This window comes from Centroberyx affinis, unplaced genomic scaffold (genome assembly GCF_046629955.1).
Source record: "Centroberyx affinis isolate AG114_WGS23_722 - 3 ecotype Tasmania unplaced genomic scaffold, CSIRO-AGI_Caff_v1 ptg003537l_1, whole genome shotgun sequence".
NCBI lineage: Eukaryota > Metazoa > Chordata > Actinopteri > Beryciformes > Berycidae > Centroberyx > Centroberyx affinis.
In genome coordinates, this window is record NW_027281478.1 from 1 (window position 1) to 70,368 (window position 70,368).

At 44.8% G+C, this 70,368-nt stretch overlaps 5 protein-coding genes across 8 annotated transcripts in view; all 5 read left to right on the top strand.

Annotated features, from left to right (window-relative positions):
- Positions 1-61: 61 nt before the first annotated feature.
- LOC139661514 (collagen alpha-1(XIV) chain-like) lies at positions 62-15,235 on the top strand (the record flags this gene model as incomplete). Its single annotated transcript, XM_071539968.1, has 31 exons — positions 62-191; positions 359-504; positions 974-1,103; positions 1,414-1,553; positions 1,655-1,781; positions 2,283-2,422; positions 2,623-2,755; positions 3,808-3,953; positions 4,101-4,230; positions 5,125-5,241; positions 5,445-5,591; positions 5,923-5,979; positions 6,387-6,425; positions 6,573-6,711; positions 7,247-7,389; positions 8,618-8,727; positions 9,901-10,059; positions 10,336-10,413; positions 10,640-10,726; positions 10,829-10,882; positions 11,087-11,182; positions 11,380-11,433; positions 11,638-11,691; positions 11,814-11,867; positions 12,508-12,579; positions 12,660-12,695; positions 12,840-12,906; positions 13,054-13,242; positions 13,394-13,471; positions 13,653-13,814; positions 14,389-15,235. Coding segments are annotated over 31 exons (3,243 nt in total), but the record flags the coding sequence as incomplete, so codon positions are not given.
- Positions 15,236-16,032: 797 nt separating this feature from the next.
- Positions 16,033-20,082, top strand: dpm1 (dolichyl-phosphate mannosyltransferase subunit 1, catalytic). 3 transcript variants are annotated; one of them, XM_071539972.1, is made up of 9 exons: positions 16,033-16,187; positions 16,541-16,640; positions 16,931-16,964; positions 17,475-17,551; positions 17,897-17,922; positions 18,134-18,229; positions 18,309-18,428; positions 18,922-19,036; positions 19,571-20,082. In XM_071539972.1, exons 1-9 carry the CDS (start codon positions 16,057-16,059, stop codon positions 19,673-19,675), a joined length of 804 nt encoding a protein of 267 aa, XP_071396073.1. In that variant the 5' UTR covers positions 16,033-16,056; the 3' UTR covers positions 19,676-20,082. The 3 variants fall into 3 exon arrangements, with proteins under 3 accessions (XP_071396073.1, XP_071396074.1, XP_071396075.1); XM_071539973.1 differs by having other exon boundaries at positions 18,360-18,428; XM_071539974.1 differs by lacking the exon at positions 18,309-18,428.
- Positions 20,083-21,570: 1,488 nt separating this feature from the next.
- adnpb (activity-dependent neuroprotector homeobox b) lies at positions 21,571-31,301 on the top strand. Of its 2 annotated transcripts, XM_071539969.1 has the most exons (4): positions 21,571-21,972; positions 25,492-25,608; positions 26,803-26,895; positions 27,102-31,301. In XM_071539969.1, exons 2-4 carry the CDS (start codon positions 25,501-25,503, stop codon positions 30,147-30,149), a joined length of 3,249 nt encoding a protein of 1,082 aa, XP_071396070.1. In that variant the 5' UTR covers positions 21,571-21,972; positions 25,492-25,500; the 3' UTR covers positions 30,150-31,301. The 2 variants fall into 2 exon arrangements, with proteins under 2 accessions (XP_071396070.1, XP_071396071.1); XM_071539970.1 differs by lacking the exon at positions 21,571-21,972 and having other exon boundaries at positions 25,294-25,608.
- An 11,864-nt stretch (positions 31,302-43,165) lies between these two features.
- On the top strand, positions 43,166-61,207 carry pard6b (par-6 partitioning defective 6 homolog beta (C. elegans)). Its single transcript, XM_071539975.1, has 3 exons — positions 43,166-43,453; positions 45,184-45,406; positions 60,249-61,207. The coding sequence occupies exons 1-3, from the start codon at positions 43,391-43,393 to the stop codon at positions 61,205-61,207; spliced, it is 1,245 nt and encodes a 414-aa protein (XP_071396076.1). The 5' UTR covers positions 43,166-43,390.
- Positions 61,208-65,405: 4,198 nt separating this feature from the next.
- The window catches only part of arfgef2 (ADP-ribosylation factor guanine nucleotide-exchange factor 2 (brefeldin A-inhibited)), a 29,843-nt gene continuing 24,880 nt past the window's right edge, over positions 65,406-70,368 (top strand). The window contains exons 1-4 of the mRNA XM_071539967.1: positions 65,406-65,697; positions 68,385-68,415; positions 69,260-69,383; positions 69,913-70,059. Coding sequence (XP_071396068.1) covers positions 65,514-65,697; positions 68,385-68,415; positions 69,260-69,383; positions 69,913-70,059 — 486 coding nt within the window. The 5' untranslated portion in view covers positions 65,406-65,513. The remainder of the gene's footprint in view (positions 65,698-68,384; positions 68,416-69,259; positions 69,384-69,912; positions 70,060-70,368) is intronic.

Sequence of the window (70,368 nt, forward strand, 5' to 3'; positions counted from 1 at the left end):
ATTGTGTTAGTGAGTGTGTATGTTTGTCCGCCTGACCGTATGTGTCGGTCTGTGTCTGTAGGTGGTGGTGAACGGGTCGGAGTCCAGTGTGCTGCTCGGAGGCCTCTCCTCTCAGACTCTGTACCACGTGTCCATCTTCCCCGTGTATGAAGACAACGTGGGCCTGGCGCTCAGAGGAACCGTCACCACCTGTAAGTACATTAGTCCTACATGTTATGTTCTAGACTTTTCTGACATCCTGTATTATCACCTGCTTCTTTAAGACACACTTCATCCATCCCCTCATCTCTCCTGTCATTTCCTTTCTCTCTCCATCCTCCTCCCCCTCCCTCCCTCCCTCCCTCCCTCCCTCCCTCAGTGCCCCTGGCCATGCCTGCCAACCTGGAGGCGACTCCCTCCTCTCCCAGCAGTCTGCGGGTGAGCTGGGGTGCAGCACCCGGTGCGACGCAGTACATGATCCTGTACTCCGCACTGAGCCACGGAGAGCCTGATGACGCCAAGGAGGTGAGAAGTGTGTGTGTGTGGGTGTGTGTGTGCCTGGAGAGGGCAGTGAAATGTTTGTATGCAATGGTTCACAATTTTGATATGTGTATGTTTAACTAATTATAGTAAAAAATATGTTTAGTATGAGAATCAAAATGAAAATCCTTGTGAATGTAGATTTAAACAGTCAAATGCAGTCAAATTAAGAATTTCATTGCCTCCTTGCCTCTCTAAGTGTTTTTTAACTACATGGAACATGTAGTTAAAAAGTAGTAGTCAGGAACATATAGCTTGAATTCAAATTTTATGGTCAGGACATAATATGACTGTCATCATCACTGTCCCACCTGTCCCTGTAATGTGTTCTCATGAACCAGAGCCTTGTGGTGCGGTAGACTTAATTTCTCATTCAGTATCTCAGGATGAACAAGTTGAACAAGCCTTAATCTAAACAAACCCAGGCTGACGTTTATTTCCTCTGTCTCTGCAGGAGAAATTCAGTGCAGATCAGACAGTGGTGGAGCTGGCGGGGCTGATACCGGCCACAGATTACTCCGTCACTCTGTACGCTCTCTACGACGAGGAGCCCAGCGACCCGGTCACCGCCGTCGCCACCACATGTAAGAGACTCCTTTACCAGATCATGTTGACGATTAACCATTTTGTCAACATCATAGGAGATGATGGAAAAAAGACCTACATGCACCTCTCATTCTCCACATGTCATTTTCTGTTGTATCTCCACTTTTACGCTTCCATAACTTTCCCAATTCCTTACAGTCATCCACAGCATGGCTGAGGTCAGACATAGCAGTGATGTAATGAATCAAATAGCTGCGGTGCACTTCCTAACAATCTGTCCTTCTCCCCTCCATCTTCTCTTTCTCTCCTCCCTCCTTCGCCCCCCCCCCCCCCCCTCCCTCCCGACAGTCCCCCTCCCACCCCCGATGAGCGTCCAGTTCCCGATGGTCACCCACAGTATGCTGAGGGTGAGCTGGGTGCCCGGAGCTGTGGACGTCCCCGGCCACAGGATCACCTGCAGCACCAACCACGGCAGTGACGTCAAGCAGGTACCGTCCCGAACCATGCTGCTGCCGAACTATGTCGTGTTTTCCTTCCTTTTTTCCTCACTTCACTCACATATTTCCTCTTTCGTTCCATCTGTGTCCAGGTGGAGGTAACAGGAGTGAACTCAGTGCTGGTCCAGAACCTGTCGTCTCTGTCCAGATACCTGGTGTCGGTCCAGTCTCATTACCCACAAGGCCTGTCTGCAGCGCTCACCAGTAACGTCACCACATGTAAGACACACACACGCACGCACACACACACACACACACACACACACAAGGTGAAATGAGATGATATAAGATAAGCTTTATTGTCCCTGCAGGGAAATTTATCTCAGACATCGTGGCAGCAGCACCAAGGGCATAAAAAAACAGCACATGAGAACAGCAACAAATACAAAACAGAAACATCATACATCATATCACATCATTGTCAGATACAAAATCATTATCCAATCCGTCCTTCAGATGGAAGCACATCGAATTGGTCCATTTTATAAAAACACATTATCCAGTTAGTCCATTCAGTAAAAGACATGATCCAATCTGTCCATTAGATGAAAACACATCATACACAATGCGTTGTGTGGTAAAAACACATCACACAATCAATCCATATATATATAAATAAATAAAGGGAAAAGCAAGATACAATGTAAGTTAAAGAGGTTTCCATCCAAGTAGAGTCAGTCTTTTTTTTCTTTCCTTGTTCCCATCTTCCCTCTCTGCCAGTGAGGGTGCCTTCCCCTTCGGACCTCAGGGTGACCAACTTCTCAGGCAGCGAGATCACGGTGCGCTGGGAGGCTGCAGCGGACGATGTGGTCTCCTACCTCATCAAGTGGATCTCCCTCAGTGGAGGAGACCTACGACAGGTGGGGAGAAATGGACAGATGGGTAGAAAGGTGGATGGAGTGTAAATTGAGTTTTTTTGAAAAGTAAACTATGCGAGTAGCAAAACTGGGAATTTTCTGTTAGATCTAAGCCATGATCTTTGACTTTACCCTAACACGCAAATTAGTTACTGTATAATGTGAGTAAAATTCCTCTCTCTCTCCCCGCCTGTGTGTTTTAGTTGAGGGTGAGTGGTGACAGTGAAGGGGCGATCCTGGAGGGAGTGGAGGATGACAAGGAATACCAGATCTCTCTGTCTGCCCTGTACGCCGATGGGGCTCAGAGTGAAGCTGTGGCAATACGCTATAGCACCTGTGAGAGACACACACACACATACAGAACACACACACTTGTCCACATCAGCAGCATTAGGCAGCATTGGGTTCTGTCAGAGTTAAATTTTTCTATTATTGCTTTTTTTGATGTTAATTCAAGTTTTGTTGCATCAGACAATAGGCAAAAAGGCAGGGTGTGTAGGGTATTTCTATTTTTGCACACATACTCTACACAAGCACAAACACACACACACACACACACACATACACACACTCATTCTCACTCTCTTGAGGCAGTGCTGACCTTTCCAGGAAATTCCTCTGAAAAACACTTGTTTTATTTTAGTCCTGCCAAATTTTGGTTTTGTTTGCAGTGTAGAGATCTACGTCAGTCTCAAAGAATTTCTCTTACCCACAGCTAGCAATTTCACAGCTATTTTTGTTAGACATCTTTCTGTATCACAAGAGATTTCATTCACCGTGTCTGTTTCAATGCACGTTAACTTCTGGCAAGAATGTGGTGTCATGCACCTAAACATTTTCAGCCCAGATTCAACCATTATAATGCAAATTTAGTGAAGAAATCTGCCACTGGGGTGAGATCATTTTACTTGTATCCAGTCCAAATGAACTTGTTTCTTGAATCAAATGACATTATCTTGATACTAGTGAAATAATCTGCTTCATTTCAAAGTTGTGTAAAAAATTTAAATACAAGTGAAGATGCGGTGGAAGCAGGGGAAATCATCTTGCCCTACTGGTATATTTCTTCACATGGTTTAAGAAAAATTAGATTTTTAGACTTTAAGACTTGTTAAGATAGATATTGCAGTATATTACTTAGTCAGTTACTGAGTCAGGAGACACTTTGCATCCCAGCTCATAGTTTATTAAGTATCTGGTGGAAATCCAACTATTATGTCTGTCTCTGTGTAAATGTAGTTTTGTCCTGTGTTGTGTCAGCAGGGATGGATTTTGGCACTAGCCCAGTAGAGATATTCAGCTGTGATCTCCATACCATCACCATTAGCCCTCCGACAACTGTCCCTGGTAGTGAGTCTATCTCTGCTGTCTGTTTTCTGTCCCTCCAGTGTCTGGTGGAGGCCCGTCCACTGTGTCTCTCTCTGAGGAGACGGCGGTCAGCCTGCTGGTCAGCTGGGTTCCCCCCAACGCTCATGTCCTACAATACCGTGTCTCTTACACCGCGCTGACTGGAGCTGAGAGCCAGGAGAGCACTGTGAGTGGGCTGACATCATCACTGCTTCAATCACTTTATCCCATTCAGCATTCAATTCAATGAACAAGTTAGCTCTTGCACTGTGTCACCTATTGAATAGATTACTTGAGGGTTTGACGATGACAAGGTGGGTTTGTTTTTCTACAGGTGTTGGTTCCAGGTAGTGAAACGCGGGTGGTGCTGCAGTCTCTGCTGCCGGATACACGCTACAGCGTTCTGGTCACCGCCGAGTACCGCAACAGAGAAGGAGGCAGCGGTTCGGCTCAGGGCAAAACCAGTGAGTCAGACACACTTAAAGATATAGCCTATATCAAGTTTTGTGGAAATTGGCCCGTTGTTCAATTTACTAGTTAAGTGATGAGAACATAGACACCAAAATCATCCATGTGTCCCTGGTAGATCATTGACTCTGGTGCTCCATGCTAACTCTTTAGCATACACTAGCTTTATCTCAAATGTGAAAAAATTTGAAATTGTAGCAGGTCTAAAGCGAAAAGGTGAGTAATCTTAAGTTTTGTGTATGAGATTCGTAAAATATACATGATATAAACAGTTTTGAACTAGCAGGGACTACTTTCCCTGTGGAAAGACTTGGAGTATGACTTGTTTTGTTTCCACAGGTGGTGGGTGATAGGAGACTGTGTACAGCTAAAAACACGTACAGCGGATGAATACGTGTTTGCTCACGTAAAATAGTTCCAAAAATAAACCTGGCTACATCAGCTATAGCTTTTTGTGTTAATGAAATTTCATTTTAAAAAATTTTGGAAGCCATATAACAAAAACCACTAACAGCCTTTTATTATGAAAAGGTCTGTCTTCTTACTTTGGATAAAGCTAGTGGCTGACTATCACTCAACATGGTGTATGCTGAAGAGTTAGCTAACTCTGACATATCTCCCAAACACATTCCTGCCTTCCTTAAATAAAAACTAGTCAGGCTGTAATCTCAAACACCCATTCCTCTGTGTTTATTTGATCAAAGGTCCTTGTTTAAATATCCTTATGTTTTCATGTTCGTCTCCCCATCTGCCTCTGTGGCTGTCTGTCTGCATATCTTTTTCATTGCCTGCCTCTCCATCTGTTTGCCTCCCTTTCTGTCAATCGGCCTCCCTGTTTTTCTGTCTATCTCTATCTGTCTTTCCATCTGTCTGTCTGTCTGTCTCTCCAGCCAGTCTGCGGGTAAGCAGTGTGAGTGTGGTCAGGTCGGACCACTCCAGTATCTGTGTGTCCTGGAGACCCGTGTCGGCCGTCAACGGATACCGCATCGTCATCCAGTCTGTCAAAGGTAATTTGATAGTCATTGACAATTGTGGTTTTGAAACAGCTCATTAATACTTGGAGCTGTCTCAGAAACAGCAGACAATTAGTTTGACGAATAATCTTTTATTTTGCTACATGTGCGTGTGGCGCATGCATCTCTGTTTACGCATGTGTTTTTGTCTGTGTGTGTGTGTGTGTGTGTGTGTGTGTGTGTGTGTGTGTATCTAGACAAGCAAACGAAGGAGGAGATCGTAGATGAGTCCAGCAGCAGTCACTGTTTTTCCGATCTGGAAGCAGAGACTTTGTACCGCATCAGCGTTCACTCCCGTCTGGGCACAGCAGAGGGCGCTGCCGTCTCCATCCTGCATCCAACAGGTCCGACGCGATCACTATTATATCTATAATACTATAATTAGTCTGTTGAAGTCAGCTGTTATTGGGGAAATCAGAGGGGTTGAAAGGGCTGACACTTCCTTTTTATGATGAATTATTAAACGCGTTGCCTCGTTAAATATTTTAGAGGAAAAGTGAGGGAAAACGATGATTCACCCAAATCACTCCCTAGTTGTTAGAGTAATTTTGTGCATAGATTGATAGATACATACATATATAGGTACATAGCTTTTAAACAGAAATCAGTAATAATCTGACTGTTAATGTTGTTGTTTGTGTGTGTCGTGACTGTTTCTGTCTGTTCCTTTTACAGCCACGGCTCCAGCCAGAATCCCCATCCACCCCAGGATGTACCCCATCCACAATGAAGGTGACTCATAATCATTCATAATCATTCAATTTCATGATTTTTTTTTCACTCTCTAGACTTTAATGCAATGAGGGAATGTGTAACAATGACAATTTTGATCATCAGCATCCCTCACCTCATTGTTATCTCCCCAGCTATAAAATAGACAACAATGCAATTATTTTCAGAGTCATATCTAACAACTAAAATTCTCAGATGAAATTCTTTGAGACACAATCTTATCAAATGGGGATCCTCGATCAAAAGCAAATCTTTTTGGGGTTAGAAGAGTACCTGGATGGTTTAATGTGCCTGACTAAAGACCACATTTCTAAGTAGTTCCTGGGCTGGCAATGTTAAAGAATGGCTCGGTGGATGGTTTGCCTGCCTTGCTATTACTGATCCAACACTGCCCTCTTGTGTTCCAGTCTGTCCCGAGGTCACCATCAGAAACAGCATCGTCAAAGGTGAGGTGAAACTGTCTTCACCCATAACTTCACATCTGAACTCAAGAAACTGTTGCCATGTTGTTTTGTAAAACATTGTCCTCATTTGATCTTTGTATTATGTATCTGTGTGTGTGTGTGTGTGTGTGTGTGTGTGTGTGTGTCCAGGGTTTGACATGATGGAGGCGTTTGGTCTGACTCAGAGAGCTCACTCGTCAGTGGAAGGCGTGGCAGCAGAGCCCTTTGTCTTCAACACCTTGCCCACCTACACTCTGTACAGAGACGTCCAGCTGACACAGAGCACCAAGTGAGACACACGCACTCTGTTTTCAGTTCACTCTCACTTTCTCTCTTTCACTCTTATCTTTTGCTTTTCTCTATACACTGATATCAGAAGCCTGCCCACCCTGCATCTGTCCTGCAAGAAGCTTACAAACTTCCCAAATCCCTAAATTTGTGTGCAGCTAGCATGTAAAAAATGAGACTTGAAACCATGGTTATATCTGTATATTTTCATCATTTACACACCTACTGACCTATTCTGGCATTAATTATCTACATCACTCACACTGCTTCATCTGCCCTTCACTCCATCAGCCTCTATTCCCATCATCTCCCTCTATTTCCCCTCTCTTTCCTTCTCCCAGCCTCACATCTTCATCACATCCTCAGTCGTTCTCACTTCTCTTTCTGCCACCCAGCCTCAAACTCCTCCGTTTCTCCCTTTTCCCATCTCTCTTCTCAGTCGTCTTCTTTTCATGGTTTCTTCAAACAAGTGTGCTGCCGTTTCCCTTCATCTTCCTTGAAATGGCTCTATCCATCTCTCTCTCTCTCTCCTCCAGGTTCATCCACCCAGCGGGTTTCTCTCCAGAACACACCATCAGCATCGCCTTCCGCATGCTGCAGGAAACGCCCCGGGAGCCCTTCGCCATCTGGCAGCTCACCGACAACGACTTCCAGCCCAAGATGGGAGTGGTGATGGACCGTGAGTAACCTTTCTGCTTTCAGCTACACAACTGCACCTGAACAAGTCATTTAGTCTCATATTCAGTCTTTAAATCCTATTTTGCCATCAGGGCCTCGAGGCTCTGGAACAACCTGCCTGAGGAGTTTAAGCTAGTAGAATCAGTATCAACTTTTAAATCACCTCTTGAAACCTTTTTTTATCCACTTTCTACTTTATTGACCCTTTTATCATGACTTATTGCAAAAGGTTAACACAGAGGAAGATCGGGTAGGATGGGAAGATGGTAATTTCTGTTATTGTTTTTACTCTCTAAAGCAATTTTTTTTTATTTTTCTTAGAATAAATAATGGAACTTCTGCAAATTGTCATTTAATTAAGTTTGAAGAAGGTCTTGTTTGACCGAAAGCTTGCAATTTCTTCAATGAAAATTTGCATAGATAAATTTGCATTTCTCCTGAGGATTTTACGTATTACTCCAACACCTTAGCAAAGACTCTGGCCGGGTGAGCGGTGGATTTTTTTTTTCTTAAATAGTGAAAAGTGGGGTGTGGTAATTCAAATTTTTTTTTCCAATACTGTTTCACTTGTGAATCACTCCACTGGGATCAGGAAAATGACACTTGATTCAGGACAATTCTTGAAACAAATGAAATGATCTCACCCCACTGGCAGATCTTTTTCACCTGTTTCAAGAAAAATGAGAGACTCCACTAGATAAATGACCTGGAGAGATGTACTTTTTTTGCAGTGCAGCACCCTTCTGCAGCTCTTTAATGGCAGTCATTTTTTGGGCCTCCAAATAAGTATTTGGTTGAATTCATTTGGGAACTCAAAATACTGCCAGTGACCTCTGCAACCTCATATGCCCCTGCTGTTTTAGGCTCAAACCTCAACCATCTCTCTGCCCTACGCTCTCTCTCTCTCAACATTTAAATAATTGGGAATGGATTTCTCATTATCCTCTGAAGATATTATAATGCAGACTGACAGTGTGCCGCATAACAGTTTTCAAGAATTGATAAAAAAAAGCTGCTTATTTCCCTCTTTGATACATTTTTAACAGTTTAAAATACATTATTAATGCTTTGGCTTGATCCCAGAGGTGTGAAACATTTTGTGCATGTGGAGTCAGTGTCAGCTCCCCGTTACTTTAAAAGAACAAAAGAGGCAACATTGCAGACGCCTGGTTTCTGCAAGACACCACTGTGAATATCTGAATATCTTCCTCTGTTTGTGCTTACCACAGCGACTACCAAGCATCTGGTGTACTTCAGTCTGGACTACCGAGGGGAGGTGCAGGAGCTGACCTTTGACCAGTCGCAGGTCCACAAGCTGTTCTACGGCAGTTTCCACAAGGTGAGACAATATTCAGCTTAGAGCAAGGCTAGGAGGAAAATAGAAGTTTCAAATTCTTAATTAGTAGAAATTGAAACTTTGATGTTGTCGATGAAGCTGACAATCTTTGTTGCATTTCGTTGCGCTGTCACCCATCTTCCCTGTAGCTCACTCTCCACTGTCTAATAAAACAGAAATGTCAAAATATTAAATAGTAAAAAGCGTATGATGAAAAGGTGAAAAGAGTGAAGGGGCTAGGTCTCCAGAGGTTTATTTATGTTTATTTAGGATTATACGTAGGTTCCAAAGCTTCTTCTGTACTGGATCAAATTAGGTTTTTAATTCCAAATTTCTATATATTCATTTTGGAAAGGTTTTGCTACCTGAAATCCACAAGTCAATAAAAAACACAAATGATTCTGTCCTCAGAAAAGATACCTACTTTGTAAGCAGAGGTCTTAAAATTACTTGCCACAAATCATTTTGAAGGGTAGACATCAGTTTTTTTCTTCAAATGTTGAATATCACATTTTGGAATGAAACACAAATTTGAGTCACACTATGACCCAGGTTCATTATATAACATGTTCGTTAGTTAGTCAATAATGAGTAACAAGCCTACCACTACTTTTCAGGCTTGTCCTGTAGTTGAAAGAAATGCTTCAGTAGATGTGTCTCCTGGGTCACAGTCTTGTCCTCAGCAACTCGCTTTCTCACTAGTGAGAAAGCACTGGGAAACAAAACAAGATAACGATAGGAATCGTGAAAGAAAGAAGTTGAAGAAGGATGGTGGAGTTGATGGAGGGATGTGTAAGTTCTTCTTCTATGGTAGTACACACTGACAGACTGCACAAAGTGGGAAACACTGAAAGAAAGAGGTGAGAAAAGGGTAGAGAGAGACGGAAGAGGATGAGGGACTTTTACAAACAGATTAAGTAAAGGCCAATACAAAAAGACAAGTTGTGTATGTGTGGGAGGGGTCAGTGTCTTGCTCAAAGGCACTTTGACAGGATACATGACTGTTGATCCTGCTGTTGACACTCGTCAGCTGTTACGGAGATCAAACCTGTGACCTGTTGTGACATGATACGACAAAATAATCGGTTAATCCGGGATTTCGTCTCATCATGTATCGCTGGTGATGACAGGCTGTGTCTATAAACGGATGAATGCTCTCTGTTCTGTGATTGGCAGGTTCACCTGTCCGTCAGCCAGGTGAGCGTGTCGCTGTCTGTGGACTGCGAGCATGTGGGTGAGCGACCGGCCCGCCCCCTAGGCAACCTACCGACAGACGGGTTTGAGATGCTGGGAAAACTGGTGAAGACCAGAGGACCGAATAGTGGATCTGCTCCGGTACTTTCTGTTCTGTTATATTCTGTTCTATTCTGTTTCTTGTGTTTTTACGCAGATCCCAATCTGCCCTGTCAGAAGTGCTAATTCTGTGATTCTGAGAAAGTGTTGGTTTTTCATTTTTCATTTCAACATGGACACATTCAACCAGACACTGTCCTGAAAACAAATCCCATCTGTATGGGGCAGTTTCACACTCTCTCTCACGCACACAACGGTGGTCATCTTGTCCTCTGTGCTGTGGTCAACCTATATCACCGTTCTCTCCATCATATCCAGTTCCAGCTGCAGTCCTTTGAGATCGTCTGTAACACCACCTGGGCTTCAGAGGACACCTGCTGTGACCTGCCTGGACTGGTCAGTGTGTTCGGATGCCCTTTTCTCTGTTACTGTGTTCATTTACTGACTCCACAATTGGGTATGTACTGTGTCTGTTAACTGGTGGTACTGTGGCTTGGGGAAAATCCTGCTTTCTTCCTCAACACCCATTATAATGTGACTGGAATACCCTACTGACTTAGTATCCTTCATTTTATTGTTTTCATAATACAACCATGTGCTGCTGTGGCCCTGTCTGCCTCAGAGAGACGAGGAGAGCTGTCCCGCCCCGGCCTACGCCTGCACCTGCTCCTCCGACATCCCCGGAGCTCCCGGCCCCACTGGCCCTGTCGTAAGTCCCCCAGAGGGCTTGTTGAATGATCAGCTTTGTGTGATGAAGCGGTTCGATAAAATGTTGACGCGCGACTCTTTTCTTTTCTTCTCCTCCTCTCAGGGAAAGCCAGGTCCTCGCGGTGAAAAAGGCGACAAGGGGGAGCAAGGCCAAAAGGTCAGACGTCAATATACATTATATTCAGCCTTTTAAAGAGGCATTAATTCATCTATAGCCTTTATCGACCTCTATTGGTGACAAGTAGGAACTGCAACAACATTGATAGAATGAGGTTTTGTAGCTGAAATGTCTTGTGAAGCCGCTCGCTCGCTCTTGGCCCTCTACTGGTGTGCTGGAGTGTGTTGTCTCTGTGTGTTTCAGGGGGAGGTGGGTCCTCCAGGAAAGGCTGGGTTTGAGGGAGGACTGGGGCCCCTGGGCAGCAGAGGCCCTCGAGGGATGACCGTCCAGGGCAAAGTGGTGGGTAACTTTCTCCCAACGAACATCAGACATTTTAGATGTCAATTTTCCAAACAATTCCTTTCGGTGTGGTGTGTTCTTTTGTAATTCGTGAAGGAGAGACACCTGTATGTGACAAGAGAACCCACTACTTATGGATCAAGTATGTGGTATCACATTTACATGTTCACTACTTGCCTATTTTTCCTTGTTTTTAGGGTCCTCCAGGCGCCAGGGGGGAAAAGGGAGACCCCGGCAAAACAGGAAGCCAGGTGAGCCTAAACTGAAATGATACAGTCACTAAACGTAGGAATTAGCAGGGAAAACACAAAAAGCTGAAATTGTTGATCTTCTTCACTGTATTGCTGCTCTGTTCGCCCATCTTTCTGTCTCTTATTGCTCTCTTTTTGACTTCCCTGTGACACTCTCTCCTTATCACACTCGTTATTTCTCTCTTTCTCTCTCTTTCTCTCTAGGGTTTACCTGGTCCTCCCGGTGCAAAAGGGGAAATAGGGATTCCAGGCCCCAAGGTGAGCTGTCTGGTCCCAGCCCATATAACACAATATCTGTTACCTATTCTTCATACACCCCCCCCCCTCCCTCATTTTCTCCCCTCTTGTCTCTCCTCATCTCTCTGCGATGTATTTTGCAGGGCATTAGGGGCGTTGAAGGGAACATCGGTGCACCAGGCCTTACAGGATCCAGGGTAAGACTGCAAGCTAAAGTTTTTATTAGAAATTTCTCAAATATACGTTCATTATATATGTGCCAATTAACTGAACTCTCATTTGTTCGATGTGATATGAATCTCAGGGCTCCCACCGGTCATGGGATTTTGAAAGGTGTGTTCCAGACAGGGAAAGTCAGGGAAAATTGATAAATTCTCAGGGGAAATCAGGGAATATCAGGTTATTTTATAACTGGGTCACGTCACAGGAATATACCAGAATGTATTTTACAGCTTGTTTCACACATTCGTTGCATTAGATGGGGGGTTTTCAGCTGGGTTTTCTCCACAGCAAGCCCAGCTGTAGTGGAAACCAGACTGATCTCCCCTTTAGAAAAGCAACTTTAACAAACCAGAAAGGAAGGACATTTTTAAGTCATGGAAGTGCTCAGACTTAGTTATGGAACGGCATGGAAAAGTCATGGAATGTTTTTTGATTCCCAGTAGCGATAGTGTTAATAACAAAGCATTGTAATGTTTGCTTATGATTCTCCTTCTTTACTTTATGACTTTCCATGTCTGTCCATTCGTTCACCTGTCTATCCATCCATTATGTTGCTTGTCTGCTTGCCTACCCATCCATCCATCCATCCATCCATCCATCCCCATGTGTGTACAGGGTTTCCAGGGAATGCCAGGACACCCGGGGCCTCTAGGGGAGAGGGGCCCCCTGGGGCCCGTGGGACCTACGGTAAGACAAACAGTGACATTAGTCATATCTTGTCTACACGTGTGACTACTTATCTCACTTGTATCTGTTTCCACTTACAGGGTCTGCCAGGGAACAAGGGAGAAAGAGGAGAGAAGGTGGGTCACAGTTTTACAGTCAAATTCTCTGTCTTGCAGCAGGATGCCGAAATATCAGTGAGATCATCAACAAATTTTAAAAAATAGACATTGAATGGCTTTAATTTAAACTCTGGTTGATGTGACTCCACTGATGTGTTACAGGGGGAACCCCAGTCCATGGCCATGATCTACCAGTTAGTAACACAAGCCTGTGAGCAACTAGTGCATAGTAAGTACTCTCTCTCTCTCTCTCTCTCTCTCTCTCTCTCTCCACATATACACTTACTCCCTTATTCAGCCATTTACTCTGTGCCGGTCAGAAACACATACACATTCTCTGACTCACACTTTATCCAGTGCTGTGTGTGTTTTTCAGAGGAGGTGTTGAAGCTGGACATGTTCATAAACGAGATGAGTCGTAAGCCGGCTCCTATTGAGGAGCCGGTGGGGCCCCCAGGAGAGCCCGGTATACCGGGGGGCAAGGGCCCGCCTGGCCCCAGGGGCAACCAGGGCCGACTGGGCACAAGGGGGAGACCTGGGAAGGCTGCGTATCCAGGAGAACAGGGTCAGACTCTATCCAGACTATATACATGGTTTCTAATACTTGACGCATCACTTGATAAAAATGCTTTGACTAATTCTAAAGGTACTCAGCTACTGATTTTTAGGGACGACAATAATACGCTTTTAATTTTGCTTCCTTCTCTTCTCTCCAGGAAGAAGAGGTATGCTAGGGGACAAAGGCGATTCAGGGACCAATGTCCAGGGGCCCCAGGGGGTCAAAGGATTTGCAGGTAACTCTTCATATCATCTGTTTCATTGCACTGCTGGAATATTAGCGGCTACTATGGCAGAAACGCCATACAAGTAATCAAGTTGAAGCATAGATCGTGAGATTGTAGGGTGTTTATAGGGCTTATTATGTGTTTGGGCATGTGTATCTATGTGTGTGTGTTTGTGTGTGTGTTTCTGCAGGTCCTCCAGGTGAGTCCAAGCTGGGAGTCCCAGGTCCCAGGGGGGATGAGGGTAAGTCCGGACCCCAAGGGATCCCCGGACCTGCCGGCCAGCCAGGCGAGATCGGACCCCCGGGTGTGTGTGACAGCAGTGGAGGCTGCCACAGAGTCCCACAGCAAACAGGTAAGCTGCTGGGAACGGGCCGCTGGTTCAAATTCTACCCCTTTCACACACACGGCCCGCGAATATTACAGTGCGCTGATCCGGGTCCGTCCACATCTCATTGGCGTAAAGTTTTCTAAGAGGAAAACTGGATCCCTGGAACACTTCGAAGCAAGAAGAAAGAGTTAAGCTGTACACTCCTATAAAACAATAGAATGTCACAGGAATCGGGGATAAGGGAACTTTATCTGACCTATTTTATCTCCCCTCATTTTTCCTTTATCAAGTGTGTTTGACCAAAATAACAGCTGCAGACAGAGGCTCCCTGCATTTACTGTCGGTTCACTTTGCTTCTAAATGCTATTTTATATATGATTAAATATAAAATAAGTTCTCAACAGTAATACAGAGGATTATGCAATTGTATTATTTGTATCATTAAATATTGTCTGTTCACAAAAATGCAAAAACACTTATAATATTCCAACATTTCACAGGAGTTTTACATAGAATCTACTGTATGGCTGGTGGCAGTGTTCACTGAAATGGGTCATAAAATTATTTGATTGTTATGTTTCTTCTTCTTTTCCCACAGAAGACCCTTATTATGGATACCAGCTTTGAGAGCGTATCAGTAAGCAGGCTGCGATGGCGAGGTGACGACGGTCAGGTGCAGCTCCCACTATGATCCTCCTCTGTTTGAAGTGACAATGGTTCCACTGGAGCTGACGGATAGACTGGGACTGGAGCTAGAAAAAAACACCACCGAAGAAGTCCGGTGTGTTGAACTTGCCAGTGACTGACCAGGGGCTTCACAAGCTCCGCCATATGTGGAAAAAGGAAACGATACAGGAAGGAACGCTCCAAAACCTCTCTGACATAAACACTGCTGAGCGATAAAACGTGTATTATTTTTAATTACTGAGAGTAAGTAAGAAACGTTCTAACATAGAATAGTGTTTTGATAGACTGACAGTGTCTTATTAAGGAACATAAATCATCTTCGCACTGAAAATGTTTATTTTTGTTACTGACTGTGTTTTTGTATTCATGCACTGTAACATGTATCAATGCCAAGTAGTATAGCTACCTTTGCATTTTCAAAGCTACACTCCTGCCTATTCTATTTGCTCTTCTAACCTTAACTGCCTCAAGGACGATGAAAATGCAAAGTCCATGGTGTAAAAAGATCTTTGTTCCGTGATATAAATGATACTGTGAGAATGTCTGTTGGTATATGTGTATGATAATTTGTATATTTTTTATTATAATTACATTTTACTGTACGCAGTTATTCCTGTATGATATTTTGTATGTATTCTCATTGGTAATCCATGTTTACATTTCATGATTTCTTTGGGTTTAGGTGACAAGCATTACATTATGTATCTCAGCTCTGTGTGTGCGTGTGTGTGTGCGCGTGTGTGTGAGAGAGAGAGACAGAGAGAATGTTTTTATTGTATGTTTTCGATTTTGTCAATAAAATCACATTAATATGCATCTGCTCTAATGAAATCTGTATTTTCATAAAACAACTTTATGAAACCCTGTCAGCAAACCACCCGGCTGAATCCCCTTCAGCACCTTGTGAATTCGGTTGTCTGGTCGGAACTATGTTGAATAGAGAATCGTTTCCAGTGGTGTATATTTTGGAGAGCACTCCGGCTTAAGGTTCCAACCTGGCCAAGTGAAGTTACCAGCAATAAGATACAATCTTATTTCCGGTTTGCCTTTCATAATAAAAACACATCAATGGCCCACAGAGTTGCACTTTGTAGCAAGAAATTAAATAGCTTACATAAATAGAAACAGTCAAGAAAAAGTAATTTTGCTCTTGTGGGAACAGAAGAGAAAAGTTGTTTTTTTTCAAATACAGAAAGCCCCCTGAGTAAATAAAGTTAACATTACTATTTTTCATGTTTCCGTTATCCAGTAAGTTACAGCTGACCTGAACAGTCTGAAAATGGCAATTTTCGCGTCATGACAGCTTAACAGCCCAGTCCAAACTTGGGGTATGTCGCTCCTGTTGGATTAGTCTGAAGACATTTTTTCTACTCTGAAATGTATTGTCTGTAACTTTAAATATACGGACTGATGGTATGTGACAGCTGGGGGAGGTTAGTTGTTTATCTACAGCTAGCTGAAAAATGCCAAAGTGGATGAGCTCGAAACACGTTCTTTTATTTTGAAAACAGTAAACAGGAAGTTCTTATGCTCTTCTTGGTAGCTTTACGCATTTTGACCACAGTAGATTCACATCGCCATGGCAAGCCGAAAAACTTCCCAACGAAACCGGGAAGATGTGGACAAATATTCTGTATTATTACCCACGTATAATGAGCGGGAGAATCTACCTTTGATTGTGTGGCTTTTGGTGAAATATTTTGGCGAAAGGTGGGTGTTTTCAGTTATTGTCAGAGCTGTTCGGCTAGTGCTAGCTAGTGCTGTGGCAAGACGAGAGGCAGTGATGAGCTGTCATTAAACCAGATTTGTCTAGTGGCAGTTCGGCACGTTGTTTTTAGCTATAAATACACTTCATCTGTCTAGACGCCTGTGTAGAAATGCACAGCGTCAGGCTGTAGTTTCAAATTAATTGCAGCTAATTTGGGACTTTTTTTTTTATTTGACTAACCTGTGTGGGTGTGGGTGTGTGTGTGTGTGTGAGAGAGAGAGAGAGAGAGAGAGAGAGAGAGAGAGAGAGAACACTACCCTGTATGTACTATTAATGTTGTTATTGTTGTGTACAGTGGACATAACTACGAGATAATTGTTATTGACGACGGAAGCCCAGACGGGACATTGGAGGTGGCAGAGCAGTTGCAGAAAATCTATGGAGAAGACAAGATAGTAAGTTAAGACCATTATTACTAATTCCTCCAGTGTGCTGGCATCAGGTTCACACCATTATCACTAAGCAGGCACTACTACCTTTTTACGCTGACATAACTCTCTGTCACAGAAAGTCACAGTATAGCTATATCACAGTATATAGTATCACTGGTGTGGCTTATATAAGGAAAGCGTCTTTTAAAGAAAATGGAATACAAATTAATACTTTCCCCATACTCCAAGTTCTAGTAGTAAACAAATGATAGAAATGATATAAGCAAAATCTTTCTCTCTGTTCCATGTTTCAGCTTCTTCGACCAAGAGCAAAGAAATTAGGCTTAGGTAAGTCTTAAATTTACTGTTCTTACTGTGGCCATTTTCAACCTGGACCTTCCCGCGGTTTTCCATCAAACGGATCAATTCTGACCAAAATCTTGACAATTCCAGAGCTACTTATGTCCCTAACGCTTGCTTGCAAGCGTGCACGGCTCTCCAATACAGTCCTATAGGGTCGATGGACAAAAATCAACCCCAAACCCACCCAAAGCATGTCTTTTCAATCTATTGACAGTCACTCCGTAATGACACTTATTTTGGGGGCGATTTTTGGTGTCCATTGGCTCCATTGGTGTCTATTGGTAAGACTATATTGGAGAGCGACACACACACAAGCAAGACATAAGTAGCTCTATAGTGAAGCAGTTGATGAGATTTTGGTCAGAATAGGTTGAAGACACAAGATTACTATAACAGAACATAGTCACCTTTCACCCTAAACATCTTCAACTTGACAGATGTGTGGTTCCATGATACAGCAATAGTATCCAACCACCTGCTTGTTTCCTTTCACAGGGACGGCCTACATTCACGGCATGAAGCACGCCACAGGGAACTTCATCATCATTATGGATGCCGACCTCTCTCATCATGTGAGTGGAGCTTCAGTACGTGTACTGTATATGTTCACTTCCACTCGTGCATTAGCCTTTTCCCACTCCTGAAACCCTGCCAGTCTTGTAGCATGATAGACAGCCACACAACAGATGGAGCTGTTTCCATAGCTAGTTCTTGAATGACATTAGAAGTAGCATTTGGACCCGAGGAGTGACTTTACATGATCTGTTTTCTCTATCAACTCTATACTTGGTTAGCCTGAAAATTCAACTTGATCTTATAAGTACTGTTTCATAAAATGGTCAGAAAACAGCTCTGTAGGTAATATTTCTTTTTGTATGGCATGCCATTTGATTTGTGTTATTCTTTTTTGCTTTCAGCCTAAATTTATCCCAGAATTTATTGAGTAAGTCCCTCTAAATTTCCATTTCCTATCTTGTGATTTTGTTTACTGGACTATATTTTAATGTATTCTTCATATAAAGTGCAAAATGAATTTCCGAAGATTGAGATAAAGGAACTACATCTACTTGTTTGTGTTCATTCACACATTCACTATGACATTGTGTATGAATCTCTTGTTTAAAAGAGCGTTTTGTTTTTGTTTTGTCTGTCAGGCTGCAGAAAGAAGGCGACTATGACCTGGTGTCTGGTACTCGATACAGAGGGAACGGGGGCGTGTACGGCTGGGATCTGCGCAGGAAAATCATCAGGTGACTGGAAATAAACGCTGCGTTCTCTTCAGTTTCCACTTCCCCGTCTTGCATTTGTCCTGATTGCAACAGGCAAGAGGCTGAGGTTGAATGTTTGTTTACTTCATCTCTCTCCCTCTCTCGCTCACAGTCGAGGAGCCAACTTTGTAACGCAAGTGTTGTTGAGACCTGGTGCTTCAGACCTCACAGGCAGCTTCAGGTAAGTGGCACGAGACGCTCCTGAAATCAGTGGAAGTGGCAGTTATTAAATTGTGAGTGTGTGTGTGTGTGTGTGTGTGTGTGTCTGTCCTTTGTAGGGCTGGGCGATAATTCAATATTATCGTTTATCGTCTTTCAGTGGAATCATATCCTGATGATATGAAGATATTTTAATATCGTGACACACATTTCTGCTGTCTAAATTGATGATGACAAGCAAATTTTACTTAGAAACTCTCATAAAATGAGGTATGGTAGGAATATTATTTGAATATTTCTGTTTTGTTTGACATCACACCTAACATTACCATTCGGTTCAATGAGATGAACATTAATGTGATTATTTAACGTGATTTTGCATACATGAACCATATCGTGATATATATTGATATCGAGAAAAATCCTTATGATTATAGTGATATTGATTTCAACCATATCGCCCAGCCCTAGTCCTTTGTCACAGTCCTGTTGTGTTTTTGTCTCACTGATCTCAGGCTGTACAAGAAGAAGGTGCTGGAGAGTCTGGTTGAGCGGTGCGTGTCCAAAGGCTACGTCTTTCAGATGGAGATGATCGTCCGAGCCAGACAGCTCAACTACACCATCGGAGAGGTGAGGCCTCATTCATCCATTCATCAGTGTTTTTAAGCAAGATGATCCACTTAGTGCAAGTAGTTTTCCTAAGAATCCTAGGTGCATAAATCGTCACTGCATCCGTGTTTTGGGCTATGCATGCTACTTAATGTCATGTATCATGCATTGCCATATAACACTGTATTCAACAGTACAATCATAGAAGAAGACAGCAGAGCAGAATAGAACATACTGCTACAGCATCCCATTGCTTAGCATCAGAATTTCCTCATTCACAAAGTACAATAAATGTACAGGAATTTGTCTTGTAGAAATTAGTACAAAGACATAGTAGCACAGTATCTACCAACAGATGATTCAAGGACAGCAGGACCTCACATAGTACAAAGGGACAGTTGAAGACATACAGTATGACTGCATGTCTTATCTCTTACTGTAGTTTTATCACGCTATGCAGTGCCATATATGCTGTACTTGTCCTGAGTTTATGGGTTGTAAGGGCAGTTGATTGAACAACATTCTGCTTCTTTTCTTCTCTCCTTCCAACAACAGGTACCGATTTCCTTTGTGGATCGAGTTTATGGAGAGTCCAAACTGGGAGGGAACGAGATCGTATCATTCCTGAAAGGACTGCTCACACTCTTCGCGACGACATGATCAATGATGTATTCGATTCGGACGTCCCAGTCATATTTCTTTCGCTCTTAAAAGGTTGCTGTCGTAATACAGTAGTTGTATCAGGATTGAAATGGGTAAGAGGCTGCAGTTGGCTATGGGTCAGGGAGTGACATGAAGGCGAATGAAAGGGAGGCATGCCCTTTGTTAGCATAAAATATGTGAAATATTTCCCATGTCAACAATAGTTATCAGGGGCAAACTGAAGGTAATGCTTTACATTCCTATCACCCCCTTTTATGAAATTTGAGCAAAGTGCATAGTGTCTTATCATTCCAAATACAGATAGCTGACTGAACTCGGCACTAACATGGTTGTCAGATGGGTTTCAGTCCTCACTTAACTGGTAGACCTGTGATTGTTTGTATAAAATTAAATAGTTTATGTTTGCTAACATATGCGGTTGTTGGCTCTGTTTTCTTCTGATCATGGATTTTCTAGAGCCTGCTTCACCATGGACCAGAACCTAAATTAGTTATGGGTCTATTGCTGGTCCTCATATGATAGGAGAGCATGTTTTTGTCAGCCCAGGTCCAAGGGTGAGAGAACAGGTTCCTCCTTTGGGACCCAGGTTGAACAAACAACCCCTGGTGTAGACGATATGTAAAATATGCAGCCCCTCTTCTCTGCTCTTTCCTTGACCAGCTTCTCATTGATATTCAGTGAACAAGGTGAAGCATAAAGTGACGAGGAGTGGCTGTTTATGCTGGTAACTGGACACAGCCAGGTAACTGACTCATGCTCCCCAAAGAATGTTAAAGTCAGTCTGACCTTCAAGAACAAGCTTTCAGTATAAAAGGTCAGCGCCTGGATCACCTCAGGTCTGATGATGATGGTGGTGATGATGATAAAGGAAGATGTTTAGCAGTCAGTAGGTCGAATAATGAGATTCTTATATCCCCACTCTCCTTGACGCCCGTCTTTCATACACACACACTCAAGATGTTATTCCAAGGTTCACCAGATTGATGATAACCTCAGCGTTGATGATGATGATGATGATGATGATGATGTTAGAGGAAGATGTTAAACATTCACAGTAGATCAAATAACGGTCAAATAATAAGACCTATGTCCCTAGTCTTCTCCTCACACTACTGAACATGCTGAACATGTCATACCAAGGGTCACCTGAGGTTCATGAGAGACGATGATGATGATGACGAGGAAGGATCAACCACAGCTGATCTAGAACTTTCACTCTCAATTAACCATTGAAAACCAGTGGTCACATGATCACCCACCCCCCTCCTCCTCCTCCTCCTCCTCCTCTTCTCCTGTCCACCCTTCCCTCTCCACTGGGCTTGCTATGCCAAAGAGGGGCATAGGACACAGTGCCTGCAGGCTTGGGGCTGCCCCAAGCACTGCTCAGGAAAGTAGTCCCGGCCGGTTTTAGCAGAATGGGGGAAATCCAGCTCAGTACAGCGCCACCTACCGTTGGCTCAACCATGGATACCACTCCGACGCTGCGTGAGTGCTGAGGCAGTGTATACATCCGACCCTCTGCAGGGGGAGGGCGCCAGATGTAGTCACACCGCGCATGCGCCCAAGTCGGAGAAGCCCGATCCAGGAGGACGCCCGCTGTCGGCCAAACTCGGTAACTACAGCGCTGGCTTGTTTACCCCACAGACTCGAACATAGAAACTGGAGATGTTAAGGCCCACCGCAGTCATAGAGGGGCGAGATAGGTAGTATTGGTAGGACGTTTAATTAACTGTCCAAATTGGAATACAGACCAATCAGGAGTTTTAATGAGCGGCACCCCCGAGGATCTCACAATGAGATTATTTATGCTAATCAAGTAGATGTCACTTCCGCCCCTTTTATTTGCGCCATTTTGGATAGGGCAGTTTCTAGGCTAGGGGTGTATTGTCTGTCAGAGAAGAGAATGGGCAACGCGTTATCAGTAGCCAAATAATCATAAGAAGAGTTTAGGCATTTTTTTGAAAGAGGGGAGACGCCGGTTGTAGTTCTCAACAACAGGACCTCTGTCCACATTCACCACCCGGAGGAATGGAGGTTTTAATGGTCTAATGAGGTCTGGTGGTTTTCTATCCCCGTTTGCCGACTAGAGGGAGAAGGATACCCCGTGTCGGCGAGGAAGAGTCGGGTTTGGAGGGTAGACCAACGGCCAGGCGGCTGGTTCTCCCCCGGGAAGCTAGTGGTCACTTGAAAGGATCTAAGAGGAATCAGAAAAAGTGAAAGTGTCCATACATCGCCCGTCAGTTATACTGAGGTGACATAATTCACTCAGACGGGAGCACTGGATGTGAAAGCAGGTAAACTTGTCTGTCATATTATTGGGCATAACGTTAAAAGCAAGCTAACGTTGACGTTAGTTCGCTGTTAGCTTTTGCTAGCTGCGATGATGGTTGGCGATGAACTAAAGCTAAACTTGGCTGTCATGATAGCTATATTTCTACAAGTCAGAGGGGTTCAAAATAATCTCAAGTTGAATGACTTCTCCTGTAGGTTTCTCCATATCTGTCTTGGCAAAATGGGACTCGGGCAGTTATCCTTTGTTGTGGTTTGTTGTGGAAAAACCAAGGTTAGAAACGGCAAGACCAGTCTTGATAAGCCCATGTTGTTGGTGCGAGTTAGCAAGCTTAGCATGCTAACCTAGTGCGGTGTGTTCCCCTTCTTTGTCAGTGGGAGCAGCTCCCTACCAAAGCTATTGATCCGGATACTGCCAGATGTTGATTAAAGATCAGATTCAGACCCACGAGGACTGTATGGTATGGCAGTTAGCGTTGTGCCGGTAGCTAAGGCTATGATGACATATCTTGCTAACATTTTCATTGCAAAAAGAATTGCTAATGCGAATGTAGAAAGTCCAGATTAGCTTACAGTGAGAGTTTTGTATTGAACAAACGCCTCCGATCAATTCATAATCATTGTTTATAACACGAAGTGACAGTTCAGATAGCCGCCGGTTAATTGGCGTTAGTTTTCTTCTATTAATCAAACCAGCAAAGGTGATCATAATGTGATCAGAGTTCAAAAACTACATCAGCGGGCAGGTGACATCGGGGTCGTGATGCGCTCACACCTCACGTTTGATCCGGGGGGAGGTGGGGGGCGGAAACCTGGATGTCAGCTGGTCAAGGCAAGTGGCAGATCATCATGAACCACGACCACCCCCGAGACACACACACACACACACTCCTCCACATCTTTTCGTTATGGCTAATGGCCACTGACAGGTGCTCCTGTCCAGTGACACAACCAACCCAGGTGTGAAAAGGCACGTTGATTGCGTTGCATCCAGTCCCTAACAGGCAGCTCATCCCAAACTTTTCTTGTATCTGGAGTCAAAGTGAATGTTATTGATGTCACCAGTAGCCTTTCCCCTCAACAAATATTGATGACTACACCTTGAAGAATAACTGTAAACAGTATTGATCAGGGTCACCAGTGCATAGGTTATCATGTTATTGTGGAGGAGTGAGTGAGCACGAGGAAAGCTTTGGTTGGGGTAGTTAAAGGTGTGTAGGCCTTCATTTCTTCTCCTCTTTTTTTTCACTGTGGAAGGGGAAAAGCAGTTTTCTGCCAGCACAGAGCAGTCTCCTCTTGCCTTTACTCTCACTCCTTCCTTCTCTCCCTCCCTTTCCTCCTACTCAGTCTCTCCTTGGCTTTTTTCTCTCCTTTCCTTCCTTCCACCCCCCTCCCCTCCTTGCCTATCCATTCCTTCATCACCCCCTCCTTCTCTCACCCTCTTCCTTTCTCTCTCTCTCTCTCTTCCTCCTGCTCTCTCTCTCTCTCCCTCTCTCTCACCACCTCCCCTCCCCCTCTTCCCTCTCTCCCTCACCCTCCCTCTCCTCCAAGCCTGTCTGTCCGCCCTGCCTGCCTCCCCCTCCCTTCCCCTCCCCTTCCCCCCCCTTCCCCCCTCCACTTCCCTCGCTCTCTGTCCCCTCCTTTCCTCTCATCTCCTCACTCCTTCTACCCTCACTCGCTCCCCCTCCCCTCCCCTCCCCTCCCCTCCCTCTCTCTCCTTTTCCTCCCAGCTCCCTCACTCCCCCTCCCTTTCTCCTCATCCTCTCTCTCTCACTCACTCACCCTCCCCTCCCCCTTCCCTCATCTCTCTGCTTCTGTCCCTCCCCTTCCTCCCTTCCAACATCCCTCCCTCCCCTCTCCTCCCCCTCCCCTCCCCCTCCACTGCAGACATATTGTAGAGGCTGCTGCTGACTCAATAGGAGGCGCCATTCTGTGATTGCATTGCGAGGCAGGGAGAAAAAGGGGGCAGGCAGAGTAGAGGGAGGCTTACATAATGGAGGCAGCCCTCCTCTCTAGCGCCATCTACAAGCAATGGGAGGAAGCAGAAAGGGGAGGGAGAGAGGGGAAGTGGTGAGGTTGTCTCTCTCTCTCTCTCTCTCTCTCTCTCTCTCTCTCTCTCTCTCTCTCTCTCTCTCTCTCTCTCTCTCTCTCTCTCCCTCTCTCCCTCTCTCTCTCTCTCTCTCTCTCTCTTGCGTGCATTCACCCACCCACCCCTTCCTTGTCTGTTTGCCTGAATGTAAGACAGACAGAGGGCAGGCAAGGAAGTGAGACAGGCAGACAGACATTGTCTCTGTTTCTCCCTCTCCCCTGTTGTCTCCCAGCTCTTCAATAGGCCAATAGTTAGTGGAACCATGCACAATTCCACTGTCTATTTTGTGGTGATTTCTAGAAGGGAAATAGCTGAGGTGTTCAGAGGAATTGTTTGGGACCATGCGGTTTGTTGTCACAGTGCTGCTTTTAGGTCATCATGCATCATTGACCTTTGACCTTAATACAGGAAGCTTTGATTTGAACAGAGAAATCAGGCCAGCCACTTTGTCCAGTGGATTAAAGAAGCGGTGCTTCATTGTGCTAGTAATAAGTATACTATGGCTTTGATACTCATGGTAAACCTGATTGTTTGTGATAACACCTAATCAATAGGAGGATGGCTGTTTTGTCCAGTTGCATTTTGTGTGGACCCAGAATCTCATATCACCCACTGGGTCTTGGCACCTATCTGTTCCACTCCAGAGCCAAATGAGGCCTGGCCAGCCTAAATCAAAATGTTAATAAGCTGAAGCATTTTGTTTAGACGGTAGGCTTTTAGCTTAGTTGTGTGGGGTGCACAGAGGTGATGTTTTGAATGAAATGCACTGCAGGTGCATGGATAACAAATGGCACTGGCTAGCCTCCTTTGACCATGCAGTATAAAAGTGGCCAAGGAGGGAAGTGATGCATTTATTTTATTCTGTGGCTTCAACCAAAGCTTTGTATCTAAAGTTGCAACATTGTGGGGTGTTGAATGTCTTCTAGTGATTACATTTTGGAATATAAATGGAAATACATTTTTGCCAACTTTAGCCTCATTAGCCCATTAAACTTTACTTTGCTGATGTCAGCGGCATTAAGTTTCTCTAGATGTCCCTTTTTTGAATAAGAGTTTGTTAGGCTTTATAAGCTAAGCAGGAACCAAGAGGCACCTATGAATTGCCTCCTGCTACAGATGTGACAATGACTAACATGAGGCACACAGATGTTGTCCGCTAACCTGTTGCGCTGGATGAGCCCAGCTGTGTCTGATGGCACCTGGACTCTGTTGGGCAAGGGCCACATCATCAAAGAAAATACAAATGGGTAGCCTATGAATACGGCTTCCCAGTGGGTGTCAAAATAGGTAAATTAAGTCCTGTAAACAGTCCCTTTCAACAGACTGTGTTTGCTTACTGACTTATGGGACATCTGACAGACACCTGTCCAAATTCTACCTGTTGTGTAATTCTCACACCTGTTGCTGACACACTGTATGTGTCTCTGCTCTCCAGGTGGGCAGAATGTTCCAGCTCCCTGTCAATAACCTGGGCAGCCTGCGGAAAGCCAGGAAGAATGTCAAGAAGGTCCTGGGAGACATCGGCCTGGAGTTCTGTAAAGACCACATAGAGGTGAGCGTGACCAGACTTAAGTACTTTGATAATGATGACCGCACCTTCTCCCGGACGTTTTTGTTGGTTATTCTGTAATATAATAAGAAACAACCTAAAGCATTTTCCAGTGTTTCCTCTACATTTCCAAGTATGATTTCAATTGTCCTCCAATTCCTTTTCGCAGTATCATTTTCAGTTCCTGTTGAGGTTTAAAAATGGTTCTTGCATGGATACATATAACATTAGTACATATGGGTATTTGTACACAAATTGTTTTTTGGGTGAGTAATAAGGCCAGAGTAGGAGCTGAGATTGCGTCTTTATTTTGCTTGCTGCGGGGGGTAAAGATCCACCAGTGGGGTGCCTGGCACTGCTGAATGAATGTAGAGAATGGATGTTTTTTTCCTACCTCATCCTCCCAGGTGTTTGACATCCATTTTGTGTGTGAGAGCCTCTGCACTGGACTCCCATAATATCATACGTAATGTGTGATTACCCCCATTTACACCATGGCCTCATTCTGTTATAGCCAACTTAATGGGTGAGCAACATGCTCCTCAAGCTTGAAACTAGAGACCAAAGACTAACATGATTCACTGTTCAATTTTCTCTGGATTTTAAAGAGGTTTAGGCACAAACATCAACAATTATGTGGGTTGAGTATGGAAGTAGGGGTTTTGACTCTCTTAAGACCACATAGCAAACTTACATCAAGCACTTGGAACTGATCCAGAAGCCTCATGCAGTGATATCTTTTGGATTTGGGATATTTAACTTTTTCTTTTAGGTGGTTAGAAACATCACTTAGGTGAACATAAATTAGGCTTAGGCTCCATAAATTTAATTAGCAGGGAAACACCTTCCATTTGGTTATTGAAAATTGAGAATCTTGTTTTTACCTGTCAAAATAAAGCAGCACTTGGCCAGCTTGACAGATCAGGCCCTGATCTGTCCCATATCTTTTTTTCATTTTTGTTACTTGAACCATTGTTCATACCAATGTGAATTAAACTGAATGCTTAGTGGGAGGGATGCAGAACTTGGACTGTGGCGCTAAGTGAAAGCAAGCAAGCAGAGGCTATTGGACAATTTACACACGTATCTCATACTTCCTCGGATTGTAGTGGTTACCTTGTGAATCTTGTAAATTAAATGCTATTGATTGTTTTGGTTTTTTTTGTTATTGATCATATTTTCCTTGTTTTTCAATAGGACTATAAAAACTTTACTCCCCCTGATGTCTATATAAAGCACACTACCTGGGATGACGTGTGCATGTGGGAACCATCACACACCAAAGTCCAGGTGCGTGACACACACTGTACACACACGCACACATATTGTTCATTCAACATTGATATTTTAATTATTTATTTTGAATTGTTATTCTTGTTCACATAACAAAAAAATCTATAAAGGACAAAAAATCCATCCCTTTAATTTAGAACTCAGGAAGTAGGAAAGAGAAATTGAGGGGGAGACTAACATCTTTCCCACCTCTGTGTGTCCAGGATTACAGATCAAAGCCTTTCTGCTGCTCTGGCTGCCCGTTCTCATCCAAGTACTTCTCCGCTTACAAGAGCCACTTCCGCAATGTCCACAGCGAGGACTTCGAGAGCCGCATCCTGCTCAACTGCCCCTACTGCACTTACAATGGCAACAAGAAAACCCTGGAGACGCACATCAAACTTTTCCACATGCCTAACAACACTGTGCGGCAGGGCCCCGGCGGGATGGTGGCAGGGGCGGGAGGGGTGATGTTGAAGGACGGGATGTTGAAGAGGACCGGGGACAGCGTGGAACAGGCGGTGTACTACTGCAAGAAGTGCACCTACAGGGACCCTTTGTACAATGTGGTGCGAAAGCACATCTACCGGGAACACTTCCAGCATGTGGCCCAGCCCTACCTGGTCAAACCAGGGGAAAAGACAAGTACGCAAAACGGTGGCACAACAGGAGGCACAGGGAGTACGGACAGTAATAACACGAACAATGTCAACAATGGTAATAGTAACCAGATTCACTGCAAGAAGTGTCTGTTTGTCCCAAGGACGTATGAGGCACTTGTTCAACACGTTATTGAGGACCATGAGAGGATTGGCTACCAGGTGACCGCCATGATTGGGCATACCAACGTGGTGGTCCCCCGTCCCAAATCCAATGTCATCATGGTGTCCCCCAAAACCCAGGGGGACAAGACCATCATTGGGATGGGCCCCAAAGGTGCGGTGATGGCCACTACCAGGCCCCTTTCCTCACAGCAGCTGGGTCGAATAGTCATCCCATCAAAGACAGGCCTCAACTCCCAAGGTCTGCTGGCTGGGATGAAGCAGAATACGATGGGTTTAAAGCCCGGAACCACCCAGTCATTCTCCATTGGCAGCCAGCAGGTGAGGATCACTTTACCAGGGAATGCCCAGGTTTCGGTGCCCCAGCAGTCACATGCAGCAAAGCAGCTCATCTCTGGTGGTGGCCTGCGGAGTCCAATTATGGTCAACGCCTCCTCCTCCCTCAAATCCAACCCACTGGGTTCCCGTGTCCAGGCAGCAGCCACTACTGTAGCCTCTGTCACAGCCAAGAAAAGTGGCTCCTCGGTCCTTGGAACATCTTATACCCAGAAGTGGAAGATCTGCACTATCTGCAATGAGCTTTTCCCAGAGAATGTGTACAGTTCTCACTTTGAGAAAGAGCACAAAGCGGAGAAGGTGCCCGCTGTGGCTAACTACATCATGAAAATTCACAACTTCACCAGCAAGTGTCTCTACTGCAACCGCTATCTGCCCAGTGACACGCTGCTAAATCACATGCTGATCCACGGCCTGTCCTGCCCACACTGCCGGGCCACCTTCAATGACGTTGAAAAGATGGTGGCCCACATGCGGCTCTCGCACCCGGACGAGACAGTCGGCCCGCGCACAGACTCTCCCCTGACCTTTGACCTCACCTTGCAGCAGGGCAACCCCAAGAATGTTCAGTTGATTGTTACTACCTACAACATGAGGGACGCACCAGAGGAATCGGTGGCGTTTCATGCCCAGAACAACACCGCCTCCTCTGTGTCGTCAGCCACATCCACCTCCCTAACATCAAGCAAAAGAACAGTGCCTCAGCACCCGCCTAAAATGCCTTCAGAGGCTGCTGACAGCGCTCCACCCAAGAGTGTCCCACAGGCAGCTGTGCCCTACAAGAGGGATGTGGGGAAGACCCTGTGTCCTCTCTGCTTCTCCATCCTCAAGGGCCCGATCTCAGACGCATTGGCCCACCACCTGAGAGAGAGGCACCAGGTGATTCAGACTGTCCACCCTGTTGAAAAGAAACTGACCTACAAGTGTATTCACTGCTTGGGGGTATATACTAGTAACATGACTGCCTCCACCATCACTCTGCACTTGGTGCACTGTCGTGGTGTGGGGAAAACCCAGAATGGACAGGATAGCCGGCCAGCCCCCTCCTCTCGGGTCAGTCAGGCCCAAAGCAGCGCCCTCAAACGGGCTGGCTTTGATGGCTCTGATTCTAGTGAACCAAAACGAAGGAGGCCGGGACCACCTGGGGAAAGAGCCCACCCGCCAGGTGGCCACGGCCCCTCTGCATTTGTAGAAAACCCTGACGAACCTGTAATCCTGGCTCTTGACCCCAAAGGTCACGAAGATGAGTCATACGAGTCCAGGAAGGCGTTTTTAACACAGTATTTCAACCGAGAGCCGTATCCCACACGACGGGAGGTGGAGAAGCTGGCAGCCAGTCTGTGGCTATGGAAGTCGGACATCTCCAGCCACTTTGTCAACAGGAGGAGGAAGTGCATCCAGGACTGCGAGACCCAGAATGCCAGCGTGCTGCTCGGATTCAATATGCACGAGGTCAGCAAACTCTGTCACGAGCTGGCGTTCGCCCAGGACGGTGTGTATGAGGGCAGACATAGCAAAAGGCGGACATCCAGGACCCGTATGGGCGTGTCAGAGCAGGCTCGCCGCCGACACAGGGAGCTGATAGCTGCTAATGGCGGTGTGGCACCACCACCAAAGGGAAAGCTGGCTGGGAGTGGGGCAGGTATTAAAGCAATACCATCTGTCACCAAACCCAACGGTGCCAGCAGAGACCAAACCAAGACAATCAACAGCACCTTACTACAGAAAATGCCTCTAGACCTTTCTGAGCCCATTGCCATTGACTCTGACAGTGATGAGGAAGAGCAGGAGGAGGATGAGAGGGAAGGAGGGGGAGAGGTGCATCTCCATGGTAACCAACGGCTTACTGGAGCTAAGGAGGGAGTGGAGGCAGGGATGGAGGCCAAGGTTATTTCAGATGTTGATGACGTTTCAGACGACGACGATGACGACGACGATGACGATGATGATGATGACGATGACGACGATGATGATGACGATGAGGATGATGAGGAAGATAGCGCACATGTAGAGAATGGCTTTGGGCCCACACAGGGCCCGGGAAGACAGGCTGCTAAAGGGAGAGACAGTCTACCCATCATTATTCCCAAATTTGTACCATCATCTGCACGAAGTGGGAGAGACAGGGCCCAACTTGGCAAACAGCAGGTTTGACCGCTTGACTGATGCTAACAAATAAAACCACACAGTCACAGAGAGACTTGGGGTTTGATCCATGCCAACAACTCTGCCTCACCTGAACTGAAGGACACTGCCCAGTCGCATTGAGATGGGCATCTGTGAATGGGAGAGTGATAAGGAGAGAACTCTGCCCTTTCACTCAAAACAAGCCATCCAGTGACATTTAAAGGCCAATTTAAAGCTATTTGGCAGGACACAACAAGCAGCTAGAAATGATGTAAAGATTTGTGAACAAAGTTTTAATTTTTCTTCCCCAAGTGGGAGGGGAGGTACAAAGACAACAGTGAAGTTACACCAAACGATAGAAAACATGTTTTTTGCCTTCTATATACTTTACTACATTGAGATGAGTACTTATTAATGTTGAGTTAGCCACTGAACTTATACTTGTGGCTTAAAACATTGGGTTGTTGTGAGTTATTAGCTTTTAAGCTGACCAGATAATCTTAAAATCCATCATTTTTCATGTAGTTATACTGGGATAGGTAGTGTATATTTGTACAGTCTTTTAGACATGTTTGGACAGAAGTTGCCGTATATGTACCCTTAAAATATTTGCTATTACCTGTGTGCAAGGTAGCCTCATATGTTCTACATTGGTTTGCTAAACGATAGGTGTTGCTTTGGTGGCTGGTATTTTCTTGTATGTTTAAGTTTATTTTTTAACAAAAACATAGTTTTTTTGGCTAAATAATATATCTATATATAAATGCAAATGAAATAACAGAATTGATTGCTTTTGTTCTTTGCTGTTAACTTGATTTTATTTTTTTATTTTTTTCCCCAAATTTGCAGTTAATGATTTTGGTTCTACTGAAAGAACAATGGCTCACCATGATGTTCTCATTCTCTCGATCTTTGTTAGTGTAAAGGAACATTTCAGTGAATTTTTGCAGCCCTTGCTCAGTAGCCTAGACTGTACTTGCTTTGTCTCTTCTCACATTTTAACTTGATCTTACTTTGCCCCCACAAGACTGGACAGTAAACACATTACTGATGCCTACAAAACCGAAAGCATTTTTTTTTTCTCCAAAAAAGACCAGTATGTGTTTAATTTGTGATCCTCAAATTGTGTGTATTTGTTTCGTTATGTTTCATTTTTCACTTAAGCATTTATGAACAATAAAGTGCTGTATTGTGCTTCTCACAGAATTCATGGTCATGCCTCTTTTTATGATCAAAGTGAATAATGTCAACTTGTCATGAGGAATCTATAGCGTTTTCTTAGAATGACTGAGAATAAGGAACAAAAGGAATGCCCACGAAAATAAATCTCACTGCTTCTTAATGTACAGCAGCAATCAGAAATTGATCATTTTGAATGTATTTATTTCTTTAGAGTATGTCTTGTAAGTCTGCTCCAGATCTCTGTCTAAAGTTTAGGAATTGATTATGCCCATCCTGCAGTTCCATCTTTAGCTATAGAAATTATTGTTTTTAGTTCTGGGTTGAACTTCTCAAAGCAGACACCATAGCCTGGCCAGTAGCCATGATATCAACTGCCAGGAATGATTAAGGGCTAAAAGTGATGCTGCAATGAATGGATGGGTTTGATATGTACAGTGCCACAAAAATGTTGGGTTTGGTTGGTTTTCTGCATTTTTGTACATTTTTCACATTGTATTTAGATCTCTGTGAGTTACAGTAGTTTGTAGAGGGTGTCAGAGAAAAGTTTGATAGTTATGTTATTTGTTGTGTAAGGTAGTAAAATGTACCCTCTAGTTCAACCTATTTAAGGAATAGTTGGGGTTAGTAACTTTAGTTACGTTTGGTGGTTACGTTTGGTTACGTTGGTTACCAATCAGGCCTGACTTGGGCAGACCTTGTCATCAGAGTGACCTTGTCAGCACACAGCTTCATATGCCAAGTCGCTTCAGTACATCTTAATGAGATTTTACCCTGCTTCAGAAATCTTGGGTGCAGTATGGAATACCCATGTCACTTAGGGATGGGATTTAATTCCAGTTCCTGAGGTTTCAATGAAAAAGCAAATTATCCTCTTTCCATCACTACATGAAGGTTGTGCTACCTCTTGACTATGGAATATGGAATTCAATAAGATTTTGTACAAAAAAAACTAAAATGCACCTTCTTCACTCACAGTGAAGATATTATCAAGGTGAGTTGGGTAAAGAAGGAACTGTGTCTTGGAAAGGCCAAAATTGTTCCAGGATAGTCCGATATTGCTTGGCAACCAAAATTATGTTGCTGAACAATGTAGCCCCTCAAGGTCAGAACATCTCTGGTGTAGCAGTGGAGGAGGAGATGGGCATATTGGGGTAACACCAACCATGCAGAATGTCAGTTTCAATGGTAGTTACACTGGTATTTAACATAGCTATACTCAACATATCTTTGTATGGCCTGATCTATACACTGCTCTGCAGTCTACATGGCCAGTTAGTTGCTGTAACCTGTGACAACCTATACATTTTAAGTAAAGCTTATCTGAGCTCCCCCTCCCCAGGTGCACAATGGGAGGATTTGAGGGGCTTTGTGAGAACGTGAAACAGAATACATGATATGTTTGTGAGAGAGCAACAATATGTGCTTCTCCGGCCCGGTTATACAGCTGTGCCAAATGGAGCCAATAGTGTTGTCATATCATGTCAGCTTGTTGCAGACGATTAGATGGTTGGTGAGGAAAAGCCTAGGTTAGAAATAGAACGCTACATTATTAACCCTTCTCTGAGACGCACCAATGGATGACAGGGATAGGGATGACAGAATAGGGATCAATCAGATCTCACTGAGTTGCCTCTATTGAGTTGCACTGTACTTACCAACCCAGGTAAATTGAATGACATCAGACATAGATGTTCCATATATTTTTTTTTACACACATATATGTAATTCCTGTCCCCTTCCGTTGCTGCCCTGGAAGGAAGAATCTAAAATGGAGGGGAACTGCCCCTGTGTGAGAGGGAGAGGGAGAGAGAGAGGGAGAGAGAGAGAGAGAGAGAGAGAGAGAGAGAGACAGAGAGAGACTCTCCCTGGCTGGCTACTCAGTGTTGCTATGCTGTTGTAAGGAGCGAGCGAGCGAGGAAGGGAGGAAGGGAAGGATGGAGGGAGGGAAGGAGTGGTGGGGGAGGCTGGAGGAGAGGCCTGGCAGACTGTGGGGGAGGCGGAGGCCTCATCTGCAGTGCTGTGTGCAGAAGGAGCGCTTAACAGCCTTTCAAAGGGGGGAGGGGAGGGGAGGAAAGAGAGAGAGACAGAGATGGAGAGAGAGAGAGAGAGAGAGAGACGAGGGGAAGGAGTGGGGAGCTGGGGGGAGGGGAGGAGTGGGAAAAGGGAGTCAGAGAAAGAGAGAGAGACGGGAGCAAAAGGGAGGAGAGGAAGGGGTAGGGAGAGGAGGAGCAGAGCCGAGGAAGGGGAGGGGAAGAGAGGGAGACAGAGAGAGAGAGAGAGAGAGAGACAGCATGAGAAAGAAAGAGGAGAGGAAGGGAGAGGGGGAAGGGGAAGAGAGGGAGACAGAGTGAGAGAGGGACTGGAGAGAAAGAGAGAGAGGAGAGGAAGTGGTAGGGACAGAAGGAGCGGAGGGGAGGGGAGGGGAGGGGAGAGGGAGATAGTGAGAGAGAGGCGGGGATAGGAGGAGGGCTGTTGGGGGAAGGGAGGGCAAGGGAAGGAGACAGAGAGAGAGAGAGAGAGACGGGGAGAGGAGAAGGAGGAGGGGGAGAGAGAGAGAGACAGGAGAGGAAGGGGGGGGGGGGGGTGAGGAGTGGAGAAGAGGAGCTTTGCAATGGCGGCGGTGGGGTAGCGACTGGCGCCCCCTGTAGTCAGAGGGAGAGAGACCCTCTTGCCTCTGAGCTTTCCCTGCTGTCAGACACAAAGAAGTACGGGCAACCGAGACAAAACAGCTTAATGGGAGAGAGACTAATTGGCTGAAGCGGCCACAGGTCAATTTAGCATTTTCTCCCACCTGGCCCGCCACCCACATCCACCTGAACTGTGATCTTGTGGCGATCGCATGGTGATCAGGGCTTCCAACTAAACCAAAGACAATGCCAACACCAGCTGCAGAGAAAGAGAGGAGAGACAGAGGGAGGGAGGGAGGGAGAAGAAAAGGGGGAGGAGGAGGAGGAGGAGGAGGAGGGAGAGTGAGGCAAGGCCTATAATAGCCGACGGAGAGAGGAGGAGGAGGAAGGTGGAGGAAGGAAAACCTCATCTGCAATGCTTTGGAGAGGAGGGGAGGAAGGGGGACGGAGAGGAGGAGGAGGAGAGTGAGGCGAGGGAGCTGAAGAGAGGGGGAGCTGAGAGAGAGAGAGACAGGGAGGAAGACCAAGAGAGAGAGAGAGAAAGCAGAGGAGGGGGGGGGGGGGGTTGAGCTGAGAAGAAACAGAGAGAGAGATAAGAGAGAGGGGGGGGGGATTGAGGTGGGGGGGGGGCGTGAGCAGCTTGTAATGTAGCGGCGGCGGAGTCGCAGACGGCGCCCCCTGTAGGAGACTGGCAGGAGTCAGATGTGAGATTTCCGTCTCGGCGCAGGGTAATGATAAATAATAACAGTCTCCAGATTGGGAGGGGGATGGGGTGAGTGGGGGGGGGGGGTTTGGGGAACTGTGCTGTTGCAGTACAAGATTTCATCATGTACTTCACATCCTCTGAATATTGCATGTTGCTAGAGGTCATATAGATCAGGGTCCCCACAAAACTGGGACAATAACAACATCAGTACAGAGAGAGAGAGAGGGGGGGGGGGAGGGGGGGGGGGAATAAAATGGCAGGAAACAGTGGAGAGGAAGGAGAGAGAGAGAGCAGCAGAGAGGGAGAGGGAGGGAGGGAAGGAGAGGAGGTAGGGAGGTAGTGGGGGGGTGGGCTAAAGAAAGGCCTTGCAGACTGCGGGGGAGGCGAGAGGCCTCGTCCGCAGTGCTGGGTGATGGGGTGGGGTGGGGGGGGCGGCTGAGGGAGGGAAAGGAGAGGGAGGCATTAGACACAGCGGAGGGGGGAGGAGGGCTGGGGGAATAGAGCGAGAGAGAGAGACAGAGAGCGAGAGAGAGAGAGAGAGAGGAGGGAGACAGATGGTGGCGGACCTAGGCCACTACTAGCGCCTCCTGCAGCTGAAAAGATACCCCTGTCATTGCTGCAAGTGGACCACACACACACACACACACACACACACACAGAGTGCAAATGATTCACGGAGAGAATAGGGTAAAATTGAATCATTCAGTTGGCACAGAAAACTGAGATGAAGAGAGGGGGGGGGAAAGAGAGAGAGGAGAGAGAGAGAGAGAGAGAGAGAGGAATTGTTATATGGTTAAAGAACATCTTATGAATAGCGTTTCCCCTGTGAAGAAAGGGAGAACACATATATGGCTTAAAATTAGATAGAGAAGTTACTAACTCAGGGAAAGGCATTTATCATTTACATCCCTCCATATGATTCTCCCTATTATAACAAAGACATCTTCCAAATATTACAAACAGAAATAATCCATTTTCAATCGTTAGGATCAGTACTGCTGATGGGAGATATGGATGCCAGAACTGGGAAAGAAGTGGATTACATTGACTCAATGGGGATAGGTATATATTTGACACAGAGATTCCTCTTCCTAAATCTCTGACCACACAACGCCAGAGTTATGACCACACTGTGAATAACAGTGGGAAACAAGTACTGCAGCTCTGTAAAGGCCTGGGACTGTACATCGTCAATGCAGAACAAGGGGCGACTCTCTGGGTAGATTCACATACTGCTCATCCCTTAGGTAACAGAGTAGTGGACTATGCTATAACAGATCTAGAACCAGATAAGATCAGTTCTTTTATGGTCATGCCACAACTGCATTTGTCAGACCACTGCCACACTATACTCAGCCTGAACAAGGTGATGACCCACACTGCACCTGTGAAAGTGCCTAAACTTACCCTCTCCCACCTAAAACCATTTGGAAAGTAGAGAGTCTTGCTCAGTATGAGGCAGCACTCAACAGTATTTACGTTGAGAATATGATTACAGATTTCTCTTCATAAAATTTGATATCAATATCAATATCAATCAAGCAACAGATAAATTAACTCAAATTTAAGAAATCAAATCTCAAAACGGTGAAAATCAACAAAACTAATAAGAACAAAGTATCAAAAAACAAATGGTTTGACAAAGAGTGTCAAATATCAGAATCAAACTTGAGGATACTATCAAATAAAAAACACAGAGATCCAGCAAACCAAACACTCTGCTCACATATCAGCAGACTCTCAGCACATAAGCACTTATTAAGAAATAAGAGAGCTCAATATATGACCCAGAAGCTGAAAAAGATTGAGGAGGCTATTGATCAAAGATTGACGGATTTAGAATCAACAACAAAAGATCAGCAAAACCAACTGGACATCCCTATAACACTCTTTGAACTGAATGAAAAAATAAAAACACTTAAAAATAAAAAGGCATGTGGGCCAGACAACATACACAATGAGATGCTCAAACACAGCAATCTCAAGCTGAAACAGGTTATCTTGAAGTTGTTTAACTTGATACTGAAAGCTGGACATTTTCCTGAGATGTGGAATGAAGGACATGTAACTCCAATCTTTAAAAGTGGAGACAAATTCAACCCAGATAAATACAGAGGAATCACCGTAAGCAGCAACCTTGGGAAGTTGTTCTGCAGCATTATCAATGCCAGAATACATACCCACCTAAAAGAAAACAAAATTCTGTCAAATTGTCAAATTGGATTCCTCCCCAAGCACAGAACAACCGATCATGTTTATACACTCCACACATTCATCCAAAATCATGTTCACCAAACCAACAAAGGCAAAGTATTTGGCTGCTTCACTTTAAGAGTTTAAGAAAGCCTTTGACTCTGTGTGGCATGACGGCCTTTTCCTGAAACTGCTTCAGAGTGGAGTCGGGGGAAAGGTCTACGACATCATTAAGGAGATGTATAACGAAAACAAATGTGTCAAAGTTAACAAAAAGAGAACACAACACTTCAAACAAGCTAGGGGAGTACGACAAGGTTGCAATCTTAGCCCAACATTATTTAATATCTATATCAATGAATTAGCTAGAACTCTAGAGCAGTCAACGTCTCCCGGAGTAATGCTGCAGGGCAGAGAAATTAAATGTCTCCTGTATGCAGACGATCTGCTGATCCTCTCTCCATACCAACATGGACTGCATCACAGCCTGACCCTTCTGGAGAACCACTGTAGGAACTGGGCTCTATCCATCAATCTGGAAAAAACTAAAATCATGATCTTTCAGAAAAAATCGCGTTCTCAGGAAAATAAATACCAATTTAAACTGGGTGGAACAACTCTCAATCATGTAACCAGCTACAATTATCTGGGCCTGACAATCACTTCATCCGGGAAGTTTGATTTAGCAATAAGAAACTAGGCAGACAAGGCACGCAGAGCATATTATACAATAAGAAAATCACTGTATAGATTTAATCCTCCTATAAAAAATGGTTGAAAAATTTTGATTCAGTTATTAAACCAATAGCACTATATGGTGGTGAAATCTGGGGCCCTCATTTCAAATGCAACTATAAAACCTGGGACAAAAGCCCGACTGAAATTCTGCATTTGGAATTCTGCAAAAACATATTAGGTGTGCACAGAAAGAGTCCAAACTTGGCTTGTAGAGCAGAGCATCATGGGAGATTCCCTCTGCTAGTACATATAGAGAAAAGAGCAGCTAACACACTGGAACACTGACACACTGGAGGAGACACCCAGAGAGAGACCCCTTGGAATACCTGACCAAAAAACACCAACTAAATCTAACCACACAACCACCATTAAAAAAATTCAAACAAATAGAAAAAAAAACACAAGAAGAATATTATCACTATTGGCTAAAAGAAATCAAATTTATAAACAAAACTAAATGCTTAAAACAAATTAGAATTTGGCCCAGTATCTGATCAGGATCAAACAGCCCAGACAGAGGAAGCTGCTGACGATGTACAGACTCAGTGACCACCAGCTAGCTGTAGAGACTGGCAGGCACAGAAGAACCTGGCTGCCAAGAGAAGAAAGAGTGTGTGTGCACTGCGACTCAGGAGAAATAGAAAGTGAAGAACACTTCCTTCTCTCCTGTACCAAGTATGAACACATCAGGAACACATACTTTTCAAAAATCTCTGAAAGAATAGAGAACTTTCAAAAATCGCAGTATCAACAAAAAAATGTGTATCCTGCTTGGAGAAAATGTTGAAACAGTAGAACTCTGTGCTCAGTATGTGATGTCATGCCATAATCTAAGAAACGCATCAACTCAAATAAAGCTCCTTGAATTGAATTGAATTGAATTGGGAGAGAGAGAGAGAGAGAGAGAGAGAGAGAGAGAGAGAGAGAGAGAAAGAGAGAGAGACTTATGGCCATGGCCAATTGTAAGTGAGGCAGTGATCGTCTGCCATGATGGGGAAGAGACAAAGTCCAGTGATGACAAAAGAGGAAATGGGAGGGTAGCGGGAGACACCAAAAGAAGAAGGACGAGAGGAAAAAGAGGGGAAGGATAAGACACAAAGAGAGGAAGAGGTGACAAATAACCTCACACTTTCATCAGCACATACAGTTTCAGCTTGTGTGGCCCAAGTGGGAATTGAACCCCCAACCCAGAAAGTCTTAGTGCCATGCTCAACTCAGTGAGCTGCAGGACCACAAGCAGAGCTGGACTGGGGCAACAAGGAGAGGAACAGTAATTGTGGAGTAGCTACTCGCACTAGCAGTTAGTCCTTGCATAGAGAGAGACGAAACCCAATTGAGTCATGGAAAGCCTGCTTCAAGATAATAAGCCAAGTCCCATATTGGGTAAATCCCATAGGAGTAGGAATGCCAATCTTGATCATTTCAGCCATTTTCCAAGAGTAAAACCAATTCGAAGTGCATTGACCACGGTTACCCTTATTTGCTTAAGATGGAAAACCTCAGGAACTGTAATTCCTGTGTCTCCCCTATTCTAGACCACCCTCGGTCTTCATACTGTCTCAATAAAGGACATTCGATATCTGCAGTGGTAATTCCCATTCATGCATACAATTCTTTCTTGAATGTTAGTATACTGTAAGAAAACTGTCTTTCAACCAACTAGATACCAGAATATTCTTTGTAACTTATAGCAGCTGTAAAGACAGCATAACTTGTTTTGGTTTTTTTTAAAACAATTTGAGGATGGAGGAAGAGTGCAGCAGCGGTTCAGCAAGCATGCAATAAAAAGTGGGATCTCTACAATGGCTACATCTCTATATATGGGACTGGAGTACCTACACTTCTTATAACATCATTGATTGTTCCTGATGTATGTTATGTTATATGAGCAATAGATATACAGATATGGGCAATGGGCAACTGGGGGTATAAGGGTTTCACCTTTACAAAGTGAGAGCCAAGAATGCCAAGACACGTTACAAATAATGGCTTCCAATTTACCAGTCAAAATGTGAATCAGATTTTCCAGGATGTTGCATGAATAGGGCCCCAGAAACTGAGTCGGTGACATCATCATAAGTGGAGAGAGAGAACAAGCAAGAGGAAGAAAGAGAGAGAGAGAGAGAGAGAGAGAGAGAGAGAGAGAGAGAGAAAGAGGGGCCTAGTGGATTGTGGAGGGCCTCATCTGCAGTACTGTGTGTACTGAAGGTGGAGGGAGGGGGAGAGGCCGAGAATGAGGAAGAGTGTGTGTGTGTGTGTGTGTGTGTGTGTGTGTGTGTGTGTTGGGGTGGGTGGGTGGGGGGAGTGAGGAGCAGAGAGAAGCTTTGCATGGCGGCAGTGGAGTAGCTACTGGCGCCCCCTGTAGTTGGAGAGAGGCTCCAGTCTGCATCATATTGCGGAGGGGGGGTGGGGTGGGGGTGAGAGGCAGGGGAGGGAGGGAGACTGGTGGGAGGTCAGGCAGACTTTATCTACAATGCTGTGTACACAGCAGGCGAGGGGGGAGGCCAAAAAGGAGGGGAGCGAGGAGGGGGGCCGTGGGGGAGGGGACACATTTGGCGTGGGGTGTCTGGAGAGTGGCGTCTGTGGTGTGTGTGTGTGTGTGTGTGTTTGTATGTGTGCACGTGTGTGTGTGTTTGTATGAGTAGAGAAAATTGTACCTTGGTGCAGTGTTTCTAAGTCTGTTTTTTTCTTTTGTGGAGCCACAAACAGCTGTCTTTCTGTCCCAGGAACCAGCCAGCAAAAGTATTGCCACCTTCAAGGCTCTCTGACATTATCAGTAATCGTGCCATTAGAATACATTAAAATCATTTTCTATTTCTAGGCTAGATAACCAGCAATACCTAAGGGACCAACACTTGCTCCCTTTGCAGTTTAAGGCACATTTTTGGTTCTTGGTCGCTAAAATGTAAGATACATTTTAACAGAGAAAAGTATATAGTGTGATACTTTATTGATCCCTGTAGGGAAATTGTCTTTTCTCTTGCCCCCCTCCACAGGGAGGTCAAAGGTCAGGTTCAGCTACAGAGCCTGTCATCGCACTATGCGACCCTGTTGCTCCAAATATATACATTTAGTGGAAAAGGTATGGATTTACCCGTTGAACTTGCAGTTGTTGCCTGTGCCCTTCCCTCAAAACCCATTTCTGTGACAGTTTTCTTTTAATGTAAGAAAACATATTGACAGAATCAATAGCCAACAGTTTGGCTTTGTATTTTTCTTTTTACCAACAGAAATGAAATGAGTATTCAGCAAAAAGAATCAGTATATTTGCCACTGACTGTATGCCAGTGATTATATTCTCCTTCACTATACTTTAATTTCACTGTTTCAGACAATTTTGCCATGTGACAATATGCACAGGGATAGAGAGGGACTCACTAATGAGAATTTTCTTACTAGCACATGCATACACTGAAAAGTACCAATGAGACAGCAACATTTCCATTCCCACACATTGGGCTACATGTCTTATTGATGTCTGTGTGTCCGGCTCTGTCTGACTTCTGAGAATCATATGACCCCAGCCAGCATGCTTCCTCTTCCTCCTTTTTCTTTAAAGGGAAATGTTAATCTACTCTCTCTGAGTAATACAACAAAAGTCACTATAATAATCCTATAATTTCCTACAGGGACTTATAGTGTATCTGTGGTACTCAATAGAGTGTTTACAGCGACCTCATTGTACTTTATAGTATTTTTATCTCCTATGGTACCACCATCATCTTCCTTTAGGGACTGTTTTGCTGTGAAAATGTATTATACAGTTACTGTGGTCCTTTTTCATAAGGGTGAGAATCTTCCCAACAAGGCAGAGAAATATCAGGTGGGAGAGTTCAATAGGCCAGCAGGGTAGAAGTGATCCCTGGTGGCTCAATCAGAACAGACCATGCAGGCACTCATGACACCGTGCGTCCACATCTGACTCATTACTTCTGCTGCTTGTTACCCTCCTTTCTTTTCCCCCTCCCATCAGTCCTTACACTCCCCAAGTTATACTGTCTAATAAGAAAAAAATCAATATGTACAAGCAATTTACTTTTTTAATTTTGCTTTAATTTATACATTATACACTATTTACACTATACCGGTGTTTCCCAAGCTGTGGTCCAGGGACCACTGAGGATCCTTGAGGGGATCCAGCTGGTCCCCAGCAAAATGAACAGTTAGTTATATAATTGTGCACTAAATTATATCAAATAACAAAGCACAAAATGTGATCATAATGTGTATCTTTTTAGGGGTCCTTGACATGAAAAAGTTTTGGGAACCCCTGCCCAAAAATAATAGCTTATAATAATAGCCTACAATCAGGGATGTAGTGGAAAGTAAAGGATGTAGTAGTGGAAACCCAGTTCACCCACCTATTTATTTATAGAAACAGTCTTTACAGACCTTTTTGGCTGGTATACATCTTTATTACTTAAATGCATATCACACTAAATGGTGTAACACTGATCTAAGTTATGATGATATTTAAGTTTTCTTTTAAGGAAAAATGAACATAAATTAATAGTTTTCTGACAATATAACAGATATTATTTATGTTGGTGGTTGTCACGCCTCATGGTGATCACTGACTGTTATAATTTACAAACCTTTTTATGTTCCGCTGCATCACTGCCTATAATGGTAGCCAATAATTTCTGTCTTAATATAGACTGTATATCTGAAGTGCATAAAGCTTATACACTGGGCAGGTAGCCAGCAGCAGTGTATGGCTATTGGCCAGAAGGTGTCACTATACAACAAGAAACACCGTGCATTCAGCTGACACTCCCCCTTACTACCAACATCAATTTTATGTACTCATCTGACATCATAACAACTTATTTAAAATATTTATACCCCACATCATGTGTAAACAGTATGCAAATGGAACCACTAATGATATGTCATAAATGCCAAACTGAATTTATTGCAGCAGTTTTCGCATTTTGTAGGCTATTAGGATAATGTGCAAGAGCTAATTATAACAAATGTGACATAACGATCTTATCATAATTATTGATATCCTAATTATGATAATGAATATTGAGGTTTACTTTATTCTGACACTAGTGGGACGACTGTGTTGGTTTGCTGGCCAAAAATATCGTTTTCTGTGTTGTACATTAAATGTAATGATATTTTTTCTGTCTGATCTTTCTCATTCACAGGCTAGTAGGTTATTGTAAATAGTTTCAAGTACTCATTCAGGGCCATAGTTCCCAAAGTGGGGTCCCGGCCGGGACCTCCAGGGGACCTTGAATAGGTTCTTCAGGGTCCCCAGAGATATGAGGATTATTTAAATTCCACTATTATTTCACTCGCTAGAGGTTAGCACATGAAAGAATGTATAGCTATTTTGAATAGGACATTCATTGGTGGTGGCGGGGAGAGGGGGCTCTTATTTTGAAGTGTCGAGTGAAAGAGAGAGAACGAGATAGTCTCTTATTTTGAAGTCTCGTGTGCAATTTTGAAGCCTCGCGTCGCCAGCACTCAAGCCAAGGCACAGAGGGGGAGAGAGAGAGGGGGAGAGAGACATAGGCAGAAGCTGACCGGAGAGGAGAGAGAGGCGGTATACGCACAGTAGTGGTAGCTGTACTGGCAGTGGCAAGTATGAGAGGAGATAAGTTTACAGACTAACTAGGCTGGTTGGCAGGCGTTGTCGCATTCTTGGAGGGACAAGGGGGGACAACGCAAACTGTGGGACGTCGACATACCGTGGGACTGCCTGTATAACTGGAATAATAACTGTGGATACCTACATTGTTGGGATACACTCAGCGGCAGCAGCAGGGCGAGTGTGTGTGCTGTGGCGGCGGTCCCGCTGCTAGCGAAACATGAACAAAAACCACCGAGTGCCGAGCAACCGTTCTCTGAGTGCCGTGGAGGTGAAGAGCAAGGTGCCTGAGGGATTTTTTTTGTCAGTTTACCTGTCCTGTTACTCACTGTTTTCTGTTTTGTTGTCTAAACTCTTCCCTTGGTACTTGCTCGGGCTAAATTAGCCTGCTAAGTGGCTTGGTAGCAAGTTATGATGTCGCACAAATTACTGCGTCCGTACAAGCTGGAGCTTAGTTAGCTAACAAAACGTTAAACCTACCTGTTTTACTGTGGCTAGCTAGCCGATAGCTGGCCATATTTTAAAAGGTGAAATATGCCATGCCATGTCATGTGGGTGTTGCGTTTATCTTATCGTTTGATAATAAGTTTGAAGGTAGATAATTGTCAGTAAGCCAGTAACACCTGTCACAACCTCCTTCGCGGCTGCCCTTCTGCTCGTGTTGACTCAAAGTTTGACTCTAGTTTTCAGTTTCAGCTTAGCCCCATGGCAAGTTTACATAACTTGGTAGATGCTATGGAAATTTGCCGGTCTTGATGTGTTGATAGCTGCTAGGCATGTTGTTCTCCTATGCACGTACAGGTGTCACAAGGCCCATGACAGGCTCATTATCGTGGCTCCTTTCGCGACAGACTGCCCGCCTCTTGCCCGTGGCATGATTACATAGACATGCTGAGAAATGGGACTGGCTAAGCTTCAGGGCACATTTTGCTGCTGTTTAAATGCAATTTACCAGTGAAGCTAGTGGATCTTTCTTTTTTAGAACCGCACTTCTTGACAGAAAAGATGACATCCCTGTTGGTGTCACTTGCCTCTTCAGTTGGGGTTAAAAATGATCATTTATACACCAAGAAATCGTAAACTTGTTTCAGCCTGGACTCAAGTTGAGTAACCCAGGGTCATTTAACCATATTTTGTCCTCTTGTCATTTGGGGACGTGCCAAAAACAGGCCTGTGACCCCATTGGCTTCTCAGCCAATAGTTAAAGTAATTCTGCTTTGCACTAATGTTTGAGGTGATGAGCTTCTAGTTTGGCAATGAATTGTAGATCATCTCTTCAGTGCTGGGCAACAGTAACCACAACACTTGGTACTTCTCATCAACACCAAAGTGACATTGCTCTCAGTGTCAGCCCCACAGTTGCCTGCCTCATTAAGATTAGGCATCTGCAGCGATTGATTCAGCAGTTGTCAGACCACACGCGCAGACCACATTGATTATTGCAGTATTCATAAGCCAGCAATGCGTATTTGAGGCTGGGTGTGTGTGTGTGTGTGATGAAGACACAACATACACATGCCCACAACTGCATACCAAACATTCTGTGAGGCTTGATTAGACCGCACTGTTTAGTCTAGAACATACTGCATCCACAAGTACACAGATACACCCCCCCACCACCCACGCACACACACACACACACACACACGCATACTGCACACAGTCTACATTTATAATTCATCACATATGCTGTGTCAGCTAGTCCACATGGATGGCAGCCTCTTCTTCACAGTGGTTTTGAAATTATTTAGGCTACCACAACAGTCTATGCCTATCACAACCACAAATCTTCATATCGTGTGCACACATTGCGAACGTAGGCTATTTACTGCATCTTAACTGTCTCACTATGTCTGTGGCTCTATATTTTTTCTTTTTCTGTCTTTTTCTGTGTTTATCTACTTGTACCAAGCTGTGTTCATCTCTCTCATGCCTGTGTGTGTGTATATGATTGTGTTTGTGTGTGTTTGTATGATTGTATTCACATGTGTTTGTGTGTGTGTCCCCTCCCAGTTTGGGGCGGAGTTCCGTCGGTTCTCCCTGGACCGGTCGAAGCCGGGTCGTTTCGATGAGTTCTACGGCCTCCTTCAGCATGTGCATCGCATCCCCAACGTGGAGCTGCTGGTGGGCTACGCCGACGTGCACGGCGACCTGCTACCCATCAACAACGATGACAACTATCACAAGGCCATCTCCACTGCCAGCCCGCTGCTCAGGCTGTTCCTGCAGAGGAAAGGTAAGCACAGAGGAAGTAACGTACTTGAACAAAGAGACCTAGTTCCTACTGGTTTGATAAGTCAAAGTTACCTTTTCATGCAAATACAAACAATAGGTGTTTTCCACATTGGTGGGGTTTCACTGGAACCGCACAGAGTCTAAGAGTCTTGTTTCAATTCAGTGAAAATTTGTTATTGTCAGGATATAAGAAAAGGTTATGATGGTTGAGAGGGGACTGAAAATGTGAATTTTAGCACTATTTGTTAATGGGGAGTCTCCTTAAATGGTGGCTGCCTTCCCCTTCTTTCCGGTTGCGTCATCACCTCCATTTCTGTTTAGGTGCCGTGGGACTATACAGAATCTGTACTTGTTCTCTGTTGTTGTGGCGGTCTGGAGACAGCATAGAAATATAGGATAGGCTGCTGTACAGGAAAGCTATGTTGTTATTAACCTTCATGTTGTATATTCTTCCTAGATGGACAACAAGCCTAAGAACGTAGTTATGAAAGACCTAAACCCACAGCATCACTTTGCCTTGTGAATTTGTTTGGCTACATATCACCCATGTGTTTTGTCCACATTGAGCTGTCGTTGCAAACAAACTACTCAAACAACCCTGCGTTCTAGCTAAGTTCCTTTGGCGTCCTGCTTCTGACCTGAGTGACTGAAGGTCAAAGACCTTGCAGAGGGGCAGAGTTGTGTTACAAAGAAAGGAGAGGTTTTACACACATCTAAAACCTCCTCACAAGAGCTGGACAAAACAAAAAACTCGGTGTAAAAAGGAAGGAATGATTGCTCCCAACTTATGTTTCATAAAATAGACTGGTGACAATATAACGTTTCAGCCAAACATGATCTTTGTCGTATCTGACATTTTGGGAGCAGCAAAACAGTGAGCAGAATGCTCCTTGTTATGTACAGTTGGGTAACTACCATAGTGATTGTTTTACTCTCTGATCATCATTTATCAACTGCCCAGGGGGTACTGGTTCAATTAGGGTGTCTATTTTTTTTTGGACAGCAGTGGCAGGCACAGCTGGCCCATCATGGGAGTGTGTGTTTACTGTGCGATTGACAGACAGTCTTAGAAAATGAGGAGAGGGCTGTCAACACTTGCATGTTTTCACAGTTACACTTACAGTGTGTGTACACAATACTATTTTCTTGCTTCCTCACTGCCTCTGTTATAATTATTGCCCTGCCGTTGCAGCATCACAGGCAATTTTTGTAATGTTTTGATGGGCTGGGGGAGGGGAGAGTTAGTTGTAGTAGGAGTTGTTGCTGCTGACAGTATAGTATGCTAGTTGTTGTTTACTCGTGTTTTGGGATGTGCATGAACCTTTTTCTATTGCATTATTTTCATTTGGGAGGCTGTTAGACTCTTGGTCCTGAATCTTGACTTCATTCTTGTTTTGGAGTTCCAGCATCATTCTGGCTAATGAGGTGCTGAGTCCAACCTGTTGAATGCAGGGAGGACACAGGGTCTGTGGGCCAGGCGGTGCGCTCTGTTGTGTTTAAGCTGTCTAGCTGTGCCATATGACCCTATAGAAGCTAAGCCACTTTGTCAGGAGGAGATTAGTGGGGTCACTGTGTAGCGCCGCGTGGGACCGTGTTTCAATTACACGCTCCAGACACTAGCCCCACGCTGGGCTCACTGCTGCTCACACACACACACACACACACTGATGCAGGCAGGCATCGCACATACTGAGACAATCAGGTACTCGCACACACATTGCCTTGTACACACAGAAAACACACACACACACACACACACACACACACACAAACAAGAAAGCAGCCACAACCCCCTGCAGACCCCGTTGCCCTCAGTCCCTAATTGCCCTCCCGATCTGCCCACCCCCGCTTACCAAACTGCTCAGCAGTGGGACCAGTTGGTGCCAGCTTAAAAAGCCCTGCAGTATGCGGATGTAGCAAATTGGCAGCTTATATACCATTTATTATCTATCTGCAGACACACTGTTATTATCTATAGTGATGGCTGAGTTAATAACTCCACTTTTCCACAACAGTGCCAAGTGAGGTTTGTCAGGCCAAGGGCCAAATCAAAATGTTTTTAACACAGGATGCAGTGCACTATTTGTTTATCTAGAAAGTACTGTATCTTTCAGCTTACAAATGTTCTCTCTTAGCAACATGATTTGAAAAAGACCGAGAATGACAGTGACGTTTTGAAGAAATTGAGGCATATGAATAATGAGTAAGCCCTTGATGGCCTTGTTTGTCTTTGTGGTGGCATTAATGCAAATGACTCCAGGCCAGGCCCTCTCTTCTTTTTTAAGAAACCCTTGTTTAACCAGGCAAGTTAACAAAGAACATGTTCATGTTTACAGCAACAGCACAGTAGAGAGGGAGGGTCACATGCAATCACACCTAACTCCACTAAAAAAAGCAGTTTGGGGTTAAGTCCTTCTTTCAAGGGTACCACAGTGTATCTTCTGTTCATTTCTCCAACCATTTTTCTGGTTGGTTTCTGGAGTTTCAGTCTCGAACCGGCTACTCTTGCCTCCTTTTAGACTGCCGTGTCCCTTTAGACTGTGACTGAGTGATTGTGTAAATGTCTTAGGTGCTCAATGGTTGGATGTGAGCGGTCATTATTACATAAGAGCATAGCAGGAGTTCAGACAGGGCAGCAGCCTCGGCCAATGTTTGTTCTTACTTAGTCTTATTATACTGATTCTGGGGAAATGTGCTTATAATGAATAAAAACAACACTCAGTTTTCAGTACTTATAAACAACTCGCTGACTGACAGTTTCAGTTGACATGATTTGTGTGTCTGTTTGTGTAGAAAAGAAAGTGTCTCCAGTCTCGACACAGTTCAGTCCTGGCACATCACATGAGGTTATTTTTGGCACTGTGCATTTATTTGTCTGGAAGACTGAATCTAGGCTACATATAGCCTAGACTACTTGCTCTGTGGGTTTTATCCATTCAGTAGTGTGCAGATGGATAGATGGGTGGATAGAGGATTCATGAAAGGAGGACTCATGGATGTTGGGCCATGAGTGTCCGTCCGTTGTTGCATTGTTGTGGTCTGGTTGTTGAATAATGCCCACATTGTTGTTGTTTCTGCATCAATGCTACATCACTGCCCAGCCAATAATGTAGTATTGTTCAATGCTGAAAATGGGGTGAGTGTTCGTACGTGTGTGTATGTCTGTGGGTTTGTTTGTATGTGCTTGTGTGTGTGGATGTGTGTCAAAGAGGGACTACCGGACTCGGCCTGTGTCATAGTTTCACACAGTCTTTTTTTTATTTCTTAAACACACACACATACAAAAACACACAGGGTGACCCCGCTCTCTTGAACAATGTGTGGATGACTGTTGAGCCAGCAGTGAGGTGGCTGCTGTTTACTTGTTGCCATGGCAGCGCTGAAGAGGCCCGTTCATAGGTGGATTAACGGCTCTGGAGGTTCTTTAGGGCTGATGGGAGCTGCAAAGCATGCTGGGAGACTTGAATACAACACAAACCGTCTGGTCTACAGCTGAACTCAGTTGTCATATAGAGTCTTGTATTCTGATACAACTGTCTTTTGTTAACACTCAATACAAATAATTCCTTCTGCAAATGAAAAAAGAAGCTGGCCTATATTGGCGGCCACAGAAATCTCTAAAAGCTGATTATTTCACTGCGTTTCTGGGAATATTGGCATATCAGTCAATACAAGAACAGCACAGCACAGAGAGTTTAGACCCTTGTTTTGACTGAGTCATCATCATAATCAGGGAAGTGTCCTTACTGAGAGGCCAGCTAGCACATCATGATTCGCTGATAGATGAGAGTCGTTAACAGTAGGCTGTTTCCTGGTCCGTCCCTCTGAAAGGTTCTCATTACACAAATCCAGTCTGTTTTTGCTAAGCTCAGTGTAACTTGGGAACGTTGTGGTCACCAGTCAGCTGAAGAAGGGAAACGGTCAGCTGAGTAATGTCCGTGTTTTTCGTTTTTAAAATAACAATCCCCCATCATCGGGCTCATATCAATGACTGCTGTCCTAGATGCTAACAAAGTTAAGTCAAGCCAAATTTATTTATATAGCCCTTCATCATCCTCAACCTAGATCTGACTAATCAACAATCAGTCACAAAACAAAATGATGCAATAATAAAGTATGCAACAAAATCAAACACATAGAAATAAAACAAAGCATAAAAAACAAAATGGCAAAAGAGTAGCTTTTGCCAACAGGGTCAAGACGTGGCTGGCGTCTTGCTAACAGTCAGTGAAATTGTCGCTTGTAGTTTGATGTAACCTAGATATTCTTCACCATTATGTTGCTGAAAATGAAAACCAAACAAAAAATGGTCCTTGAAAGACAGCCTGAAAGTGTTAATGGCCTTGAATTTTATGTAGTAGCCTAATTGATTAATATCTGATTTTGACATTGTGTTGCCCTTAGGGATCTTATTTCAGTTTTCTGAGAAGAAATAATTTATCATAATACATTGTAGTGTTGGATCACAGTGCTTAGTTGATCACACAGCATTGTATTGGATTACAAAAACTTGGAATAGAATTGTGTTGTGGCCCATCATCATAATGTTGTATCGGTAGGTTTTTGGCAGTTGCTGCTCCTGCAGGTCTTCGCACTCCCATTTAAAAAAAAAACCAAAAAAAAAAAACCTCATGCTAGCTTCATGTAGTCCTGTGGAAGAATATTGTTTCTCTTCCTATCAGTTGGTTTCACTCTTAAACATACTGGCACCGGGTGGGACACACCCAGGTTTATGTTTGTCTGATTGGCTGTAAACATGGTTGTCAGATGAGATTTCCCTGGGTGTGAGTGACTTCATGTTTGTCTATATCAGTCATCCAGAACATTCCATGTATATATGCACACACACACACACACACACACACACACACACACACACATGTGGTTCCCAGGTCTCCATCCATCTGGTGGTAGCAGCTTTTCAGGCAACTCCCAGGGTGTGGGTGTGTTTGGCTGGACTGGTGACGTTGGTCGTTGTTCGCACAGTTTCAGTCCTGAATGGCTCATAACTCTTCACAAGAGAGGCAGAGGGAAAGGTAGGGAGAGGGAGAAGGAGAGGAATGTGTGTGTTTGTGTATGTATGTGTGTATCCCAGCAGGGACTGCCTGAGTAATTAGTAACCAGTGCATGAGTCATCCAGTCAGAGAATAGAAAATGTACAGTGTGAAAGTACAGCACAGACAAAGTCTAGCCGCCCTGTAGAGCAAGCAGCAGAGCAGGATAACAGCAGTGGGGCTGAGGGTGATGGAGGAGACTGAGCAATGTACTGAGGCTGCAAAGTAATGAAAGAGAGAGAGATACATAGTCAGAGAGATGGAGAGAGTGTGAGAATGTGCCATGACGTCTTTGTGTGAGAGTCACAGAGAGATGGATGAAATAAGGAAAAAGGTGTGCTGGAGAGAGAGATTGGATGAAAGAGAGACAAAGCACAAGAAGTCACAGTGAGTGAGGACGCCACAACATGGAACGAAGGAGGGATTTGAATGGTGGGGAGAGATGGGATGAAAGAGAGAGAGACAAAGCGGTCGTGGGTAAAGTGAGTGACATTTTTCCCCAAGGAGCACTTCTAACCTCAAATTTCAAAACATGCCCCTTTTTCACTTTTCCAGGTAGCATGAATTAATTTTTCGGAGCATATGAACCCCGAGATACTCTACGTAATGAGTGAGTGAACGGTGGTAGGATTCATAGATGGAAGATAGAGGAATGCATGGAGTAGGTACATATCCTAGGTTTAATAAGAGAGATGGAGGGATGAAAGGGGGAGGAAAAAAGAGAGTAAATAGTATTAGAGAGGGAGGAATGTATAAGGCATTGTTTAGGCAAGGCGTGTAATGAGAGATGTGGAGAAAGGAGAGGGAGCAGTGCAAGTGTGGTAGGAATGCAATGAGAGAGAGAGAGAGAGAGAGAGAGAAAGAGAGAGAGTGAGAGGAGGATAGTGGGAATAGTATTAGTGAGGGAGGAATGCAGAGTGAGGCCCTAGCCGGGGAGGGCGGGAGCTGGAGGAGGAAGAGAGAAAGAAAGCGAGAGAGGGAGAGATGGAGGAGGGAGGTAGGGAGGGGAGGGATCTGGTTGGGTGGAATGTGGCCAGCCTGTGATCACCTCTGCTGGCTAGATTAGACAGGACAGCAGGCCAGACTGGACCCTCCACCAGAGAGCCTGGCTGGATCAACAAGGGGGAGAGAGAGGGGGAGAACAAGCGAGAGAGTGGGGGAGACAGAGATACGCAGGAAGAGAAGCGGGGAACGGGAGAACATTTCAAAGACATAAAGAAAGGAGAAGGCACAGCCTGGCAAGCCCAAAGCCTTCATCTACCCTCTGAAACCTGGCTGGACTCGCGGGGGCCGGCTGTGAGAAGATGGAGGGAGGGAGGCACGGATGGAAATGGGGAGAGAGGGAGACCCAGCAGAACGGGAGGGAGGAGGCAGGAGTCCAGACCCTCCGTTATAGAGTCTGTCAAAATTCTTCAGCTCAGAGTTGGCTGGGAGAGATGAGAGGGGAGAGAGACGGAGGACGGAGGGAGGGAAGGAAACTGGACGAACAGAGCTGAAAAAGCAGGGAAACAAATGAGGGAGTAGAAGAGAAAGATGGAGGGAGAAATGGCACTTTGGACCAACACAGACGGAGGGAGAGAGAGGGGGAGAGGTGAAGGGGAGGGTGAGGCAGTGGGAAAACTGAGAAAGAGAGGGAGAAAGTGGACTCTTGACCAATGGAAAGAGTCAGGGAAAACAAGAAAGAGGGGGGTGTGAACGGAGGGAAAAGGTGGTGGAGCTGTACTTTGGACCAAGTCAGCGAGGAATGAGAGGGAGTGTACAGAGAATGTGTCAGGTGGGGACCAAGTGAGAGAGCGTATGATGGGCTAAATCAGAGGTTGTTGAGAGTTTTTTGTGTTTCTTATCACCACCCATGTCATGTGTAGACCCAGTGGAAAACATGGCGATGGCCAATTCTAGGTCTTGGTCCGTAGTTAAAGGGATGGCATGAAACTAGACAGATTTTCTTGCTGAATTTTGAAAAAAAAAAAAGATCTTTCCATCCTCTGGGCTTGGCGTTGCAACGATCTTGATATGAAGCGTGATAACTGATATGCTTATCTGTGGATTTCTTTCAGTATGCCATTCCAGTGTATTTACCCTGGCTAGCAGCGCACCATAGTCAGCAGGCTCTGACATGCAGCTCCCAAACACTGTTGCCTGACTACTGTCACTGTTTGTACTTGGTTTGATTCCTCTTGACACTCTCTATCTCTATTCTGGGGTCTCTACTACTGTAATTAACACAAAATACACAAAATGAATGAAGTTTAAAGGTCTCCATTATGTCCATTATGAATTGAAGTCTTTGAATGAGTGTACACTACAAATTTTGTGTTTTTTCTGTCAAGCAAATTGCTTTAAGATCAGGATACTTTGACAAAGGTTCTGAAAAACCCTAGGCTTAATTATATGATATTTACCCTGGCCTTTTAAATTTACGTGGGACTATCTGTACTCATTTATCCTGAATAGACCTTAGAATACATTTTCTCAAATATTCATAATGTTAGAAAAAACCTTTAGCTACAATGCAGCAGACTAAAAGATAATCTTGGTAATATGAAGGTTGTCTGAGTCTAAGATCTGGATCTGACTGCAGGTTGGCTGTGTTGTCTTCCAGAGCCAGATGCTGAGGGCAGGACAGAGACAGAAGCTCAGAGTCCGCCTGCTGCTCCCTCCACAGTAAAATCTTTATTCAGACGCATGAGTGACAGGGTTGTGCGGCTAGACCTGAGGCTCACCAACCCACGCAACTGCTCCTCCCTCCCTTCTTCCCCTCTGACCTCCCCCACTTCCACCTCTCCAGCCTCCCCCAAGTCCACCTGCTCATCCTTCTCCTGCTGGAGTCAGCACACTTAGGCCCAGGCCGAGTTCTAGCACCATCCATAGCCCCCCCATCACCAGCCCAGCCCTCTTGCCTCATGCTCACTCTCAGCCGCATGTCTCAGCCCCTCACCAGCTCCATGCCTAACCCCAGTCTCACTCCCCCTCCCAGTCTCAGTCCCAGTCATCCAGTCACAGCCTGGTACCCAGGCCCAGACATGCCTTTGGCCTTGTTCCCAAGCCTAGACAAGCCCTTAGTTCCAGAAACACACACTGCTACATCCAGTGTCCTAACACCGGCCTCGAAGGACCAGCCTCCTGCCCAGCCCCAGGCCATCTATCAGTACACTGGATGTCCCTGTAGTAGCAGCAGTAGCTTAAGAGATCAGAGCAACACAGACAGAGGGAACATCCCGGCCGAACCTGTAGAAGAGAGCTAGAGGGAAAGACTGCAGAAGGAAAACACAGGCAGAGAGGAGAGACTGCAAGACCAAGAGGGACAGACAGAGGTGGAGAAGTGCCCAAAGGCAGGAACGGACTGAGAGACGGTCCAGAGTGAAGGAGGGAGAAGGGAGTGAAGGGCACAGGGGAGGAAAACGGGAGGGCGAGGAGGCATTGCAGGAAGGAGAGAGGTGGCTATGTCAGCAGAAAAGAAATTGATGGAATTGCTTCATACTGCAGTGACAAGATGCAAACACTCACACACAAATATTGTGCATGCGTGTAATCTGGCACACAAAATTCATGTATTCTGTATGAAGCCCAAGAGTAAGTAATGTAAACTATAAGGCTACATTAAAGTTTTTTTTCCTACAGTATAGTGTAGTCTATTATTTGAGGAATGGCTCTTGTCAAGACAGGGTAATAAAGCAGGATTGATGAGGGTAATAGAGAATTCATGAACAAGATGATATTAGGATGACTAGAAGCCAGTCTAATGTTCATGACCAGAGTCTTCTTGAATTATGGATTTAATAAGTAATTCCTCAGATTGTCATCTCCATTACATCAAGGCTTTGTCTTTGCTCCAGCTTGCCTCAAACCTCTGCAGGTCTCCACAGTGCAGCATCTCGCCTCCCCAAAGACCTTATCTTAGCATGCTGTAGTCTGATTCTCTCTTTCACACTGTCCCTATTCCTTCCCTTCCTCTCACACACACTCCATTTAACCTTCATTCTCCACCTTCCTCCTTCCCTCCCTCCCTCCACTTCTCTCTTCTTCTCTTATCAGCAGCATTAAGGCACTTTTTATCTAGGCTGTGCCAGGGAGGTATGCTCACCACACCAGGAATAGTAACCCTCCGGGAATTTACTCCTTTGAATGTTTCTTTTTGTTCACCCCCTCCTCTCCTCTCCTTTCTTCTCCTCTCCTTGACTCCCCTATCCCCAGTCATGATCTCTGTCTCTCTTTCTGTCTTTCTCTCTCCTGCCTATATTTCCTGTCTTTCTTTTCCTATCTGTTCTTCTCCCCTCTGTCTCCTGTTTCTCTTTCTGTCTCTCCTCTCCTATGTCTTTCCCTACTTTACACCACCCCTGGTCTTTCTCATTCACACATGTGAGTTCACATGCACACACACACACACACTCGCCCCCTCCCTCCCTCCCTCCTCTATCGTTCTGTGTCTGGAACACCATGGCACCGACTGTGTGGTGAATATCCGGGCTTGTCGTCAACAAACCTGACTGTTTCCAGAACACCACAACCTTCAACCTCTCATCTTTTTCTTCATGGTGTTTGGGTTTCTTTTTTCTTAATGAGACCTATGTTGTGTTTGGATACTGTAGGCTGGTTTAATTTAGCTTGAGTCCCACTTATGTAGCAGCAAGAGTAGTACTGGCTCCTTTGTATATTAGGCTATCACTAATTCTGTGTTGCTGAATATTTCCATCTCCTTTGGATTTGTTCGGAACACTCAGTCAGTAATTGTAATCTTGGCAGTTGTAGTAGTAGTAGTAGAAGCAGTAGAAGTAGAGCTGTGGTGGTAGTAGTAGTAGTATTAGCATTAATAGTAGTCGTATTAGTAATAGTAGTAATGTTCGTAGTAGCAGTAGCAGCAGCAGCAGCAACAGTAGTAGTAGCACTACATGATTCTCTCCACTCACTCTACTTGCTGTCTTTAAAAAAAAAACTGTAATTCTATTTCCTTTCCTCGCACTTTGTTCTTACATGACCATTCTGTGGTGACAAGAATCATGTAGGGGCAACAAGGCCCTGACCTTTACACTCTTTATTTATGGTTGCTTGTAATTTTGGTGACCAATGAATTGAAGCTTATTCTACTGTTGCATTCATTGTAAGTCACTCTGAGTTAGCATTTAGCATCTGCTAAATGCCCAAAATGTAATATAATGTAGTAGTAGTAGTAACAGTAGCAGTAGTAGTAGCAGTGGTGGTGGTAGTGCTTACAAATGACATACACCTCCTTCCTGATGGTGTTGTGTCACCTGGCCGTGGTATCAGATTTCGCTGACACTGCGCCCGGGACAAGTACCAGGAAGTAATGGATTGTTGGTGTCATCGTTGTCGCTGTCGTCAGGGATCATTATGTTACCAGTGGAGCCTGAACCTCATCTACGATGCACACTCCTCTTCCTTAGGATACACTCATTCTGTATCGTTAGTTACTTTAATACTGCCTGACCAAGTCACAGGAATGTTTTCCGGTTGTTCAGTTTGTAGAGAAGAAGAATTACAAAAGAATTTTCTGCCAGTAAAAGCATACATAATTAAGAATATTCTTTGGGTAGAGGGAAGTAATTAGACAGTGTCATTTTCAAAGATAATGGTGTCACCATCCATGGCTTGCTTTATCTGCCTGCACATTCCACATAGTCTCTGATCCTTTAAGACTGGCTCATTTAAAGGCCAAATCTAAATTTGGAGGACGGTGCATCCAGAGTGCATAAAGAATAGATTACTGAGAGAGAGGATGCGTTATACTAATACATGTCAGTTGGCACAAGTGGTTCCCTTTCCTTGGGCAGAGTTGTCTTAGAGTGGAGTGAGGCGGAGAGGAGAGCCCTTGCCTTCGATGCAACCCTGTGGGGATGGAGATGCATTAGTCACTCACCCTGTTTGTGTGTGTGTGTGTGTGTGTGTGTGTGTGTGTGTGTGTGTGTGTGTGTGTGTGTGTGTGTGTGTGTGTGTGTGTGTGTGTGTGTGTGTGTGTGTGTGTGTGTGTGTGTGTGTGTGTGTGTGTGTGTGTGTGTGCGTGCGTTACATACTACAGAAAGAGAATGACCAAGCATGCCTTGGTGTGTCCTCACTTGTGAAGTTGTGTGTTGGGTTGTCATTTTCCCCTCCACTGCTTCGTTTCCCTCTCTCCTCTCGGCCTGTATTTCCCCTTCTCTCCTCACTGACTCCATTCAAAGTGTGGGAAATCAAAGCAGCCACTGCATAGTTTGAATACCCAACCTGTACAGAGCCGTAGCAAGTGTACAGCTGCAAATTATGTTTTTATTCATGATTTGTCATACTGAAGTATGGTAGAAGAAATGCATAAATCCTTTTCCTAAGAAATAGTAGGAAAACCCTGGTAGAAGAGTACACTGCTAGAAGTTCTCCATTCAAAATTGCAGGCTTGGATTAATCTGTATCTATCAAACTGGCCCTAAATTCACTGGTTTACACAAGGCCTTGTAATGAATATTCACTCAAATCTTGGCATTATACAACTGCATTTTTCCTTCCAGTTCCCACACAGTTGACCTCCGATTGTTTCAATTAATCATTAGCCGAACCAACAGCATACATACACGCTCTCTCTGTCCGCAGCATTCTTCAGCCATGTGTCATGTATTTACACAGCAATAGGGGAATAAAAGCCAAGTTATATGCTGCGCACATGCAAACCCACACACACACACACACACACACAACGAGGGATCTTCCCTTGAATAGCATCACAGCAGACTAAATAAAGGTTTGGATGACCTTAAGGCTATACTGTATTCAGGGATGGATGTTTTGGGGCTGCCACCATTAGACTATAACCTAGGTTAAATTATTGGCTTAAATTGTTATACTTACCTGCTGGCATGCTTAGGTCACTTTGTCAGATGTAACCAGTGAAAATTACCAATTTGACCTAAAGGGTGAGGTTAATTTGACTTAATTTGAACATGATTTCATGGCCTGGTAGTGGGTTGTCGGCCATTGACTCTTAATGGACCACAAGCACTCAGTGTGTTCACTACTAGGCTAGCCAGTATTGACTATCACGCCATTGGTTTAATCAATACACCAGTGTTGGCGCTTAGGGACTGCAAAACTGCAGTTTGAGAAAGGTCACACACTTTGAGTGTGTGTGCACTTCTCTCTATTTTAGTGTGTCTTTGTGTCTCCATATAGCTACTATCTATCAAGAGCAAAAGAAAGGTATGTTTCCTCTATGTGTGTCTTTAAAGCATCAAAGAAGAGGAAGCAGAGGAACAACAGTGGCATGTAAACAGAAGAGGAACTGTGTATGTGTGTGTGTGTTTGTATTGTGGCTAGCCTACAGGCCTTTGTAGCTAATTAGACCGAAAGCCTTGCTTCTGTGCTCTAATGAGCTATAATGCAGCGATTGGTTTTCAGGGTATTGTGTTTCTCAGTGCTCCTCTTCATTTGGCACAGGCATCATCACTAGCCAGAGATAAACCTAATGGATGGCTTGCATATGTTGATGCATATGTGTAATGGCTCACATGTGCTGTGTGAGTGCATTGTGGTTAGGTAGGCCTATGCATTAAATTCAGAAGTGTGCGTGTTTGTGTACGGCTTGCTACTGGAACAGCATGTGTTTGCCGTGTGTGTGCACGTGTGTGTGTGTGTGTGTGTGTGTGTGTGTGTGTGAGTGGCCCTAAGGGACCGTCCTATTCTCTCCCCCGAACTATAACTCTATTGTCAGGTCTGCCCTTTCATATGCCGGGGATGGAGGGATGGTTTAAATGAAAAGAAGGCTAGAAAGAGTGAAATGAGACGTGGAGCATCGCCCGCTGCTATGCATGACTGCACAGTCAGAGCGAGCCTCGTGCCAGCGTCGTAGACTTGTCTGTGCACGTCCTTTGAAACATCCACCTGTGTACACTTTTGCGTAATACTCCTTTTTTTTGGCTTTGGATTAGTATGAGTGTTTATGTGCATGGCAAGAGTAAGACGTACAAAGAACAGTGGGAATGGAAACTGGGCTGGTTTGATTGGTGTGTGAATGCCAGGACCAGTGGAAATGTCGAAAGCAGACATCTGGTCAAATGAAACACCAAGGCTAGCATAACAACCCAAAGACCCAGGTTAACGTCCTGCTTCTATGTTTTGTTGTCGTGTGGAGTCGGCCTATAGGTCACGGCTGGCAAGGATGTAAGTATGTACACACTGGACTTGCGTCTCATGGGAACTGAAACGCGAGACTGCCGCTCTTTCTCGGGACAATTGATCCTTTGTTTTGGTTTTAGGGATGAAGGGATGGGGGAGTGGGGGGGGGTGCGTACCTGTCAGAACCTGAGAGCTGGAATCCTTATCAACCACCTGAGAGGATATTTTCCCAGATTACACACACACAAGCGCGCGCACACACTCAGAGGATGAGAGGAAGAGAGAGAGAAGTTTGCAGTGTGAGACTGCTATAACTTTATTTATAGAGCACTTTCATCTAAAAGCAGAGTTTACAAAGTGCTTTACAAAAAGGCATGAAAACAAGGGATAGTGAGATGCATGAAAAGGAGATAAAAGTCAAAAGAGTTAAAAATAAAAATCCCAGAAACAGTTGAAGATTAAAAAAGTGGGCAAACGCACTACATAAAAGCAAGTCTATAAAAATTAGTTTTTTTGTTTCTGGGTGCTCCACAGTCTTGGAGGCAAAACTCCATCCGCTTTGGACTTCAGGAAAGTCAGGAGGTGTGAACATCTCCGGCTGCGCTCTGCCTCATAGGGAACTAAAAGGCCATTGACCCTAGGCATGCTTTAAACGTGATCAGTAAAGTTGTAAAATAAAAAAAAATAATGAGCTGGCGACGGCTTGGGGATGCGAGAATCAAAGTCACGCTGACGTTAATGTTTAGCTACTTGTATTGGTTAACTATTAGAGAGCCAAGGTCCAGCTTTTCCCTCTCTCACCTGGCCAGCCCATGATCTGGAGCTCAGAACAGCCATATTGGGTTAAAGTCTATAGTAGCTTGCTGTTCTACACACTTCCTCCTTGAAATGTGTATAACAGCCAAGATCGGTATTTCGAGGCGTCCTGGTGATTCATTTGGCAAAGGCGAATACCATGTAACCACAATGTCCTCGGACCTTTGTTGCATGCCAGCCCCCCTCTGTCTCTCATCTTTCCTCTCTTCAGTATAGAGTTTTCTAGTAATGTTGTCTAGTAATGTTTTCATTCCATCAAGACCCAGAGCGAGAACATATTTCTCGAATTTGAATCCCGGGCTGATGAAGCGAAAGAGCACCGAGGATTCACAAGCACGTTCTTTGACACCAACCATATGCTCATCAAATCTATAATGCAGCAACCCTGCTCACCAGATGTACCAGCCAGGCTATATGGAGCATATGTAGGCTAATCTGTGGGAGGCAGCATGTCAAAGAGACTGCTGATGAAGGAGTAGATGTGGGTCTGAACGCACGGCCGGCGTGGCATTTTGCAACAATATAACCTGAGGGGGGTTCTGGGAATCAGCGTCTTTTGTGTGTTCAGTGTAGACATCCTGCAGCGATGCCTCAGGCTCACAGTTGCTCCATTGCATATCATTATTCATCGCCCTCAAAAACTACATGATGCAACAGAGTGTCAGCCTGAAAAATGACTTTATGTTTAATGAGCACAGCGTGATGCTTATGGGAAATTAACCAGCGTTTGATAATGTATGTCCTCTTTGTCTCTCACTTCCCTTCTCTCTGCCTCCCTCTCCCCTCTTTGTCTCTGTGCCATTTCTTTCTCCTCTCTTCCCCTTCTCTACTTCTTCTTTCTCCCTTCTTCCTCTATCTCTCTCTTTCTACGCGCAGAGGAAGCCGACTACTCGACGTTCGGCACAGACTCGCTGACCAGGAAGAAGAACACGGTGCTGTCGGCGGTTCTCCTGCGGCCCGACGCCAACCGGAAGAAGCCCCCGGTCATCATCAGCCTCCCGCGGGACTTCCGGCCCGTCTCCTCCATCATCGACGTGGACATCCTGCCGGAGACGCACCGGCGCGTCCGCCTCTACAAGCACGGCCAGGAGAAGCCGCTGGGCTTCTACATCCGCGACGGCTCCAGCGTCCGGGTCACGCCGCAGGGCCTGGAGAAAGTCCCGGGCATCTTCATCTCCCGGATGGTGCCCGGCGGCCTGGCGGAGAGCACCGGCCTGCTGGCGGTCAACGACGAGGTGCTGGAGGTGAACGGCATCGAGGTGGCCGGCAAGTCTCTGGACCAGGTGACGGACATGATGATCGCCAACAGCCACAACCTCATCGTCACCGTCAAGCCCGCCAACCAGCGGAACAACGTCGTTCGCAGCGGAGGAGGAGGCGGCGGCGGCGGGGCGGCGTCCGGTAGCTCAGGACGCTCGTCGGACAGCGGAGCCAGCTACTACGGCTACCACTCGCCCGGCGGGGTCGGCGCCGCGGCCTCCACGCCGTCGCACATCATCCAGAACTTCCACCCGGAGGAGCTGGAGAGCGACGAGGACGACGAGGACCTGGTGATCGAGGCGGGCGGCGAGGCGGAGCCCATCCCTCGCGCCGCCGCCGCCTCCTCCGCCAGCTACAGCATGCCCTCGCTGCCGCGCTACGAGCCGCACCTCAACCTCCGCACCGCCGCCGCCTCCTCCACCTCCACCTTCTCCGTCAACGCCAACGGGACCCTGCCGGCCAGCGCCAGCAGCGGGTCGCTCGGCAACGCCGTCGCTACGTCGACTACACCGTCGCCGGACAGGGCGATGGAGAGGCGGAGTCTGGAGGAGGACGGGACTGTTATTACTCTGTAGACTGGGCATGCACACACACACACACACACACACAGACAAAACACTGGAAACTGGAGATAGGCATACGCTCAAACTTAAATACTCCCAAACACACTTACACACACACACTTACACCCATCACACTGGAGACTTGGCCAGACATGGACCAGCAAAATTAGACGCATCCAGTTTCAACAAGCACACGTCATATTATACAATGACTGTACCTAAAAAGCACAAAGTGGTGTACATATTTAATCTCAACACTACACCGATACCCAAATGGCTCTACATGCTATCATTTACACCTAAACCCCCCCCCCACCCCCACCCCCCCTCCACTACACGCCAATGACCATGCATGCGTGCCATAGCAGCGACACGGCCCTCCAACTCTTGACGTGTGGCCGATGGACACAATACGAGTCACATGTTGGAGGAAGGAAGTGTCGTTTGGTAAAGCCTCTCTCCAGCCCCCCCCCCCCCCTCTAGTATCAAAACCACTAGAAGCACTTGTTTTTTAATCCGGAGACTGTTGTTCCTCTGATCTTCCACTAGAGGGTGGCGACGAGAGTAGAAATCCTGTGAAAGAGTAATCGAGTGCACATATCCTGGGAGGCTTTTGTCTCAAGCTCTTCTGTTTTCTTTTGACAATCTGTGGTTGTTTTTGCCTTGTCACCCTGCACCAGACGATGACCCCCCACCCCCACCCCTCCCCCAGGTGACCACAGCATGCGATTGGTGAACAGTCGCCGTACTTTCCATATGTAGGCGGTACCACAGTAATCGACCAAGTGCTGAGATCTGCAATAATACTGTAGTTTTTATTCGAGGAGAAACGATATAGAAACAATTCTGGGTCCTTTGCTTTCAGCTCGGATGCTTTTAACCACTGTTCCTCGCTGTGTTTCTCTCCTTACTTACAATGTTGATGATTGCTTGATTGATCATGAAAGATAAATGATTTTAGTCGTTCTTGGAGCAACTGATGGGAGCAACTGGACTTTTGAAAATCCCTTTACCATTAGGCCTGTGTTTTATGCTTTTTCTTTTTGTTTGGTTTGTTTGTTTTCAGTTGAATTTTTTATTTTTTATTGAGAAGAAGTGTACCTCACAAGTGACCATGTGACCTACTTCCATCTGACCGATGGGATGTCGCCAGCCACTGATCCAGGAAGTTGCTCTCCTTGCCTGGAAGTGGAACATTTTAAAATCTCTTTCACGTCTCATTTTTCCCTCCGCGCTCCGTCTCTTTTCCACGACAAGGGCTATTTCTCCTGCTGCATGTACAAAGGTGACAGAATGTGATTGTAAATGTGATTTTATTTTCTATTTTTTTCTACCCTCATCCCCTCCGGACCATGACTCAATATCTCATCTCAGCGCTGTGTATTCATCTCTCTCTTTGTTATTTTTCTATCCAGCCCTGAGTTCACTTGGATGTGTCCTGGGACGTTCGCATATGAAAAGTGTCCTCTCCAGTATTTCCGCACCATTTCCTTTTCATCCTGCTGTGTCCTTACTCGCCCCTCCTCCCCCGAATTCAATTAATAAGACACTACAAAAGAATGTAACACAACAGCGGTATTGAGAGTGGATATTAAATATCGACTTTGAGCCTAGATTGCACATTAATAGTTGGACTGTGATGTTTAGAGGACACGACGACTGAAGTTAAGGCCCGAAAACGAAGGAAATGAATGGTACTACAGTGACAAGAGGGCCAAATTAGCCAAGAGATGAATTAGCTGGCTAGAATGAGTCATGTTGAAACACATACGCAGGTACACTGGGTACATAACTGATTCAGTTTCTATATTTGATAAAGGCGAGGCAAGTCTACCTTATGTGTGACTTGGCTCAGAATGTGTGTGTGGTATTTCCCTCATAGCTGAGCTGTTGCTTTTTGTTTAAATCTTCCCACACTGCATCAAAACCAAATTACATAAAAACCTTCACATACACATATGAGGCTTAGTTCTTGGCTGAAAAGTCACTAAAAATTCATGGGAGTGTTTTTTTCTTTAAAGCTGCACTAGGCAATGTTTTTATGTAAAAATACACCTGTCTTAGCCTAAATCACAAGGCGGGGCTGCAACAGAGAAGAGCGTCCCATCTTCACTAATTGAGACGCCATAGATTTGTCCCATTTACCCAAATGAAATTCTGTAGTCTCCGTCCAGAGAGAGCTGGACTCACCAATGTTATATCTTTGGTATAAAGTGATCACAGACTGGCCATGAGCGTGCTGTGTTCACTTTACGGACGTCGCGTTGAATTCTGGGTAGTGAAGTTCACATTTTTCAAACGCACCATTTGGAGCCACCAACATGCGAAGACGCCTAGTGCAGCTTTATGGGGTTTTTTTTCTGGATTTTAGGGCTTAGGACTCCCATTCATTTCTGTAGGGAGATCACTGCTGCTTGTTCACATCCCACAAACGTTCTCAGAAAGAAATCAATCTGGCACAGTTTTAATTCCTGGTCAATGAAGCCGATCCATAACATTTATTGGAAATATATGGCCATTACCCTTACACACTGCACTAACTGCTGCTAACTGCCTCCCTCGGCTGACAGCAGATGGTATGTATTATGTCTCCTATTGATTTTAGCATTTGCCCTTCTGCTGAGGAGTACCAACAGAGTGGTAGTACTGACATTCGCTCACTTACTGTACCACTCTACACACACACTCACTTTTATAGTGATCTTTACTGGCTTCACCTCAGGCTTTACCTGTCCAGAATCCCAATGACACACACACACACACACACACAGAGGACATACATATGGACCACCTTTGCGCTAATCTTCATTTGTAGTTTTACTGCAGTGTTATTGTTCAAATATCTGAAATCAAACAGTAAATATCCATGACAAGAAGCAGCTTCAATCCAATTCCACTATGACCAACACACACACACACGCATTATGTGCGTCCACCATTGTAATCCAAGCTATATGCGGTACTCTACTTTCAGCCTGTTATGGTACACAGGGTGCTGAGTGGGATTCTGTCCTCCTCCCTCATTCCCAACATTTAACATGGTGACGAATGGCATTGTGAATGGAAGACTTTTAGAAATCAATGTTAATTTATTTTCTGTATCTCTAACTGTACTACAGGACACTGGGATTGTAACCACAGCAACACTGTTATTTATTCTCTAATCATGCGTCAACGTATTTACTTCCTTTGTACACATTTTATGACTTTATTTTTATAACTGATCCTTTTGTTTATTCTTGATTGTTTTTTTTGTCATAAATCTCATGGTAGATCTTATTGCCCATTAGAGATGATTTGAGTAGATTATTTTCTGGCTGAACAACAGGGGTATCTGTGGGACTCATCAAGACATGATACAATTATTTTTTTTCCATACTGTGAATTATTTTTTTTTTCTTGGAGAGACACACTTATGTATTAGCGGATCCTCTCAACAGGCTACAACATTTTGTTGCTTTGAGTCAGATTTTTTTTTTTTTTTTTTAATGATCGAGCAATGATTTTTGCTTGCCAGATAAATCCTTTAAGGTATAGATTTGTACTGAAGATTGTCAGTATTTTCTTATCGACGCTATATATGATGTACATTTTTATCACATTTAATGAAGATGTTTTAAGATGAAACCTGAGATGTATGAATAAATAGATGCACACGTGTAATTGTTGATTTGAGGAGCTGGATAAAATAAACTAATATGTAGCAATCCTCACTGTATGGTCTGTCATTGTTTAGTAATCATTAATGCTGTTTGCAGTTGAGTTAGTATTACATGCTATTAAAAAACTAATGGGCAGCATTGGATACATAGACTTGGCACATTCAATTTGATTGTGGTGTTTCAGTGCCATCTGGTGGACCTTTTGGGAACAGCGTTTCGTTTCAATGGGAGCGCTTGATTTCTTTTCGCGGCGTAACCGGCGTGCACGGCTTGCACCTAGTCATCTTTTTACCTCGGTTGGAAAGTCCAGAGGCCTTCTATGGTATATTTGACCAGAATAAACGCCAGACTGTCCGCTTCAAACTGTTCACACATTTTTATAAAGGAACTATGTGACTATTGAGCCCCTTTGGGAGGCTTCTGACTCCTCAGGGCGCGTTGTATCGAACGTCAAAACCCAGACAGCTGAGAATCACGTGACGTGACGTGTAGCCAACATGGCGGCGCTGTGCTGAGGTAGCAGCTCCCAACAAACTCGGTGGCTACAGGACTGACACAGATAGCCTGGGTTTCGTTAGCTTTTCTTGTCACCTGCATATTCGCAGGGCCAGGCCGAAGATGACGGCCTGAAAGAGTGGCGGTTACACGACCGAGAGATGCAACAACAACAACAGCAACAACATCGGCCATCACAGCTACAACGGCAGTCGCAGTTGAAGACAGAAAACACTAAAACCAAGAGCATGTTTCTGTCCAGGGCGCTGGAAAAAATCCTCTCGGATAAGGAGGTGAAGCGGAGCCAGCACAACCAGCTGCGTAAAGCCTGTCAGGTGGCGCTTGGTAAGTGGCTTTTGTTCATACTGTGGATAGTGTATTTATTTAGTGTTTCACTGAAACGTTTTGGTCCTGTCTGTCTTAGTGAGAAAGAGGTGAGCTACCCAATTAGCGTTAGCATTAGCATCTGAATGGCCTTCCTCATCCCCTCAGCTGTCAAAGCTGGCTAACATTAGCTAGCTAACTAGCCACCGTTGACGTTTACAGGTAATTCTGTGTTAGCATCACTTCAACTCTTGCCGACACGTCTTAATGTTGTTTCTGCTATGCTAACGTCCTGAATTCACACCGACATCATCACTGTCAGCTTCTTAAAGTGAGCAAGCTAATTGGTAGCCAGCGTTAGCTAGTTGGGGCTAGTTAGGTTAGCTAGCTAAACAGACCAATCACTGTGTTGTACGTAGCACTGTCACCTAGCCAGAGAGCCCAGTCCTGCCCTGCTATCCAGTCAGACAAGCAGGCAATCTAACTCCAGGATACTCTGACGTCCATGCTTTTCCATTCAACACAGTACCGGATAGTGTTACACACACCAATTCAGTTCAGTGTATTTTTGTTGTTTATATTGGGCTTAGACTGCCCTGCCCATTTGTGTGCCCACCTTCCTGTCATGTTGTTGCTGTGAATGGGAGCATATGTGACAGCTGAACAATGAGATGCACAGTCGCTTGATGGCAGAGATAAAGGCGTTAACACTGCTTTGAAACTCAAATAGTGGTACAGATCCTTCCAGCCACTTGCTCCCTGTGTCTCCCATTGTAGTTAAACATTCTTGCTACCTGAAGTACCTGTTCGGATACACTTAGTGGCTGTTGGTGGATGGTTTTGCACAGTCTTTCTCTCAAACTTAACGCAGGTCATTTACAAATAGGCAAACAAGCTGGCTTTGGTTGCTCCACATGTTCATTATTATGGTACATGTACGGTGGTTTATGTTGTGACTCTCTAGCCATGCTGCAAAGACAGAACACATCATTGTAACCCTTACCCAATAAAGTTGATTGTAAACTAATACAGGTCATTCAGAAATTGGCAAGCAGGTTGATGTGTGCTTTGAGCCGCTTTGTCTGCTCTCTCTCCCTGTCTGCTGGTGACACTCTCTCATTATTCATGACACCAGTAAGGTAGTAGACAACACTCCTCTTCCCAGACAGTGTTTGACTCAACACGTAGTAAATGTTGGCTAATTTGTGCTTGTTCCTTGCTGCATTCAGATATAGGAATATAACTGTTGATTACAGTTTGGGTTGCCTGTATGTCAAGGGTTTTAAACTCTTCCACACCCAAAGAAATGTAGAAAAACAGCCCCTTGCCTTGGCTCATAAAAACACATTGATGCCATGTGTGGACCTCACAGAAGTTGCACTCAGATCCATTTTGGGTCCGGCCCCATAGTTGAAGGAACTATGGACTATATATCAGTAATGAAATAGGCTGCTTGTAGTTAAAGCAGCTCATTGTCGTTTTGCCCATCTAGTGTTTGTGTAAAGTGAGTACACTACAGCAGCAGCTCCCCTTTCCTAACACCACACACCGACCAAACTCATTCCACTGATCAAATGACCAAGTTGTTTTGCTGTGGATTGCAGGCTGTTTTTCATGTAATGCCTCCATGATTGGAGTACATATGCAGTGGAGAGAGAGCTTTTATTGTTATTGGCTGTTTTCTAGTGGAACGTTGAGAGCTTAGCCAGGCAGCTGACTAATAGACCTTGACTATTATTAATACCCATCTATATTTAGGTCCAACATTGGCTACCTATCATGGAGAAAAGAAAGGATGTCGCATACTGCAAAAAGGAGCATTGCAGCGTTTGGACTCTTTGTCATTCCATGTACATGTTATTTGTCCTGAACCTTCACTTTAGTTGACATGTGCGTGCCTTTTTTCTACTTTGGAAAGAAAATATGTCACATTTTTATTCTATGAAATGAGGGATCATACACTCTTGATAGTTATTAAACATGTAACAGCATTGTAACAGTGACTGTGACATTTTAAGTGAATATTGCACAAGGCTATTTCCTTTATGTAGCCTGTCGATACAGGGAGTTTGTAAGAGTTAAGCTCAATAGGTTTTGCTACCACACTGAGTGAATCAGATCAGTTTGAGCACTGGTTGGTCACATCTGGCTTAATGCGCACCATCACTCAATGTGTAGCCAAGGCCACGACGTCCAGGGGTGTGTGTGTTTTGGCCTCTTTTCTTTTAACAGCACAGCTGAGTAGTGATGTGTATCTACAGCTTTGGACAGATCAATGTGGGATAAAAAAAAAATGAACAGATGGAAATCGATTGAGAGGTGGAATATCTTAGATGGCACTGCAGTGAACAGATGGGAATAGTCTATGGGGGAGAGGGGAGCAAGAGGAAGACTTGGCGACTGGAGGAACCCGTTCAATTGGATTCGGTCTTAATCAGCAATAACAGCTAGGTTAATGCACTCTAGGTTATAGCCCACTCAATATTCATTGGGATACCTTTCAATAGAAACTTCAGTCAGCCAAGTGAAATGCAAGGAAACATCAAAGCTTATAAGGGAATAGCTGGATTTACTGTAGTCAGATTTGTAGTTGGACTCGTAACACCCAGATCCAGAGTCAGTTTGTTTCAGATTAGACACTGCTGTGAGCTGTAAGGGTAAAAGTTCAGACTTCACTAACGGTTGATCTCCTGTGTCTCCCTTCATAGATGAAATCAAAGCCGAGCTTGAGAAACAAAAGTAAGTATACTTGTCAAAACTCTTTGCAAATCCATCTTTCCCTGAATGAATGCATAGCGGTAGATATAAGCTCTTGCTCTTGTGTTGTCCAGTGAGGCCGGCACTGGAGGTAAGGTTTGCCCCAAAGTAGTCTTTTTGGCTGCAGTAAATACTAGCTGCTCACTACGATTTGACTGAGGTGATTTACGGCTTTTATAACTGCTGCTTCAGAGTATCAGCAGCACTCAGAACAGCCACTCACTTTCAGGTAATGTGTTTGCTGCAGCAGGCAAGCCATTATCTTAACATATTTCATTATACATTTATAAGGTTTAGATGTAAAGCTCTAAAGTCACACTGAAATTAAAAACGACTTTTTCACCTTTTTTAGCGCATTCAAGCTATCATACCATACACCTGTTTGACAATGCATGCTTGTATTTAAAATGTCATTACTTTTACTTCCTGGAAAATGGAAACTCTTAAGTGGCGACATAAAAATTCCAACCTTCTGAATGATCCCTCCCCGCGTTATGTCCTGCTCTAATATCCTGTTCCATCAGGAAATATATCACATTAAGGAAGCAAGATGCTCTCAAAATGTGTTTTCATTGTGACTTTAATGCCCTGTAAAGTGTTATACTATAGAAAATGGGTCTATTTTGCAAACACACACAGTAAAACATCTTACACAGTCCATTATTTATTATCACAGTGTTGTTTAGCGTTGAGTTTTGTCATGAATTGAAATGTCTTCAGGCACTTTCAGTGGTTTTATATATTAACAAAATAATGTTTTCATAGCAAGCTGTCCTCATTAGGGCTTTTCCAGTTTACAGTGTTTGCCTCTCTCTCCTCCCTGCAGAGATGGTACAGTGGTCCCACCCAGAGCCAACTACATCGAGGCTGACAAATATGTGCTGCCCTTCGAGCTGGCCTGTCAATCAAAGTCCCCCCGGATAGTTAGCACCTCCCTGGACTGTCTGCAGGTTAATATTCACTGCGGTGTCATCCACCACAATCACACGCCGGCTCGTGCAGTGTCCAACACATGCATGCACTTCAGTTCACTCTCTGTCCCTCTCTTTCACTTTCTCTCCTCAGTGGTAGGAAGTATTTGTATATTGTATTATCAACCTGAGGGTGGAGGGTTCGAAATCCTGCTGCACCTGTTACGCACGTCCATACGCCTGCCTAGGACACGGCTTCGACATTCCACAGGCACACATTCATTCATTCATTCAGGAAGGCAAATTAGGGCGAGACTTGCAATGAATGCTGGAGGAGCACACACACATGCACACCAAAATGAACCCAGAGTATCTCTCTCACACACACACTTTTAAAACAACTTTGAGCAAAATAAATACACACGCACCGAAACGAACCCTGAGTAACACACACACACACACACACACACACACACACACCAAAAAGAACCCTGAGTAACATACACAAAGACATACACACACACACACTCTCTGCTACTCTAACCTGTGCCGTGTCTCCCCATGTTAGAAGCTGATAGCGTATGGCCACATCACGGGGAACGCCCCGGACAGTGGAGCCCCCGGTAAGAGGCTGATCGACCGGCTGGTGGAAACCATCTGTAACTGCTTCCAGGGCCCACAGACCGACGAGGGAGTCCAGCTACAGATCATCAAGGTGGGCCCAGCGCCTCTCCTTACAGCTGTCAGACATGAGATTTTGCAGCTGTTGTTGTTGTTGTTGTTTATTTGGGCGTTGAGGTAAATCCAGGTCAGTCAGTCAGGATTGAGACGCTACACTCCTCTGTACCTGGGTGCTGTCAAACCTCATCACAGTTTACAGCACTCACCATGTCTGTTCTTAATTGAGCAGTAGCTACTTCATAATAGGAAGCTAAAGTAGTATTATTGTGAAGATTTAAAATGAATCTTCACATCTTATCTGCAAATATCCACGCAACTGCCACAGTCCTCTTCCTGTATTAAG

Excerpts from the sequence above, each read along its gene's own strand:
- pard6b (XM_071539975.1), top strand. The coding sequence starts at position 43,391 with ATGAACAAAAACCACCGAGTGCCGAGCAACCGTTCTCTGAGTGCCGTG. Across the intron at positions 43,454-45,183 it reads CCGTGGAGGTGAAGAGCAAG|TTTGGGGCGGAGTTCCGTCG; the intron begins GTGCCTGAGGGA and ends GTCCCCTCCCAG. Across the intron at positions 45,407-60,248 it reads GCTGTTCCTGCAGAGGAAAG|AGGAAGCCGACTACTCGACG; the intron begins GTAAGCACAGAG and ends TTCTACGCGCAG.
- adnpb (XM_071539969.1), top strand. The coding sequence starts at position 25,501 with ATGTTCCAGCTCCCTGTCAATAACCTGGGCAGCCTGCGGAAAGCCAGG. Across the intron at positions 25,609-26,802 it reads TCTGTAAAGACCACATAGAG|GACTATAAAAACTTTACTCC; the intron begins GTGAGCGTGACC and ends GTTTTTCAATAG. Across the intron at positions 26,896-27,101 it reads CATCACACACCAAAGTCCAG|GATTACAGATCAAAGCCTTT; the intron begins GTGCGTGACACA and ends CTGTGTGTCCAG.
- dpm1 (XM_071539972.1), top strand. The coding sequence starts at position 16,057 with ATGGCAAGCCGAAAAACTTCCCAACGAAACCGGGAAGATGTGGACAAA. Across the intron at positions 16,641-16,930 it reads TCTATGGAGAAGACAAGATA|CTTCTTCGACCAAGAGCAAA; the intron begins GTAAGTTAAGAC and ends TCCATGTTTCAG. Across the intron at positions 16,965-17,474 it reads AGCAAAGAAATTAGGCTTAG|GGACGGCCTACATTCACGGC; the intron begins GTAAGTCTTAAA and ends TTCCTTTCACAG.